This window comes from Tasmannia lanceolata, unplaced genomic scaffold (genome assembly GCF_043159265.1).
Source record: "Tasmannia lanceolata isolate RefF3 unplaced genomic scaffold, GAP_Taslan_0.1 ptg000019l, whole genome shotgun sequence".
NCBI lineage: Eukaryota > Viridiplantae > Streptophyta > Magnoliopsida > Canellales > Winteraceae > Tasmannia > Tasmannia lanceolata.
Window position 1 is genome coordinate 5,316,939 of NW_027518696.1, and position 69,268 is coordinate 5,386,206.

The 69,268-nt window shown below is 39.4% G+C and overlaps 7 protein-coding genes and 1 pseudogene across 9 annotated transcripts; 3 read left to right on the plus strand and 5 right to left on the minus strand.

Annotated features, from left to right (window-relative positions):
* Positions 1–701: 701 nt before the first annotated feature.
* On the plus strand, positions 702–16,909 carry RSH1 (RELA/SPOT homolog 1). 2 transcript variants are annotated; one of them, XR_013236787.1, is made up of 25 exons: positions 702–1,117; positions 1,212–1,405; positions 4,050–4,238; positions 6,539–6,604; positions 6,740–6,832; positions 6,983–7,111; positions 7,204–7,305; positions 7,416–7,493; positions 7,578–7,649; positions 8,231–8,338; positions 8,526–8,623; positions 12,071–12,131; positions 12,282–12,344; positions 12,623–12,679; positions 12,788–12,889; positions 13,337–13,495; positions 13,617–13,748; positions 13,860–13,946; positions 14,019–14,090; positions 15,312–15,398; positions 15,517–15,961; positions 16,281–16,342; positions 16,432–16,500; positions 16,583–16,759; positions 16,883–16,909. XR_013236787.1 is itself a non-coding variant. In XM_077361938.1 (24 exons), the coding sequence occupies exons 1-24, from the start codon at positions 1,093–1,095 to the stop codon at positions 16,685–16,687; spliced, it is 2,655 nt and encodes an 884-aa protein (XP_077218053.1). In that variant the 5' UTR covers positions 702–1,092; the 3' UTR covers positions 16,688–16,909. The 2 variants fall into 2 exon arrangements, 1 of the variants encoding a protein (XP_077218053.1); XM_077361938.1 differs by having other exon boundaries at positions 16,583–16,909.
* A 1,388-nt stretch (positions 16,910–18,297) lies between these two features.
* On the minus strand, positions 18,298–20,713 carry LOC143853118 (uncharacterized). Its single transcript, XM_077362842.1, has 3 exons — positions 20,113–20,713; positions 19,935–20,019; positions 18,298–19,021 (listed from the first exon to the last, which is right to left on the minus strand). The coding sequence occupies exons 1-3, from the start codon at positions 20,382–20,384 to the stop codon at positions 18,479–18,481; spliced, it is 900 nt and encodes a 299-aa protein (XP_077218957.1). The 5' UTR covers positions 20,385–20,713; the 3' UTR covers positions 18,298–18,478.
* A 4,988-nt stretch (positions 20,714–25,701) lies between these two features.
* LOC143852846 (F-box/LRR-repeat protein 3-like) lies at positions 25,702–27,516 on the minus strand. Of its 2 annotated transcripts, XM_077362470.1 has the most exons (5): positions 27,397–27,488; positions 26,837–27,227; positions 26,623–26,752; positions 26,235–26,529; positions 25,702–26,128 (listed from the first exon to the last, which is right to left on the minus strand). In XM_077362470.1, exons 2-5 carry the CDS (start codon positions 27,030–27,032, stop codon positions 25,862–25,864), a joined length of 888 nt encoding a protein of 295 aa, XP_077218585.1. In that variant the 5' UTR covers positions 27,033–27,227; positions 27,397–27,488; the 3' UTR covers positions 25,702–25,861. The 2 variants fall into 2 exon arrangements, with proteins under 2 accessions (XP_077218585.1, XP_077218584.1); XM_077362469.1 differs by having other exon boundaries at positions 26,837–27,516.
* A 3,166-nt stretch (positions 27,517–30,682) lies between these two features.
* On the minus strand, positions 30,683–32,628 carry LOC143853351 (uncharacterized). The gene is made up of 3 exons (XM_077363091.1): positions 32,112–32,628; positions 31,934–32,018; positions 30,683–31,684 (listed from the first exon to the last, which is right to left on the minus strand). Exons 1-3 carry the CDS (start codon positions 32,381–32,383, stop codon positions 30,836–30,838), a joined length of 1,206 nt encoding a protein of 401 aa, XP_077219206.1. The 5' UTR covers positions 32,384–32,628; the 3' UTR covers positions 30,683–30,835.
* A 5,023-nt stretch (positions 32,629–37,651) lies between these two features.
* On the minus strand, positions 37,652–41,488 carry LOC143852995 (uncharacterized). The gene is made up of 7 exons (XM_077362687.1): positions 40,502–41,488; positions 40,261–40,386; positions 39,582–39,686; positions 38,784–39,174; positions 38,570–38,699; positions 38,182–38,476; positions 37,652–38,080 (listed from the first exon to the last, which is right to left on the minus strand). The coding sequence occupies exons 1-7, from the start codon at positions 41,135–41,137 to the stop codon at positions 37,814–37,816; spliced, it is 1,950 nt and encodes a 649-aa protein (XP_077218802.1). The 5' UTR covers positions 41,138–41,488; the 3' UTR covers positions 37,652–37,813.
* Positions 41,489–47,201: 5,713 nt separating this feature from the next.
* On the minus strand, positions 47,202–49,726 carry LOC143853233 (protein SEED AND ROOT HAIR PROTECTIVE PROTEIN-like; annotated as a pseudogene).
* Positions 49,727–53,384: 3,658 nt separating this feature from the next.
* LOC143852960 (ethylene-responsive transcription factor RAP2-3-like) lies at positions 53,385–55,538 on the plus strand. Its single transcript, XM_077362641.1, has 2 exons — positions 53,385–53,641; positions 54,883–55,538. Exons 1-2 carry the CDS (start codon positions 53,443–53,445, stop codon positions 55,404–55,406), a joined length of 723 nt encoding a protein of 240 aa, XP_077218756.1. The 5' UTR covers positions 53,385–53,442; the 3' UTR covers positions 55,407–55,538.
* Positions 55,539–63,473: 7,935 nt separating this feature from the next.
* Positions 63,474–64,674, plus strand: LOC143852789 (ethylene-responsive transcription factor ERF071-like). Its single transcript, XM_077362390.1, has 2 exons — positions 63,474–63,746; positions 63,826–64,674. Exons 1-2 carry the CDS (start codon positions 63,593–63,595, stop codon positions 64,476–64,478), a joined length of 807 nt encoding a protein of 268 aa, XP_077218505.1. The 5' UTR covers positions 63,474–63,592; the 3' UTR covers positions 64,479–64,674.
* Positions 64,675–69,268: the final 4,594 nt, after the last annotated feature.

Here is a 69,268-nt window from a genome sequence, read left to right on the forward strand (position 1 = left end):
TGGTGTACCAAAATCCTTTTACCTATTCTCTCCTAAGGCAATTATTTGTCAAGATGCGGTCTCGATCGATCAATAAGTTTGATGACTTTTCGTCTCGCGCGCAAACGAGGTGTTAACCAGATACTGCTTAAGTCGTCGTAAACCTCTGAAGTAAGGCCTTCCAAGATTCAATTTGCTAAAAAAAAGCATAGATTAGAGAACATTCTATAAGTGGGGTTACTAGATACTGCTTAACTTGTCGTAAACCTCCAAAGCAAGACCTTCCGAGATTCGATTCGTTAAAAAATGAGTAGATTAGAGAACATTGTATAAGCGGGTATTTCTGTTTAGTCTCCTTAGATGCTACAAATTTAACCAACCCATGTTTAATTCTTTGTTAAGTCTTCCAGCTACTACATAGTTAATCCATGTTTAATTCTTAATAATCTATCTTTCTTCATATCTCCCTCAAGTAACCTTCATTTTCATGACTGAAAAACCTTGATCTTTAAACCCCCCCCTTCCCTCCTTTCCACCAACCCACACCCACCAACCTTTGCACCAGCAAACAAAAGAGGATTTCCGTCATTTCAAATTGAGAGAATATTCCTCCAAACTCAAATGGGCTTCTTAGTAATTACATGAAAATATTAGGGCTTAATTGCGTTATTCCAAAGAAAAAGAAGTATGTGTTCTGCAAAATTTGCTGTGCCCGGACAAAGTATTTAGAAGGCCACCACACGAAAATCTTCATCTTAAAAAAAATATCTTTAATACGGTGTTTGTGTGGCCTTCTCTCTCTCTCTCTCTCTCTCTCATTTATCTTCTCGCCTTCATTTCTTCAATCCTTTGAAATCTTCCCTCGATCTTCAAAATCATTCTCCTCTCCATTTATCCTAATCGGACCTCCGGATTTCCTTTTTTTATTGACATACGGGTCTCCTTGCCCGATTCGAGCCCGAGAAAATCTCTAATTACTCCTATTTATACCACCCTAGCTTTCTCAACTCTTGTGTCTTAGGGCTTCTCTTTTCTTGATTAGGGTTTATAAGTTCAAACCAATCCATTTGGTATTGCTCTTTTAGATGAGATTTTTTGATGCTCCGATAAGGGATGGCTTCTGTCCCGTCTATGTCTGGTAGGTTTTTTTTTTTGCCAAGTTTTTATTTCCCAAACCCTAAACCTTTTTTGAATTAGGGTTCTTATTGTGGGTTTTTGCTTTGAACATGCAGTTTCTGTGGAATGTGTGAATCTATGTAAGCTATCGAAAGGGGATGGTAGTGGGAGATATGAGTGTAGCATTCTTTCGTGTGCGTGGAAGGCGCCTAGGGTTTTGACGGGGTTTTTGGCCAGCACGACTCAGTCTCAGTGTTCTTCTCATGATTTGGGGACGGGAAGGAGAAATCAGTTACATCATGTGAAATCTGTAAGTTCTCTAGTAATCGGTTTTTTTTTTTTTTTTTGGATTTTAGAAATGTAGGGTTTTATATTTTGTGTACAAGAAGGCATTGCATGCTTAGAATTGGAATGGTTTTTCTTCTTGTTCATGTAGATTTTACTGTATTATATGCTTTTGTGAAGAGAGAGAATGAAATTGGTGAGTTTGTTTAATAAGGGGGTTCATGTTATAAGGATGTTTCAAATGGGTATGCCAATCGTGTTCTTTTCTGGGTAACTTTCGATTGTAATGAGGATTTAGAAAAAATAGTTCTGTTTAGGGCAATGAGCTGCATGCGTCTATTACTCCTCTCCGGATGAATTTCTGTCAGAATCAGCAAAAGCATTTGGTTTTCTGTATGGTTTTTAACATCATGTAGACTTTAATTAGGGTTTTAGCATCATGTATTCTAAGCTTTTGTGAAGAAAGAGAATGAAATTGGTGAGGTTTGGTTAATTAGGGTTCATGTTATAAGGATGTTTCAAATGGGTATGCCGATTGTGTTCTTTTCTGATGTTAGCTATATTGTAATTTGGTAACTTTCGATTGTAATGAGGATTTAAAAAAATAGTTATTTTTAGGGCAATGAGTTGCATTCATGTATTACTCCTCTCTGGATGACTCTCTGTCAGAATCAGCAAAAGCATTTGGTTTTCTGTGTAGTTTTTAATGTCATGTAGACTTTAATTAGGGTTTTTAACATCATGTATTCTAAGCTTTTGTGAAGAAAGAGAATGAGATTGGTGAGGTTTGGTTAATTAGGATTCATGTTATAAGGATGTTTCAAACAAGGTTTTAAATTTCGGTTTCGGTAGATTTCGGTCCGAAATTTGGAACTGAAATTGGCCGAAATTTTGTAACATTTATATATATATATATATATATATATATATATATATATATATATATTTAAAAAGAGAAAAGTGTAGCTACACATACGTGTAGCTAACTTAGCTACACCGACGGCTTAAAATACAGTGGGCCCCACATTGTTTGGGTGATGCAAACCAGTCATTTGATGGGCCCTCACATAGATAGGGTGTGATAAAAAAATCAGCTCCATAGGATCATCCCAACCCTACAATTTGTGGAGGCAAAAATGAACGTGTAAAAACCTTCACAAATCGGTCCATTTTTGCCTCCACAGTTTGAAGGGTTGGGATGATCCAATAGAGCTGATTTTTTGAGCACACCCTATCAATGTGAGGGCTTATCAAATGAATGGTTCGGATCACCCAAACAATGTGGGCCCACTGTAGTTTAAGCCGTCGATGTAGCTAAGTTAGCTACACATAGCTTCACTTAACTCATTTAAAAAATGCTATTTTCTCCAAATTTCAGACCGAAATTCTGAAATTTCGGCTGAAATTTGGTATTTCACGAAATATCAAATTTCGGTTTCAGTCCCCACCGAAATCCGAAATTTAAAACCATGGTTTCAAATGGGTATGCCAATTGTGTGCTTTTCTGATGTTAGCTATATTGTACTTGGGTAGCTTCGATTGTAATGAGGATTCACAAAAATAGTTATGTTTAGGGCAATGAGCTGCATGCAGGTATTGAGTCTCTTTGGATGACTCTGGCAGAATCAGCAAAAGCAGTTGGCCTTTTGTGTAGTTTTTAATTTCGTTTAAGTGATTGTTGATGCCTCTGTAGTACTAGCTGCTACCATGATTGCTGCTTTGAAGAAAAGAAAGTGTCTAGAGCCCAGTGTCTGCATGTAATTGTTTCTAATTATTTGCACTTCGCTATATTAATGTTCTGAATTCAAACCTGCCAAGAACTGAATCAAATAAAAAAATATAATGGTTCAAGTATTATATATTCTTTATTTATAAGTTGGAAACCCTTTTGTACAAAGCTACCAACGAAATCATGAGATACCTCGGCGGCCTGAAGTGCCCACATCGGATTGGTGTTGCAAGATCCATGAAATGTATTGTCTACTTAAATTGAGTCTGGTCTAAGGTTCCTACTGAATAGTAGCTGCTGCCTGCTAAACCATTTAGGGACCAGGCTTCTAATTGAATAATCACAAACTGTTTAATTATCAATTTATATATTATACCATTAAAAAAAATCAATTTATATATTATAGAATATTAACCAGCAGGTTGATTGATTTAAGAGGACTAGGTCAGGCATATTCTGTCGAGTTCTTTACAAATTCCTGGAAAACAAAGAAATCAATACTTGAATGGTGCTTGTAGAACCCTTAGACGCATTAGGTCTGATTCTTGCTGGCGTTACTTGATGCCCAAGGATGGAGTTATGATATTACTGATGGTGGTTGGGGCTTCTATTTCTACAATTTATTTATTTATTTCTATCATCTAGGAAATGATGAACACACTTTTTTGTTTTCGCAATGCCACACTTCTCTTCTCAATTGTACAAATACATAAAAGTCCTGATGGTGGTTGGGGCTTCTATTTCTACAATTTATTTATTTATTTCTATCATCTAGGAAATGATGAACACACTTTTTTGTTTTCGCAATGCCACACTTCTCTTCTCAATTGTACAAATACATAAAAGTCCTAATGATTAGATTGCATTTTTCTGTGTACTTGAATATAGCGTGTTCATATTGATACTAATTAATTGTGTTTGTACCAATTTGCTATTTTAGTTTGGCTGGAAATGTGAAGATTCCAATGTGGGTGGCTGGAGCTCCACAGAAGCTGTTGCTTCTGGAGTTCCTGGAAGACTCATTAAATCAAGTGTGCTTCCTATTTCCTGTAAAGAATGGAAGTTGTGTAGTTCTTCCTCTTTCGCGTCAGAATCATCTGATCCAATTTCTCCTGAATCACTGTGGGAGGTATGATGCAACTTTTATCAAATCAAACATCTTGTTTTCTATGTTGTGCGCCACACTCCTGCTAAAAGATCACATAATGAGGTTGTTTTTTTTTTTTTTTGAATGGACACATGATGAGGTTGTTACGTGCTGATTTCTTGTTTTAACTTATTCTATTCGTTCTCTGCTAGCTTAAGGAGTGCAAGTTAATGTTGAACCTAAAAAGAGGAAAGTCCCACAACTTAAACTAAGTAATTCAGAATGTTTAAATGCTGGCGGTGCTTTCTGTAACCAGTTATTCATGGTTGTGATATGTTTGGATTTTGTTTTTTTGAATGGTATGTTTGGATTTTCTTACTCCATTTTCCTATCTTGATGATAATGAGTGTGTAAATGGGAGGATGGTACAGTGAGGTTACGTTCTGTACTGTCAACGTTTTTTCCATGGAGGCTGAAGGTAGGTAAGATAATGACATAAAGAATGGATTGTTCTTGCATCTTTGGTTGAAGGTAGATAATGACGCAAAATGAGGTCAGGGGTTTGATCCCAGCTTACCTATAAAAAAAAAATAATGACACAAAACGAGCAATTGAAAGTTTCCTTATAATTGTTTCTTTTCTAACTCCTCTTTGTTTCATGTTCCTCCTTGTATCTTTGGTTGTCTATGTTTTGCTCAAGTGTTGGGACCCTTTTTTTTTTTTTTGAATGGTAGTGTTGGTACCTAATCTTGATAAAATTGTCTCACGCTACAAAGTGTGATTTTCTTTGCAATTCCCACACACAAAAGGGACACAAGTGCCTTGATCCGGTTTCCCGTAAACTGTATATCTGTACTAATATTACCTTCTTTGAAAACACATCTTATTTTTCTCGCGAAGGTGTTGTTATTGATGATGAATTGTTTTCTTCCTCATCAATCTCTTCATCTCCTGTTCCTCTGCCAATTGCTATTGATGGTTCTTCTATTCTACCATTGCCAAAAACCCTCATAAAGTGTATTTGCAGTTAAACAAAACTCTTGGGGTACAAAATCCAGAGGTTCATCCCTCTATATGATTTCCGACTTCTAAAGAGATTCTACCCACCACTCTCTTTCTTCAGACTTAGACTTGCCTATTGCTGCCCGGAAAGGTAAGTGTACTTGTACGAACATCCAAGTGCTCCTTTTGTGCCTTTTATCATCTTTGTCCATCGCATCACCAGTTTATGTTGTCTCTTTCTTCTTTATCTATTCCTAAAACTTATCACGAGATTGTCATATCCGTCATGGAAGTAGGCTATGGAAGGGTAGATGAATGGATTATGTTCTCGTCATAGTTGGGAGTTGACTTCACCATATGCGGGGATAGAGGTTGTTGGCTGCCTATGGGCGCTTGCAATAAAGCATCAAACTGTTAGCAAAGTTTTTAAATTTTGGTTTCGGTTATGCTCGCCACGGAAAGGGCAACATTACGGTTTCAGTTAGAAATTTCGATGGAAATCATGTAAAATCACGGAAACATATGACAACATATGCAAATGATAGAATTTTAATATGAAACTTCGGAAAATGCTAGAATAAGTAAAAATTCATATTTAGAAACCATTGCATAAGCAAGACAATCATCCATAATGGTTTAACTAACAACATCAAATGACTAGTGACATGCGCTGTCATGCATGTTTGACCACATTTCACACGTAATTCATGTAAATATTTATACATAATACATACACCATATTTCACACACAATTCATATAGATGTAATTCATATTTTTACATGTCCAAACATTATTAAATCCCAAAACTCCGACAAAAAAAATCTCATAATTTGGTCTCTAAATTTTTTTTCATCTACTTAGGCACTAGTCAACACAGGCATTTTAGTTGACAATGTTTTTCCTTTAAGCAAATGTTGGATCTTTACAACCTTGTTATGATGGATTGAGTTGCAAAGGACGGCCCTGTTATTCCAGTTTTAGCAAATTTTTTTTTTTGGAAATTTTAACTATAAAAAATAAAAATAAAAATTCTCCGGTCGCAGGGTCTTTTCCAAAACAAATAGCCAATACTTTCCATTCGCTTAACAAAAAATGAAACGACGAACGAAACGGAACCCGACAAGTAAGCTTCTACTAGAAGCCCTTATTGTGTGGAAAGAGAAAAAGTTCTATACATGCCCTTCTTTAGTTATTTATCTGTTTTCTTTTGGTTATCATGAGTTTTGGTGCACTCGTGATATTCTTTTGCTTTTCTTAATGTCACTTGAATGACTCATCTGATTTTTATCTTCACGGATTACCGTTTCTTCTGTTCATTTCTTTTTCCCTCATTTTGTAGGATCTGAAACCGACCATTTCATATCTTCAACCAACAGAGTTGGAGTTGGTCAGTAATGCTCTAAAGGTAAATGTTAGAACACCTACTTGCTTCCAGTATTCTTTTTCTGGCTTCACTTTGCGCCTCATATAGCTTTGGTTACCCTAGAGCATATTTAGAGTTTGATGATTACTTCTAATTGTGATTCTATTGTCAGTGCAGCTGGCTTTTGATGCTCATGATGGACAGAAAAGACGAAGTGGAGAACCCTTTATCATTCATCCAGTTGAAGTTGCACAGATTCTTGGAGAACTTGTAGGTGGTGAAGTTTTAGAAACAATTATATTTGGTCAAATAATGATAAATTAACCGAGGACATGATTCTCCTATTAGTAATGTAATTTCTCTGTTGTTATTACCATCACTTTAAATTCATCTCGACTAACCATGGACTGGCTAAACTAGGAATTGGATTGGGAATCTATTGCTGCTGGATTATTACATGATACAGTTGAAGATACGCATGTTACATTTGAAAGAATTGAAAAAGAGTTTGGTGCAACTGTGCGTCGCATTGTAGAGGGAGAGACTAAGGTCCGTGATTGCTTTTATTCATTGATTCTATGAACTAAGTAGGGATGTACAGTTGAAGGGATATACTCTTAAGTTTTTCCTTTGCAATTTAGGTATCTAAGTTGGGTAAACTGCAATGCAAAAATTCAAAAGATTCAGTTCAAGATGTTAAAGCTGATGATCTACGGCAAATGTTTCTGGCCATGACAGAAGAGGTGCCTTTCGTATCCTCTATTTGGACAATCAATCATGCTCTTTTTTTCTATTAATAATTTGATTTTTTTTGAATGGTGTCTGTTAATAATTTGATGACCCTTCTTTTCAGGTCCGTGTTATCATTGTCAAATTAGCTGACAGGTTACACAACATGCGTACTCTTTCACACATGCCTCAGCATAAGCAGGTAATGTTACTTCCTTACCTGGACGGGGGTATTTAATGGGTTACTCATTGCTCCTTACTTAAACACTGTTTATTTCATATGCAGTCTAGCATTGCATTGGAGACCTTGCAGGTCTTTGCCCCTCTAGCAAAACTACTGGGAATGTACCAGATTAAGGTATGGTCGTGCACTTATGTTTCGAACACTGAATACCAAAATTTTCCATTCCAGAAGAAAAGCAACGCCCATTGGAACAAAATTCACAATTAAGTTTCATGGGTTCTCCAATTGTCGACCTTTGGGTGAAAATAGAAGTGAGCAAAATCCCTCTTGATGGTTTATCCTTTTGATTTTAGAAGGCCCTCAAGGGGGAAAGCTCATGCTTTTCTTTTTCCTTTTTTTTTTCTTCTATTAATGGGTTAATGGATGCGGTACCCCATCTGGTTATATCTGGAAGCAACAAATAAAAGGGGTTGGAATGGCTACTTTTTCTTCCTTCACTGTTTATTGTATAAATCTTGGTTATTGAGATATCAACGTCCATTCACATGCTGGCTTATTGTCTTTTTTTGCACTAGTGCTTTTAGACAAATGTCAAGTACCTAACCATGCAATATCTCCCACTTTCCCCACATTTCACTTTTAAATGTTTTTGCATCCATACATTATCCTTATTCCTTGGGTAGTCTTCTGTTTGGTGATTTTAATTTCTTTTTCATGTAGCTCTGCATGTTTATAATACTGACAATCCATTGCAGTCAGAACTGGAAAATCTATCCTTCATGTATACAAATGCTCATGATTATGCTGAGGTCAAGAAAAGGATTGAAGATCTTTATAAAGAGCATGAAAAGGAACTTGTGGAGGTATTGTTAATTTTGAAACCACAGTCTAAATATTATGATGAAATGCTGCCAATCAAATAATCGCTATGTTATTGATGATTTTTAGTATTGTTCTATGCTGATCATTTTACAGTTTTTGCTGCTGAAAAAATCTTCAAATTGTGCAACTGTAACAGTCCGTTTACTGATCACTTTTCCTCATTTGCAGGCAAAGAGAATTTTAATCCAGAAAATTGAGAAGGATCAATTCCTGGACCTTATGACAGTGAAAACAGAAGTGCGCTCTGTCTGTAAGGAACCTTACAGGTCAAGACTTGAACTTTCTATGGATTAAATTCTCAAGTTTGGCTACTTTGCAAATTAAGCTAGCTTGGAATCATGAGCTACTATATGCATGAACAAAATCATCTTAAAATCTTGAATATGTTTTTTGCTGTTGCAAGACCAAGACCTCCATAAAAACCCTAGTTGATGGCAGAAAAAAGGGAGAAAAACAACGAAAAATGAGAAAACAGAGAGAAAAATGCAGAAAAAAGAAAAAATACAGAAAAAACTAAACAGAACAGCAGAGAGAGAGAGAGAGAGAGAGAGAGAGAGAGAGAGAGAGAGAGAGAGAGAGAGAGAGAGAGAGAGAGACTTTTTGTTTGGACATCTCGACGGCGTGACCGAGAGGAGGAGAGACAGTGGATAAAGGCGCTCTCAACTACCGCCACGTAAATCCCGCGCGTCTACCCCCCCGCCCCCCCCAAACACCCATGATAGTATTAATGGAGTTGCCTTCAATCCAAACCCTAGAGGAAGTGAAACTCGTCAGTCTTTTGACTCATGTCCAAGCTGCCAAAATCTCAACCTCAATCTCCTGACTGCCACCACAGGGGCCTGCATATGCCAACATCATACAACAACTAGCATTCCTAATACAAGCTCCAAAATCCTGCTCTGTGGGTCCCATTGTTGTTCACCGTTATGACCATAGCGCCCCAAAAGCCTGCTGCTCCCAATGTTATTCACCATATGACCTTGCTGCTCCCATCAACAACTCAACTAAGCCTTTGTCCCAAACTAGTTGGGGTCGGATAATGAATCCTTTAGAAAATTTTCATGAAGAAGGTGAAAGGATCTACCCTGCTCAAATTGACTAAGTATAATCCCGACACTAGTTAGGTTCGTTTACATGGATCATTTTCTTTCATTCTATCCTATCCAAGGTCATGTTCTCTGTTATGTTTCTAGCCCTCAAGTCTTTCCTCACTGTTTCTACCCAAGTTGTTTTCGGTCTGCCCTTATCTCTTTTTACGCCGTCAACTTGGCACGAGTCACTTCTTCTCACTGGAGCATCCAAAGGCCTATGTTGGATATGCCCAAACCATCGTAAGCGGTGCTCTCATCTTCTCCTCAATTGGTGCCACCCCCACCTTTTTACGGATGTCTTCATTTTTAATTCGATCTAACCTTGTGTGGCCGCACATCCATCTAAGCATTCGCATCTCCGCTACACTCATCTTATGCGCATGCTGCTTCTTGATGGCCCAACATTCTGAGCTGTACAACATGGTGTACATGGCTGGCCTCACAACTGTCTTATAAAACTTTCCCTTCAACTTGGTAGGTATTTTACGGTCGCACAGAATTCTTGAAGCATGCTTCCATTTCAACTCATAGTTACCGGATTCGCCATCCGCCCTCCGATCCGTGATCCAGGGTCGCACGATCCAAACGTGGTTCGCTAGCGACCCGGATCGCCAAAAATGACGAACCGCGGCGACCCGCAGGAGAGAAAGAGAGAGATGCATATAGACTAAGAGAGAGAGATGGAGAGAGCTACAAATTTTATATATTTTGGATTGAATTGGAACTAGAGCTTTATTTTTTGAAAAAAATATCTAGAGCATACATGAGGTTTTTTATTTGTTTTATTAAATGGATGTAGTATGGACTATGGAAGGATATTCATATATTCCAGTGGGAACTTTCTTTTTGAAAATATATGTATGACATACATGAGGTTTTGTGTATTAAATGTATGTAGTGTGTACTATGGAATGGCATTATTGTAAAACGTTCCAGGTAACATAGTTCAACCAACCTGCTCTTATTCTGTGGTTAACATCCTCTTCAATCTCTCCCTCCTTCCTTATGTAGGATTGAACCAAGATAGAGAAAGATATCACTCTTAGGTACCTCCTGTCCAGTCATATTTACTATATCTTCGCCCCGCCTCCTTACATTACTAAAGTTGCAGTCCATATACTCTGTCTTAGTCTTGCTTAGTCTAAACCTTTGGATTCCAAACTAGTTCTCTATAACTCTAACTTAGCATTAACTCCTGCTTTGGTTTCGTCAATTAATACTATGCCATCTGCAAATAACATACACCACAACACGTCATCCTGGATGCCCTCCGTAAGTTCATACATAACTAGAGTAACAAGATAAGGGCTTAGAGCTGATCCTTGGTGTAGTCCTATTGTAATTGGAAACTCACTAGACGTGCCATCCGTAGTTCTGGCACTAGTTACTGCTCCATCGTACAAATCCTTAATCATATGAACATATTTAGTAGGCTGCTCCCATCAACATTCAGTTTTAACCAACCTGCAAGTGAAGCAAACTAAACATCTTGCGTTCTCTGCTCTGTGCGTGGGTGGGTGGGTTTGAGAGAGAGAGAGAGTTCATCAACAATGTTTAATATGGAAATAGCAGTAAAATGACTAGTTCATCTCTTGTCTAAGTTAAGAGATTCAGAATATATCTCCAAATTTGAACTGTCCCGGGGCAAATTATAAAGATGTGAGTAGTTTTTTTCTCCAACGAAATAATTGATCTCCCATAAGAATATTTCATTCAATGCACACCAAATAAAGGTGTTAACTCTAGAAGATGAAAGGGTCTTCCAAATATTAACAAAATTCCTCTCCAAGGACTGGAAAGATAATGCATAGAAAGACTTGACATAATAAATGCCACTTTGCTTAGGTTTCCAGATTATTTCATCAACCCATTGCTGGGATAAAGCTAGAGTTAATCCTTTAAGATAATTTCATAAATTCATTTGAAGCTCATAAAAATAAGCATTCACAAAGAATCAGAGTTGACAGATTGTTTCCATGACAATTCGTATTTCTTCTTCCGCTCTTCTGAATGGTCCATGTATTCAAAGATTCCCTCAACTTCGTTCAACCCATATAAAAATTATTCAGCATGCATCTCACAGTTGGAGCATCAAATCTAACACAAAGGGATTGCTTTGGTCTTCTTTGTTTTGAACATAAAAAAAAAAATTTGCTGCATATTGTGAGGTTGACATTTCACTCCTTCCTTTACCAGTTTGAGCAGGCAAATGGTCTTGAAATCCTGAATAGAGGTCAAAAAACTAATTAGGCTTTTCTAGGTTTTAATACGGGTAATACGTCTATGTAATGCCTGGCTTGTTGTAGGGGTGTGACGCTGACCCCTCATTTTGGTTCGCGTTGTTTGTATTTTGTTTGTGTTTCATGGATTTATAGAACACTTTATGGAAAAGAAAAAGATACGAGTGATAGAGTGATACTTCTATTTTTTGGAACTTATGTCCCAGAACGTCTGAGAGCTGTTATCCTGTTTTACAATGTTAAGGTTTTAGAAGGCTGTTGAATGCATGCTATGATTTTCTCTACTGATTGAATGTGTAATTAGATGAGCATTTAATGGCTTGTCTTGGGCATAATTTTTTTCTACTCATGTGAGAGTATTCACTGTGGCTGTTTATTGCAGTATCTATAAGGCTGTGTTGAAATCTAAGTGTTCAATAAACGAGGTCAATCAAATCGCACAGGTTTGTTTTGATATTCCCTTTGAGATGGTTTGACATGTGGAGATAATGTCATTAGTGTCTGACTCAGTAGTAATGTAGCATTATATTTAGATTCACTTTTGACATAATGGCATGATACAATCCATTGGACATGGTGTGTTTACCTGCCAGCTACGTATTGTTATCAAACCAAAGCCATGTATTGGAGTCGGACCTTTGTGTAATATCCAGCAGGTGAGTCCTTGTCCTAGTTATCAGGTTATATATTATGGGAAATGATATCAGCACAACCATATTTTGATTTTTTTTCACAAAGTTTTTTAGTATTTAAAGAGCTGTCAAAAGGTTATTACATTTACATTTCCCAAAAAGCTCTGAGGAGTCAATTCAAGAAGAAAAAAGACAGCTGGGTTTGTGCAAATATCAAAATATGGTTGTGCTGATAACATTTCCCTATATTACTTATGCCTTCCCGATTTTCAACTTTTATTTCATTTGTCTGTTCCATACAGATATGCTACCATGTTCTTGGGCTTGTCCATGGAGTATGGACCCCCATTCCTCGAGCTGTGCGTAAATATATTAGCATCTGCTTTCTTTTTTATATCTTTTTTTCTACTTTTTAGTTACACTACTAGAGTTCCATATATGAAAGTGTTAAATGGATCTTGTGACAGATGAAAGACTACATTGCAACCCCCAAACCTAATGGCTATCAAAGTCTGCATACAACAGTGATCCCATTTTTGTACGAGAGCATGTTTCGATTGGAAGTGCAGGTGATTTCATCAAGCCTGATCTTTGTGAAACCCATTAGAAGTTTGATCCCTTGAATTAGGTCTTTGAATTGCAGTTCTGAAGGTTAATCGAAATTAATATTGGCATAGAATGAGTAGAGCCTTCCAGGTTTTTTTTCCTTTTTTTCCCTGAACAATGTTAGAGGTTTCCTATAAACAGGTGATTATTTGGTCATTATCAACATGCGTGCTTGTTCCCGTTCTACTTGTTTATGCTTGTGCCATACTATAATGGATGCGATTTAATAAAAAGGTTGTTAAATGTCCCACAAAAATTGATACCTTGATATTCAGGATCAATGCTTGTTCAAACTAAATCATACACGCTAGAAGTTTTTAGACTACGCAATGATTTATTTGTCTTGCTTTTGTTGAGTAGCTGGAATCCAATTTTTCTATTCAATTCCCGCTTGTATTTATTTTTCACAGATAAGGACGGAAGAGATGGATCTGATTGCTGAGAGAGGCATTGCTGCTCACTACAGTGGGAAAGGATCTTTTGCTGGTTTAGTTGGGCAGGGCATACCTAGTGGGAGAAATTTGAGGGCGAAAACTTCCTGTCTAAACAATGCAGATATCGCTCTCAGGGTAATTTAATCATTGTGTTGATTAAGTTTTGATAGCGAATAATCTTGTTGAATGGGATTTTCTTGTAATCTCTTCTGGCTGTCATTGTGCTAACTTAAGGATAAATTCTTCTTTTCTATAGGTTGGCTGGCTTAATGCTATCAGAGAGTGGCAAGAAGAGTTTGTGGGGAACATGAGTTCTAGAGAATTTGTAGATACTATCATGCGAGATCTCTTGGGTAGTCGTGTTTTTGTGTTTACACCAAAAGGAGAGGTTGGATAATTTTGTGGATATCGTATATTCTGCATTTATTTTGTGGATATCGTATATTCTACATTTATTTCTGTTTAGCATCATGCATATCATTTTTATGATTTGATGCAGATAAAAAATCTACCTAAGGGGGCTACTGTGATTGATTATGCTTATCAAATACACACTGACATTGGCAACAAAATGGTGGCTGCGAAGGTTTGCAAAATTTATGACATGAGAAAAGTCAGTTAAATTTGAACACTACTTGATATCTTGCTCTGGTTGCAGGTCAATGGTAATCTTGTCTCTCCCACACATGTACTTGCAAATGCTGAAGTTGTGGAGATAATTACATACAATGTTAGTATATTAATCTCTCTCAAAATGCCCTTAAGATGCTTTATACGAGATGGTTATGCTTGATACTCACATGTTTTATCTCTGTTTTGCTTGGTAGTGGTTCCTAACTAGTCACTTGGTAGAGTTTAGAGGATGAGATGAAAATTGTTTATTTTGTTTGACCTAATTAGAAAAATGCACAAGCAAAACAATGCTTCAGCGAATCTCTAATGTGGAACCACCAAGCATAGACAACCCCACAGCTCCCATCCTCTATTTATATATGATATAAATTATATTATTTACAAGGATGACATTAGTGTTCTAATAATGATGAGCACAAGTACAAGTTAGTGACTTAAGTCATGGGCCCTATCATACAAAAAGTACTCTTAGGACTCCCTCAAACTGCTACAAAAATGCCTTGTATGCCCAGATTGGAACAAATAAAATCTAATCTACTTGAGCTCATTGCTTTGGTGAAAAAAGTATGTAAAGGATTTCTAGTTAATGTCCCACTAGATCCATTAAGTGGAGTCCAACAACGGTACTTCATCCATTCAAAAGAATCCATGTAAATTAGCACTAAGTGTAGTACTATCACACATAAAGTACTTTTGGCAAGTATGTCATAACTTTTGATATATGGGCATGTTATAGACTTATAGTTGAGTGATGATTCCTATGCATTGGTTGATTGTTGATTCAACTCATGGTTATCCTTTTTTTCCAGGCCAAATATTGCATGAGTTAGTTGCATGCAGAAGGTTACATCGTTTTGATGAGGCAATTGCCAATGATGTTTCTCACTGTTCTTGTCTATCCATGAAAGGGCAGGGTGGCAATTTTTTTAGAAAAAGCTCATACCCCCTTTTCTTCTATTTTACATCTGAATGGCCTCCATCATTGTTCATTAGAAAATCTTCCTTTGGCAATGAACTCCAAACTTAACTTATTTAATCACCAAGATAACCTTAATAAAGCTAACCATCTAAATTCGTGGTGAGGTCCATCCTATCTTCCTGTTCAACTTCTCATCAAACATTACAGTCCTGCTAGCGACCACATTCAAATTACAGTTATCACTTCTTGATTACATGTGTTGCAATGTACCCTTCATCTGTCTTGGTTTCTTAACATATTTCTCACTTTAATTGCATAAATATGACAAGTAAACATGACCTCTATTTGTTTCTCTATTTTCTGGTTTGACATGACTTACCATTTACCATGTTCTCACAGGCTCTATCAAGCAAATCTGCTTTCCAGAGGCATCAGCAATGGTTGCAACATGCGAAGACCCGTAGTGCCAAACATAAGATTATGAAAGTAGGATTTCTGTATTTGCGCTTTATAATTCTCTTCATCATTATATATTTTCAAAAAAAGAATTCTTTTCATTATCATTTGACTCTTACATAGTATAATGGAACTCTTCTGTGTCCAGTTCTTAAGTGAGCAAGCTGCACTCTCTGCTACTGAAATAACAGCAGATAAAGTGAATAACTTTGTAGCGGATCTTGAGGATGAGAGTGAGTCAAAGAATGCATTTCCAGATTCTTTCAGCGAAAGCAAATCCATGTGGAAGAAACTACTCATGAATATTGCAGAATTCTCTACTGTGAAGAGAAGCGATGGAGATGTCCTGCATGTTGAAAATAGAGGTAGCATCCCTAAAGTCAATGGGAAACACAACAAAAAGGTGCAGGAGATGAGTTTGAGGGTCAACGGAGAGGGAAATGGTATCGCTGAGTTGATTCATGCAAACATTCCAATGTATAAGGAAATGTTGCCTGGGTTAGAAAGCTGGCTAGCTGGAAAGGTCGCCTCTTGGCACGACCTCGAAGGGCATTCAATTCAATGGTTTTGTATATTATGTATCGATCGAAGAGGTGAACTTTCTCTCCCTTAATGATAGCCATGATTGAAATGTTTCAAATTGAAAAATTAATGTTTTCTTTTATATAGCCCCAACTCCATTTGGTCTTTTACCCTGAATGTGCTGTTCTGTGCATGTGTTATGCCACACTACTCAGCCCCATTTTCTATAAGAACAGAACCAATCTTTATTCAGCTCTATTGGAAATCTTTGTTTAAAATATGTTCCATCTCACATCCCATGTTAGCTCTCAAAAACTATTTGGTGTCTTGATGTCCTAGAACAGAAATTACTCCTCATTTCTCACGCTCGTTTGATTTGTGCTATTGCAGGGATGCTGGCAGATGTTACATCTGCATTGACAGCCGCAGGGATCACAATATGCTCTTGTGTGGTGCGTGATGTTTCAGTTTTTCAAATCTCTAATCGCCTTTGGTACTTGCACTGTATTGACATCTACCACTTAACATTTTTAATTAACAGGCAGAGATTGATCGAAGAAGAGGTATGGGGGTGCTGTTATTTCACATCGAAGGAAACTTTGAAACTCTGGTATTATCCTACTGCCTAATACCCACTCTTCATATTTACCAACACGTTTCTATATTTACCTGATTCAATGAGTGCTTTTCAGGTAACTGCATGCTCAAGCGTGGATTTGATCCTTGGTGTTTTGTGCTGGTCTGCCGGTTGTAGCTGGCCAAGCTCATTCAATGGCAGCCATTTTCTTGAATGCTAACATGCAGAACCCAAGTCCTGTAAGTAAAGTTAGAACCAGTTCAGGCGTTTCAAGTGGTGGAAAGAGAAAAAGGTGAGCCTGGTTGTTGTTAGTGAAATTTTGTCAGCACAAGAACAATACTCCTGTGATAACAGTAGATTCACTTCTATAGCCTTTTTGAGCCGCATACCAATATATTTATTTGAATCTCAACAGAATAAACCAGCAGCATATTGAGCAAGACTTTTTCCTTTTATTTTCTTTTTTTGTTGGGGGGGGGGGGTGGGGGGGGGGGGGTTTGTATATAGGAGAAAGAGTAGTGAAGGAATTTTGGTTCCAATAGCCTCTGTTACTGGTACATTTGTAAAGGATCTTTGTTGCTGTGAAAATATAGTCAAGTCCTCTCATATATTCCCATCTCCTTCTCTCCCCGTTCTTTTATTCACCTATGCTTTTTTTTTCTTGCTATCCCTGTTGGATGTTGTTTAGGGCATGTTTGGCAACCATGAAAAAATATTTCATGGAATATTTGTGGGGCCACCTATGAGAGATGCGTAGGAAAGGGAGATACTTGGGAGGCTGGAGGTAAGTGAACATAAAAAGCCCCTAAAAAAGAGGAAAAAACACAATTTAAGTAGTATTTTTTCCACCCTTTTTAGAGGTTTCTCATGCTCTCTCCAATCCTGCCTTCTTAAGTGTCCTTTTCCCCCTCCTCCCATCTCCTCTATTTTCATGGTTGCCAAATAATGCTCTTAGGTGTTTGTATTTGGAAAATGATATTTACATGCTCTTTCCCAGCATTTCCACTACCTTTTCCGTCTTTATCTTGTTATTAGGAAAAGAAAAGGAGAAGGGAGATGGCTGGAAAAGGGGGTTGAAATATAATTTGCCTGTCTATTTGTTTTGATGTTTCATTTGAGGTAAGTTAATGATTAGTTATACTAATCTAGGCATCCAATCTTTAGCTCCAATTTTCTTGTGAATGTAAAGCAGCAAAAGGGATGGATGAAAGTTCTTTCAAGTGGTATGTCATAATTTCATTACAGGTTTCAGCCCAAACACATCCAGACTCACTTTCCTCAAGGTTGTCCCAAACAGCTCTTTTAGTATTGCCATTTGTCCAGAATAGGCTATGTTTTTCATCAGAAAAATTGTTATTAACATATAGCTGAAGAGGGAGGGTTGTTAGAACATCCCTAACAGGGGGTGGTTCTTCCTCGCATTGGTCTTTACAGAAAGTGTGCTGCTAGGAAGGCACGTCCGGTGACACTCTTGTAACTCTCCCTGTACTCGAATGATCCATTTTTAGGACAAAAATATCTGCGTCTATTTATCTATGATATATATGCTATAGAGAGAGAGAGAGAGAGAGAGAGAGAGCCCGAGAGCCCGATTTTATTCTCCTCCAAAACCCATTTGATAAACAGACAGAAGACGTTGGGAGCTTCAACTTACAGCCAGAGGCAGCACTCAATTGGAAGAAAAAGGAGAATAATAAAAAGGGCGATGATATTGCCACCCCCCCTGCGTACGCATTCGCCCCCCTTATTAATGCTTTTTGACGTCAAATCAAGCCAAAAGGGGAGCGAATGCGTAATTTAGGGGGGGTGACAATATCATCGCCCTAATAAAAAACATGAAAAGATTTAGCGAAAAGATAACTGAACAAAAGTAGCAGCAGTCCCACCAAAGTTGAGACTAGTAAAAACTTCCAATGCAAAGATGAATTTCTCACCTTTACAATAAAGTCCATTGCCTTCTCCCCACCAATTTCAGACCTACCCATTTCTTCCTTTTCTTTTACTATCTCCTCTATAATCTCCCCTTCTTCTTCTTCGTCTTCTTCTTCTTCTTCTTCTTCATATGGAGAAGAGACTTTTCAGCTTCTTTTCCACTTATCTTTTCTGTAATCTTTACAATAAAGTCCATTGCCTTCTCCCCACCAATTTCAGACCTACCCATTTCTTCCTTTTCTTTTACTTTCTCCTCTATAATCTCCCCTTCTTCTTCTTCTTCTTCATGGAGAAGAGACTTTTCAGCTTCTTTTCCACTTATCTTTTCTGTAATCTTTATCTCATCATTCATCAACTCCGTAAAGAATATTTCTTCTATTGACTCAGAAGGCCAAATTGCCTCGGCTTTTGATTCCATGGAGGAAACTCCCGTTCCATCCAAACCTTCTTCTTCTCTCTCTTCAACCATTTCACCATCACTTTCTTCTTCTTCTTCTTCCTTTTTTTGTCGATCTTGTTTCTCATCCTTTTGTCCTCCTTGGATAGTTTCATTTTCCACGTTCTTGATCTTCTCTTCAATTGCAACTTCTTCGCCTTTAATTTCCGAACTGGATTCCTTTTCCTAGAGAAAATCGCAAAATAGTTTTAAAACTAGGACATTGCTAAGTTGACTCAGTGAATCAAAATTTCGCCAATATACTACTAGCATAGAACAAACTGAACAGGAAATAATACTGGGTACTGTTGAAGTTTAAATAATTATAAATAACACCAACTCTAACAGCTTAAGCTTGAGAAATAAGAGTTTGTGTCCGTTGATGAGAAAAAGAAAAAACGTGAGCGTTGATGTGATTTATGAGAAAATAGAATCCTGCGAAGGTTCAATTGATGATGAAAATAGAGAATTCTTGATTCAGTTCTGTGCGCTAACAACAGAAAAAGGGATTTTCCCGAGCTATTGTTTCCCAATAAATCCTGAGTTCGAAACCCAACATCTCTTTGATATTAAGTACTGCCAACCCAAGATAGAGGGGCCTGCCACATGTGAGGGGCATAAATAATTATAAATAACACACTCATAATTCAAGACCATGTTCCTTTAAGATAATGTCAACTCATTGTAAGTGCCAAACTAATTATTAGACTAAAAAATACATTTGAGTCTAATAATCGGTTTGGCACTCACAATAGGTTGTGATAATCTTAAGGCCCTGTTTGTTTGGGATTGTGGCATCCGACTGATTATTGGACTCAATTTCACATGTGATTATTGGTCTCAGTCAACTCATTAGAGTCCAATAATCACAATAATCTTTTTCAATCTGCTGCCACAATTCCAAACGATAAATGAAATAGCTATTGGAGTAATCGATTATTTCACATGTACGAGTTAAGGACTACAACCAACATAGTGAGTTGACTGAGTCTAACTCGGGAAAGTTGGTTCCCAACTCTATGCCCCTTCTTGTTTTCAGAAAAAAAGAGGAGAATAGAAAAAGATCAGACATATAATTAATAGAGGAAAATAAGATTACCAAGATCATACTCTCAATTGGCCCTAACCCACCAGGACTAATCTGGGTAGAACAGATTACCGATGCTTCAGAAATATCCTCCTCACTGCAAATTCAAGCACCCATCAGTCAAAAGTATCAAATAAAAGAAAGAGAAATGAATTCATCAACCCCCTCTTCTGCCATTTTATGCATATACCATTGATTTCTATCAACAGATAGAGATGGATTTTGAATGAGAGACCGAAGGCCTTCTACATATTCTTTCTTACAGTCGAGTGCTTCCTCCGATAATTTTTTTGATGGGTCTTTGATAGATTTCTCTCTGGATCTTTTTTTACTTCTTCGGTTTTTGAAAGCAGCTAACAAAGCAGTAGCTGCTAAAGCTCCACCAACAAGAAGAAATCCTCCAATTCCACCAAGTTTCAGCTCAATCAGATTCCATTTCTTCTCTATCTGTACTGCTTCCATATTTTGGGACTTGGGTTTTGGATTTTGTGAGTTGTTTTGATTTGGTTGAGGAAGAAAAAAAAAGGGGATGTGGGTTTATAGCTTTTTGGAGTATCCGATCACAGTAGGAAGTGGATGACTTTGCGGGATTGGCTACACGGTATATTATCTACTTGGTTGTTGAGAACTTTCAGGTAACTGGAGATTATTTCCAAGCTTCCCAATTTTGAGTTTTTATCTCTTGATCTCAACCGTTTGACCCAGTTATGGTGGTGGATTCGTATCTCTCTCTTCCGACCCACTTGTGACACGAACTCACTAATGGCAATGCCACTCATTTTTTCACTGGTTTCGGCAAAAAGAAGTCTTTTATTTTGCTTTATTTGCAGAAACAGCATTCTAGTTTTACAATTTGCAAATAGATTGATTCATCACAATGTAGAGGGGAAAAAAGATATAAGTATGGTTAATATAGAGAGATACAACCATTCTCTAACTGAAATGAAGGTCTATCTAGGCAAAATTTAATTGGGTTTTGTTCAACGTATAGTGTGTAATAAAAGTAGGAAATTTTAACAATATGAGGTTTGATAAGCTCAAGGGCGCCCTTTCCAAAGAGCATTAAATGCACTTTGGGGACCAAAAGCCAATGGGGACACTCTTTCAGGCCTTTTGTGCAAGGGTGCTCCTGAGTTTAGCATTCCTCTAAAACTGTTTCTTTTCAAAACTTTTTCCAGAAAATTCGATCCAAACAAAGGCCTATTAGGGACGGTACCAGATTGTATTCATGTCACCAAACCTAGCCACGTACCCACTGGACCCACATCACCCAATTGTATTTACAACGGCATTGAAAATTATACATTATGAAAATGATAAATTGAAGGAATGATAAATGTGGTTGGATGACATGGATCCAATAGGGCACCAACCAACGGTTCAGATCAATTTAGTCAGGCCACATGTATTGTGCGAACGAGTCAACAAGTGTAACCACCAAACCTGCTTATCTAATTAACTCTTTAGTTGGGAGGTCAAATTGGGACAGACTAGAACTCGGTGAATGCCAGAACTAGGACGGAATAGAAATATGATGCTGATTTGTTACGTGCACAAATGTATCCATCCCACCTAGTAGAATAAATTCGTTTATATTGTGTGCTAATTTCTCTCTAGTTGTTTGTCATGGCCGGAGCATGAGTTATGCGGCGAAAATTCATACATCAAAAAGGAAATTGTCAATACCCTCTTTACGACTACAAGTTCTGGATTCTTTTTTTATGATAGGTTTGGAGGTTCAAAACTTGTATCCATTGCCGAAGGAGGAGGCTCAAGGGGAAGGAGTGCCGTTTTTTACAGAAACGGCGGTTCATCGCCGAGAAGATGCTTTGGTGGATCTCATGGAGGGTCCAATGGTCAATCGCACCTCGGCGGATGTTGGGATGGACGACGTTAGTAAATGACAAAAGATCATGTCCTCGAAAACTCAAACGAGCTAATGTGAAGTGTTTTCGAATTTTAAATTTCGAATTAAAAAAGCTAGCTCAGGAAAGAAAAACGATAATGTGACAGCTGGGGAAAGGAAAAAATAGCGTGAAAGAAATGGTGCGAATTTGCCCGGGCTCGAAGCCAAAGTCAAATGGGCCATGGGTATCCTAAAAAGAAGTGCGGGTGGATCCAAGTTTAAAAAAAAGGTTATCAAAGACAAGAAAGAATAAAAACGAGAATGGAAGCGCAAAGGGCCTCTTGGAATCCTTCCATAAGGGTGGTGGCATGATTGACGAGCTCGTCGCCATGAATGCTATGGGTGACGATCACATTGATGATGTGTGCACCCGAAAGACTTTCATGAAGATTAAAAACAAGGATCGAGCCGGTAAACATAAATAAAAAAGCTTAGAAAAAGGAAAAAAGGGATGTCAAAGCCTTACGAAGCTCGAAAATTAGAGGGTACTATGGGAGGGGCACTCGTCTTCTTAAAAGAAGATCATGATCTGGATGATAAAGAGTTTGGGGACGGAGATGAAGAAGGTGACAGCAAAGGACATAAACCATAAGTGAAAACCTGACTTTTTGATATGTTTTTAATGGGGAGCCGCCGGTGTCCGATGGTGGTCTTTTACATGTTTCAAAATTTAAAGGATGGTGGGAGGATTTGATATAATAGGGAACCGCTGGTGTCTGTTGGTGGTTCGAGGTGGAAGCAGCCGGGATCGGATGATAATGTTAGGTGGTTGGCTATCATGCACGGTTAGGGGCGCACAATAGCTCTGGGCCTTCAACTGGAATTTTGGAAAATCGAATTAGCCAGCTGGATTGTGGTGGAGAAGTCAGTGTGATGTGGCAGGTCAAGACCTTCACTTGGTGGGCCCCACAAATATGACACATTTTACTTGATTCGATTTAATTGAGGCTATTGGGTAATGTAAGGGGTAATGGGTTTTTTGTAGGGCTGCAACTTGAGCCGGGTTTTACCCGACCCGCATCGACCCGACCCGAAAATAGCCTGGGTTGGGTTCAGGTTTCATGGGTTTCGGGTCGAGCCGGGTTGGGCATTCAAAAGCCCGCATGAATCTCGGGTCGAGCCGGGTTTGAAGGGGCCCGACCCGACCCGAGTTACATAAGTTATAGTATGTACATTTTTTTCTATTGTTAGTTAAAAGTTAAAAGTGAAAACCCACGCACCCACTGTTATTGTATGTGAGTGTAATTTCTGCATCTATGAATTGAGTTGGTTCAAGTGTAATGTGAGTGTAATTACATCATTGTTTGATTCAAGTGTAATGTGAGTGTAATTTCTGCTTCTATGAGTTGAGTTGCCTTGCCAAATAAGAATTTTCCTTAAAAGATTGTGTCAACGTGAAAAAACCCGACCCGACCCGAGATTTATCATGGATAGGGCCGGGTTTGGGAATCGTGGGTTTTCTGGAAAAAAAAACCCGACCCGACCCGACCCGACCCGAGATATTTCTCGGGTAGGGTTGGGTTCTCCAAAACCCGACCCGCCCGACCCGAGTTGCAGCCCTAGTTTTTTGGGCCAAGGAAAATGCTCTTGGGCAATTCTATGTAAATCTTGTGAGACTAATGGCCCCTATTGTACTTTTGCTGCGATGCATATATTTGTCAATTTAAAAAAAGAAGAAGAAAGATTCGTGTAACAATTGAATGTGGGTTTCCTTTGCAATGAATTTGAGAAGTCACTAAATGTAAAGGGAAAGTACATATTAATTCTATCATGGACTCATGTGGTCAGCTATTCCATTTATAGTGAAATAAAAGTATGCTCTTCTTGATAGAGTAGGAAGCTTCATAATTATTAATAAATAAAAAGAAAATCCTTGCTGTAATGCTAAACATCCATTAATTGGATGGTTAAGATGAATAAATAAGGGGACTTTTTTTTAAAAAAAATTAACAATTTCATTGATACTATGAAGATTATATTGGGGACCAGGGGTCCCTACTAAATCAATTAAAGGTGGCCAGGAGCGTACTCCTAGGCCAGTAAAACCCAAAAGAATTGATCTTCTGGGTCAACCGCTACAATGAGGTCCACACTTCCATGCGCTGCCACCATGCCAAATAACTATTTCACTTTCCTTTCGAATTCTTCATCTACTACTGCAGCCTAGAGTGCCTTCACCATTCCCCCTTCCTTTCCTTTGCATTGCTCAATGTTCTTAATTGAATCGAATCCAACAAAAAGTGCCATATTTGTGGGCCCCGTCAAGTCATATGTGTGACCTGCCACTTCACACAGACTTCTCCACTGCTTTCTAATTGACAAATTCGATTTTCAAAGATCCCGCTCAAAGGCTTGAAGCTATTGTGCGCCCCTAACCGTGCACAATAACCAACCAATCGAATCCGATCTTCGGCGGCCTCCACCTCGCGCCACAGCCAGTCCCGAGGATCCTCGTTAAAGCACCAAGCCAAAAAACCCTAGTCTAACCCTAGAGACCACCATTGTTCACCCTAACTTCTTCCTCTTCACCTTCACCTTCACCAGAACCTAAAACCCTAACCCTACCTTTTCTTCCACCTAACTCTAGAGACCACCATTGTTCACCATAACGTTCTTCCTCTTCACTTCCACCAAACCCTAAATCCCTAATCCTACCCTACCTTCTACCTAACCCTATTCTTACCTCTTTCTTGAACCACTACCTCTCCAGCCACTACATGTCACCACTCCAGCTAACTACCTGAAATCCAAAACAACTATCATAACCTAAATCCCGGTCCTTCTAGCCCCAACCTTACGTCTCGATCAAACCCATCTTTTACCTCCCAAACTCCAGACAGTAACCCAAACGCTATCTCCGGCTACACACTGCCACCGCCACTCAACACGGCCCCCAGACCCGGCGACCCACGGCTTCCCAAAGCCCTTTGCCAATCATTAGCTGCATTATTTCCGACATCCCATGTGCCTTTCGCATTTCACGAGGAAGATGAAGGTTTGGAACAAATGGTCGTCTCAGTACCGTCGTCCGCATCCTTCATCATACTTTTTCCCCACCATCACCTCCACATCCAACCTCTTCCTTTTTTTTCCCCTGAATCTGGACACCTTTTTTCATACTCCTGCCACGTCCACCACTTTCGACTCACCAGCCCACTTTCTCCATCCACCCTACTCAGTTCCGATCATTTTCCCACTAAACCAGCCCACTCGGATCCAGATCCAGCCATTCCGCACCTTCAACCACCATTGTTGCATCCCCTGCGGGACATGCCCAAGTCCGGGCATCATCCGGCCACAAACACCTCCCTTGCCCATCAAATGAGAGATAAGAAAGTAGAAGAGTTAAATCTAAGAGAAAGAGAGGCAAAAGAGATAGAAAGAGGGGGGAACAAAAAAAGCAGAAAGAGAAAGATCAGGAAGAGATCAGAAAAATGAAAGACAAAAAGATAGGGGAGAGAGATCAGGAAAGGAGAGAGGGAGAGAGAGAGGGAGAGAGGAGAGGGGGACCAGCGAGAGAGGGGAAAAACACTAAAAGGAGAGAGAGAGAGAGAGAGAGAGAGAGAGAGAGAGAGAGAGAGAGAGAGAGAGAGAGCCTCCCTCCATAGGGTTTCCATTGACCTTGGGGGGGGGGGGGGGGGGGGGGGGAAGAAAAAATCGCCCTTTTTTTCTCCCTTCCGACTCTCAATGGGTCCTCTATCTTCGATAAAGTTTAAGTTTCTTATCTAACAAGGGTACTTTTTTATCATGCCCATCAAATGAATGGAAGTTTCTTATCTAACAAGGGTACTTTTTTATCATGCCCATCAAATGAATGGAAGTTTCTTATCTAACAAGGGTACTTTTTTATCATGGCCCATCAAATGAATGGTATTGATCACATAAACCATAATCTTTTGATTCTTCAAAAAGCCTCCATCAGCCTTTCAAATTTCTTGGAGCGTACAGTAGAACTTTAATTACAAGCATCACACAAGTTATTAGAGTAGCAATCACACAAGTTATACTTACACATAGGGAAGATTCTTCCCATTCACACCAAAACAAGAGGCTTGTCAACCCATCTTAAGGTGCAGCCCCTGGCTTGCAGCATCTGAAGCAGTTCCAAAGAGAGCAAATACTTCAAACTAGTAAGCAATTTCACCTTCTTGAGCCTATCAGAGCAAGATCTCAATGTAAGTTCAAACCCCTCCAACGATACGCGAGTCAGATGCACTAGCTTTGTATCTTGTAGGCACTTCAAGTTTCCGACCAAAATCCGCAGACCCGCATCAGAAACCGGGCAGTAAGAGATATTTATCTATGAATCAAAGAGTAGAGTAAAAAATAAGACCTTAGATTAGACCTTTGAATTCATTTAAAAAAAAAAAAAAAAAAAAAAAACCGAGAAGAGAGTGAATTGAAACCTGTCTGAGGTTCTTTGCATATTGGGCGAGAGCCCATAAGCCCATGTCGTCGATTGAGTAACACCGTTTAATGTCCAATTCCACTAGACTCTTACATCCAATGGCAATTGCAGTCACTCCATTGCTAGTAATCTTCACCAGCCTCCGTAATTCGAGGTCTGAAAGCTCTTCCAATGAGCTTAGATGCTTCAATCCTTGGTCACTTATCTGTATACAGTAGCATAAGTTCAGTTTTTTCAGCTTCCTGCAGCCCCTTGCTAGCGCAGCTAAACCCTCATCACTGATCCCTGAGCAGCTGTAATGTAACACACCCAACATATTCAAAACCCCATTACAATTAGGAAATAGTACAAATGGGGAAAAAGATAAAATCAGATATGTTTTTTACTGGTATAGATCGAGTTGTTGTAGTTTTTTGCAGTTTGATCCAATATGAAATAGTCCCTTGTGAGTTATGTCAGCGCAAAGGCCTAGTTTCAAATCCAGCAGTTCAGAGCATCTTGATAAACACTTCAACCCTACACATGGGTGGGATTTTTATGTAGTTAAGAAAACACATCTATCCTCAAATTTAACCTCATTTTAAGTGAATTTTGAGTTACCTGCGTCATTTACATTGCAATCAGTGAGATCAAGCTCCTGCAAAGAGGGACAACAACTTCCAAGCCTATCAAAGCCCTCTTCTGTGATTAAAGAGCAAGACTCCAACCTGAGGCATACAAGTTTTTTACAAGAGTTTGCAATAGCCAAAATGGCGTTGTCCGTGAGCATATTGCAGCATGTGAGATCCAGGGTCATCAGATTGCTTGATACCAGCACAGAAACGCCTTCATCGGTCACTCCTGTGCACCTGCTTAGCCCAATTTCAACTAAGTTCTTGCATTTGAGACCAATTATCTGTAGGGCTGAGGTGGAAACTCGAATCCCATCGAGTCTTATGGATTTCAAGAACTTCAAGTCCTTAAGTTTCAACACGAAAGGTGAAGCAAGCTCCTTCAACATCAGATTAACAATGTCATTAGAAATATGAGGGAATGTTCATTGTTCAGCATGGACATCATTCAGTCCGGTAAATCTTGCCGACAAACATAAATCTGACCCATTGCCCCTGGTCCCAACCTCATGAGCTAGACCCTCAATCAAGCGTGATGAAAAAGACTACCTTTTAAGATGTCTTTAACCCATTGATTCTTTGCACTCCTCAATCTTGAGGATGAGGTCTTCCTCCGGTATGGGACCGGGACCTACTGGGTTACCAGTGATAATTCATTAGATCAACAGTCCCAATCACCAAACACGGTGAGTTTGGCCAAAATAACCGTGATGCTATGTAATATGTTTCGATAGGGTGCGTCCAACCAACTCAACTCAAACCCATGCAATGGATGGGGCCCACCATTTTACCTCATGTTTTATTGGGTTAGGTCTCACGATCTCCACCCAAGCTCATGTATAAGCCGGGGCCCACCATTTTAAACCTCTTTCTTTAATAGGGTGGGCCCATTGTTTTTACACCCATGCATTGCATGGGCCAAGAATGCTAAGAATATATAGAGATGATATTTCACACCCTTGACTCATAACATATCATTGACTATCATAGGTATTTTGATCTTTTTACAAAATAATATTTGTCTTTTCACGTATAAGGACATTTTAGTCTTTTTATAATTCAAAAACAATCCACGGCGGGTATTTTGCAAAAATCCCTTGTTTGTATCTGTGTGAGAGTTTAATTTGCAAGAGAGATGGTAGGACCTGTTTTAGCAGTTACACAACCATGTATTTTAATCATTTATCACTTTGATAAAATGACAAACAAGAAAATATATAGGGTCACACGGTGACATTAAGAGGGCTGCTTGGGGGATCATTATGCATGCTTATCCTCCAATAGTTTCCACATTTAAAATATGGGACTTGCAAGAGAAAAATTTCCCAGCCTTCCATCACCATAACGAGAAAAACATTTCTGAAAGAAAATTTTTTCGAGAAAATTTATTCTTTGTACAATGTAGAGGGGAAAAAAGATATAAGTATGGTTAATATAGAGAGATACAACCATTCTCTAACTGAAGTGAAGGTCTATCTAGGCAAAATTTAATTGGGTTTGTTCAACGTATAGTGTGTAATAAAAGTAGGAAATTTTAACAATATGAGGTTTGATAAGCTCAAGGGCGCCCTTTCCAAAGAGCATTAAATGCACTTTGAGGACCAAAAGCCAATGGGGACACTCTTTCAGGCCTTTTTTGCAAGCCACTGATTAAAATATTCCTCCGGACGGTGCATTTTTTTGCAAAATGGACGAGTGTTTAAAAATTATGACTCGGATGGAGAACTCGGTCGAGAGTAAATCTGGGTGAACTTGGGCGAACTAAGAATTGAACTAGTCATTTTTTTTTTCTCATTAACCAGTTGAGTTTAAAGAGTTGGGAGGTCAAATTGGGACAGACTAGAACTTGGTGAATGCCAGAACTAGGACGGAATAGAAATATGATGCCGATTTGTTACGTGCACAAATGTATCCTACCTAGTAGAATAAATTCGTTTATATTGTGTGCTAATTTCTCTCTAGTTGTTTGTCATGCCTGGGGCATGAGCTATGCTTCGGCGAAAATCCATACATCAAAAAGGAAATTGTCAATACCTCTTTACGACTACGAGTTCTGGATTCTTTTTTTATGATAGGTTTGGAGGTTCAAAACCTCTATCCATTGCCAATGGAGGAGGCTCAAGGGGAAGGAGTGCCGTTTTTGACAGAAACGGCAGTTCATCGCCGAGAAGATGCTTTGGTGGATCCCAGGGAGGGTCCAACGGTCAATCGCACCTCGGCGGATGTTGGGATGGACGACGTTAGTAAACGACAAAAGATCATGTCCTCGAAAGCTCAAACGGTCCAATGTGAAGTGTTTTCGAATTTTAAATTTCAAATTCAAAAAGCTAGCTCAGAAAAGAAAAATGAAAATGTGACAGCTGGGGAAAGGAAAAAATGGCGTGAAAGAAATGGTGCGAATTTGCCCGGGCTCGAAGCCAAAGTCAAATGGGCCATGGGTATCCTAAAAAGAAGTGTGGGTTGATCCATGTTAAAAAAAAAGGTTATCAAAGACAAGAAAGGATAAAAAACGAGAATGGAAGCGCAAAGGGCCTCTTGGAATCCTTCCATAAGGGTAGTGGCATGATTGACGAGCTTGTCGCCATGAATGCTATGGGTGACGATCTCATTGATGATGTGTGCACCTGAAAGACTTTCATGAAGATTAAAAACAAGGATCGAGCCGGGCTCTATTTGCCAAGGGAAGGAATTTTGGTTGTATATAGGAGAGAGTAGTGAAGGAATTTTGGTTCCAATAGCCTCTGTTACTGGTACATTTGTAAAGGATCTTTGTTGCTGTGAAAATATAGTCAACTCCTCTCATACATTCCCATCTCCTTCTCTCCCCGTTCTTTTATTCACCTATGCTTTTTTTTTCTTGCTATCCCTGTTGGATGTTGTTTAGGGCATGTTTGGCAACCATGAAAAAATATTTCATGGAATATTTGTGGGGCCACCTATGAGAGATGCGTAGGAAAGGGAGATACTTGGGAGGTTGGAGGTAAGTGAACATAAAAAGCCCCTAAAAAAGAGGAAAAACCCCAATTTAAGTAGTATTTTTTCCACTCTTTTTAGAGGTTTCTCATGCTCTCTCCAATCCTGCCTTCTTAAGTGTCCTTTTCCCCCTCCTCCCATCTCCTATATTTTCATGGTTGCCAAATAATGCTCTTACGTGTTTGTATTTGGAAAATGATATTTACATGCTCTTTCCCAGCATTTCCACTACCTTTTCCGTCTTTATCTTGTTATTAGGAAAAGAAAAAGAGAAGGGAGATGGCTGGAAAAGGGTGTTGAAATATAATTTGCCTGTCTATTTGTTTTGATGTTTCATTTGAGGTAAGTTAATGATTAGTTATACTAATCTAGGCATCCAATCTTTAGCTCCAATTTTCTTGTGAATGTAAAGCAGCAAAAGGGATGAAAGTTCTTTCAAGTGGTATGTCATAATTTCATTACAGGCTTCAGCCCAAACAGCCCAAACACATCCAGACTCACTTTCCTCAAGGTTGTCCCAAACAGCTCTTTTAGTATTGCCATTTGTCCAGAATAGGCTATGTTATTCATCAGAAAAATTGTTATTAACATATAGCTGAAGAGGGAGGGTTGTTAGAACATCCCTAACAGGGGGTGGTTCTTCCTCGCATTGGTCTTTACAGAAAGTGTGCTGCTAGGAAGGCACGTCCGGTGACACTCTTGTAACTCTCCATGTACTCGAATGATCCATTTTTAGGACAAAAATATCTGCGTCTATTTATCTATGATATATATGCTAGAGAGAGAGAGAGAGAGAGAGAGAGAGAGAGAGAGAGAGAGAGAGAGAGAGAGAGAGAGAGAGAGAGAGAGAGAGAGAGAGAGAGAGAGCCAGCCCGAGAGCCCGATTTTATTCTCCTCTAAAACCCATTTGATAAACAGACAGAAGACGTTGGGAGCTTCAACTTACAGCCAGAGGCAGCACTCAATTGGAAGAAAAAGGAGAATCATAAAAAACATGAAAAGATTAAGCGAAAAGTTAAATGAACAAAAGTAGCAGCAGTCCCACCAAAGTTGAGACTAGTAAAAACTTCCAATGCAAAGATGAATTTCGCACCTTTACAATAAAGTCCATTGCCTTCTCCCCACCAATTTCAGACCTACCCATTTCTTCCTTTTCTTTTACTATCTCCTCTATAATCTCCCCTTCTTCTTCTTCTTCTTCTTCTTCTTCATGGAGAAGAGACTTTTCAGCTTCTTTTCCACTTATCTTTTCTGTAATCTTTACAATAAAGTCCATTGCCTTCTCCCCACCAATTTCAGACCTACCCATTTCTTCCTTTTCTTTTACTATCTCCTCTATAATCTCCCCTTCTTCTTCTTCTTCTTCTTCATGGAGAAGAGACTTTTCAGCTTTTTTTCCACTTATCTTTTCTGTAATCTTTACAATAAAGTCCATTGCCTTCTCCCCACCAATTTCAGACCTACCCATTTCTTCCTTTTCTTTTACTATCTCCTCTTTAGTCTCCCCTTCTTCTTCTTCTTTTTCATGGAGAAGAGACTTTTCAGCTTCTTTTCCACTTATCTTTTCTGTAATCTTTATCTCATCATTCATCAACTCCATAAAGAATATTTCTTCCATTGACCCATAAGGCCAAATTGCCTCGGTGTTTGATTCCATGAAGGAAAATTCCGTTCCATCCGAACCTTCTTCTTCTCTCTCTTCAACCATTTCACTATCACTTTCTTCTTCTTCTTCTTCCTTTTTTTGTCGATCTTGTTTCTCATCCTTTTGTCCTCCTTCTTGGATAGTTTCATTTTCCACGTTCTTGATCTTCTCTTCAATTGCAACTTTTTCGCCTTTAATTTCCGAACTGGATTCCTTTTCCTAGAGAAATTCGCAAAATAGTTTTAAAACTAGGACATTGCTAAGTTGACTCAGTGAATCAAAATTTCGCCAATATACTACTAGCATAGAACAAAGTGAACAGGAAATAATACTGGGTACTGTTGAAGTTTAAATAATTATAAATAACACCAACTCTAACAGCTTAAGCTTGAGAAATAAGAGTTTGTGTCCGTTGATGAGAAAAAGAAAAAGATCAGACATATAATTAATAGAGAAAAATAAGATTACCAAGATCATACTCTCAATTGGCCCTAACCCACCAGGACTAATCTGGGTAGAACAGATTACCGATGCTTCAGAAATATCCTCCTCACTGCAAATTCAAGCACCCATCAGTCAAAAGTATCAAATAAAAGAAAGAGAAATGAATTCATCAACCCCCTCTTCTTCCATTTTATGCATATACCATTGATTTCTATCAACAGATAGAGATGGATTTTGAATGACAGACCGAAGGCCTTCTACATATTCTTTCTTACAGTCGAGTGCTTCCTCTGATAATTTTTTTGATGGGTCTTTGATAGATTTCTCTCTGGATCTTTTTTTACTTCTTCGGTTTTTGAAAGCAGCTAACAAAGCAGTAGCTGCTAAAGCTCCACCAACAAGAAGAAATCCTCCAATTCCACCAAGTTTCAGCTCAGTCAGATTCCCTTTCTTCTCTATCTGCACTCCTTCCATATTTTGAGACTTGGGTTTTGGATTTTGTGAGTTGTTTTGATTTGGTTGAGGAAGAAAAAAAAGGGAGATGTGGGTTTATAGCTTTTTGGAGTATCTGATCACAGTAGGAAGTTGATGACTTTGCGGGATTGGCTACACGGTATATTATCTACTTGGTTGTTGAGAACTTTCAGGTAACTGAAGATTCTTCCCAAGCTTCCCAATTTTGAGTTTTTATCTCTTGATCTCAACCGTTTGACCCAGTTATGGTGGTGGACTCGTATCTCTCTCTTCGGACCCACTCGTGACAGAACTCACTAATGGCAATGCCACTCATTTTTTCACTGGTTTCGGCAAAAAGAAGTCTTTTACTTTGCTTTATTTGCAAAAACAGCATTCTAGTTTTACAATTTGCAAATAGATTGATTCATCACAATGTAGAGGGGGAAAAAGATATAAGTATGTTTAATATAGAGAGATACAACCATTCTCTAACTGAAGTGAAGGTCTATCTAGGCAAAATTTAATTGGGTTTGTTCAACGTATAGTGTGTAATAAAAGTAGGAAATTTTAACAATATGTGGTTTGATAAGCTCAAGGGCGCCCTTTCCAAAGAGCATTAAATGCACTTTGGGGACCAAAAGCCAATGGGGACACTCTTTCAGGCCTTTTGTGCAAGGGTGCTCCTGAGTTTAGCATTCCTCTAAAACTGTTTCTTTTCAAAACTTTTTCCAGAAAATTCGATCCAAACAAAGGCCTATTAGGGACGGTACCAGATTGTATTCATGTCACCAAACCTAGCCACGTACCCACTGGACCCACATCACCCAATTGTATTTACAACGGCATTGAAAATTATACATTATGAAAATGATAAATTGAAGGAATGATAAATGTGGTTGGATGACATGGATCCAATAGGGCACCAACCAACGGTTCAGATCAATTTAGTCAGGCCACATGTATTGTGCGAACGAGTCAACAAGTGTAACCACCAAATCTTTAGTTGGGAGGTCAAATTGGGACAGACTAGACGGAATAGAAATATGATGCTGATTTGTTACGTGCACAAATGTATCCATCCCACCTAGTAGAATAAATTCGTCTATATTGTGTGCTAATTTCTCTCTAGTTGTTTGTCATGGCCGGAGCATGAGTTATGCGGCGAAAATTCATACATCAAAAAGGAAATTGTCAATACCCTCTTTACGACTACAAGTTCTGGATTCTTTTTTTATGATAGGTTTGGAGGTTCAAAACTTGTATCCATTGCCGAAGGAGGAGGCTCAAGGGGAAGGAGTGCCGTTTTTTACAGAAACGGCGGTTCATCGCCGAGAAGATGCTTTGGTGGATCTCATGGAGGGTCCAATGGTCAATCGCACCTCGGCGGATGTTGGGATGGACGACGTTAGTAAATGACAAAAGATCATGTCCTCGAAAACTCAAACGAGCTAATGTGAAGTGTTTTCGAATTTTAAATTTCAAATTAAAAAAGCTAGCTCAGGAAAGAAAAATGATAATGTGACAGCTGGGGAAAGGAAAAAATAGCGTGAAAGAAATGGTGCGAATTTGCCCGGGCTCGAAGCCAAAGTCAAATGGGCCATGGGTATCCTAAAAAGAAGTGCGGGTGGATCCAAGTTTAAAAAAAAGGTTATCAAAAACAAGAAAGAATAAAAAACGAGAATGGAAGCGCAAAGGGCCTCTTGGAATCCTTCCATAAGGGTGGTGGCATGATTGACGAGCTCGTCGCCATGAATGCTATGGGTGACGATCACATTGATGATGTGTGCATCCGAAAGACTTTCATGAAGATTAAAAACAAGGATCGAGCCGGTAAACATAAATAAAAAAGCTTGGAAAAAGGAAAAAAGGGATGTCAAAGCCTTACGAAGCTCGAAAATTAGAGGGTACTATGGGAGGGGCACTCGTCTTCTTAAAAGAAGATCATGATCTGGATGATAAAGAGTTTGGGGACGGAGATGAAGAAGGTGACAGCAAAGGACATAAACCATAAGTGAAAACCTGACTTTTTGATATGTTTTTAATGGGGAGCCGCCGGTGTCCGATGGTGGTCTTTTACATGTTTCAAAATTTAAAGGATGGTGGGAGGATTTGATATAATAGGGAACCGCTGGTGTCTGTTGGTGGTTCGAGGTGGAAGCAGCCGGGATCGGATGATAATGTTAGGTGGTTGGCTATCATGCACGGTTAGGGGCGCACAATAGCTTTGGGCCTTCAACTGGAATTTTGGAAAATCGAATTAGCCAGCTGGATTGTGGTGGAGAAGTCAGTGTGATGTGGCAGGTCAAGACCTTCACTTGGTGGGCCCCACAAATATGACACATTTTACTTGATTCGATTTAATTGAGGCTATTGGGTAATGTAAGGGGTAATGGGTTTTTTGTAGGGCTGCAACTTGAGCCGGGTTTTACCCGACCCGCATCGACCCGACCCGAAAATAGCCTGGGTTGGGTTCAGGTTTCATGGGTTTCGGGTCGAGCCGGGTTGGGCATTCAAAAGCCCGCATGAATCTCGGGTCGAGCCGGGTTTGAAGGGGCCCGACCCAACCCGAGTTACATAAGTTATAGTATGTACATTTTTTTCTATTGTTAGTTAAAAGTTAAAAGTGAAAACCCACGCACCCACTGTTATTGTATGTGAGTGTAATTTCTGCATCTATGAATTGAGTTGGTTCAAGTGTAATGTGAGTGTAATTACATCATTGTTTGATTCAAGTGTAATGTGAGTGTCATTTCTGCTTCTATGAGTTGAGTTGCCTTGCCAAATAAGAATTTTCCTTAAAAGATTGTGTCAACGTGAAAAACCCGACCCGACCCGAGATTTATCATGGGTAGGGCCGGGTTTGGGAATCGTGGGTTTTCTGGGAAAAAAAACCCGACCCGACCCGAGATATTTCTCGGGTAGGGTTGGGTTCTCCAAAACCCGACCCGCCCGACCCGAGTTGCAGCCCTAGTTTTTTGGGCCAAGAATAATGCTCTTGGGCAATTCTATGTAAATCTTGTGAGACTAATGGCCCCTATTGTACTTTTGCTGCGATGCATATATTTGTCAATTTAAAAAAAGAAGAAGAAAGATTCGTGTAACAATTGAATGTGGGTTTCCTTTGCAATGAATTTGAGAAGTCACTAAATGTAAAGGGAAAGTACATATTAATTCTATCATGGACTCATGTGGTCAGCTATTCCATTTATAGTGAAATAAAAGTATGCTCTTCTTGATAGAGTAGGAAGCTTCATAATTATTAATAAATAAAAAGAAAATCCTTTCTGTAATGCTAAACATCCATTAATTGGATGGTTAAGATGAATAAATAAGGGGACTTTTTTTTAAAAATATTAACAATTTCATTGATACTATGAAGATTATATTGGGGACCAGGGGTCCCTACTAAATCAATTAAAGGTGGCCAGGAGCATACTCCTAGGCCAGTAAAACCCAAAAGAAGTGATCTTCTGGGTCAACCGCTACAATGAGGTCCACACTTCCATGCGCTGCCACCATGCCAAATAACTATTTCACTTTCCTTTCGAATTCTTCATCTACTACTGCAGCCTAGAGTGCCTTCACCATTCCCCCTTCCTTTCCTTTGCATTGCTCAATGTTCTTAATTGAATCGAATCCAACAAAAAGTGCCATATTTGTGGGCCCCGTCAAGTCATATGTGTGACCTGCCACTTCACACAGACTTCTCCACTGCTTTCTAATTGACAAATTCGATTTTCAAAGATCCCGCTCAAAGGCTTGAAGCTATTGTGCGCCCCTAACCGTGTACAATAACCAACCAATCGAATCCGATCTTCGGCGGCCTCCACCTCGCGCCACAGCCAGTCCCGAGGATCCTCGTTAAAGCACCAAGCCAAAAACCCTAGTCTAACCCTAGAGACCACCATTGTTCACCCTAACTTCTTCCTCTTCACCTTCACCTTCACCAGAACCTAAAACCCTAACCCTACCTTTTCTTCCACCTAACTCTAGAGACCACCATTGTTCACCATAACGTTCTTCCTCTTCACTTCCACCAAACCCTAAATCCCTAATCCTACCCTACCTTCTACCTAACCCTATTCTTACCTCTTTCTTGAACCACTACCTCTCCAGCCACTTCATGTCACCACTCCAGCTAACTACCTGAAATCCAAAACAACTATCATAACTTAAATCCCGGTCCTTCTAGCCCCAACCTTACGTCTCGATCAAACCCATCTTTTACCTCCCAAACTCCAGACAGTAACCCAAACGCTATCTCCGGCTACACACTGCCACCGCCACTCAACACGGCCCCCAGACCCGGCGACCCACGGCTTCCCAAAGCCCTTTGCCAATCATTAGCTGCATTATTTCCGACATCCCATGTGCCTTTCGCATTTCACGAGGAAGATGAAGGTTTGGAACAAATGGTCGTCTCAGTACCGTCGTCCGCATCCTTCATCATACTTTTTCCCCACCATCACCTCCACATTCAACCTCTTCCTTTTTTTCCCCCGAATCTGGACACCTTTTTTCATACTCCTGCCACGTCCACCACTTTCGACTCACCAGCCCACTTTCTCCATCCACCCTACTCAGTTCCGATCATTTTCCCACTAAACCAGCCCACTCGGATCCAGATCCAGCCATTCCGCACCTTCAACCACCATTGTTGCATCCCCTGCGGGACATGCCCAAGTCCGGGCATCATCCGGCCACAAACACCTCCCTTGCCCATCAAATGAGAGATAAGAAAGTAGAAGAGTTAAATCTAAGAGAAAGAGAGGCAAAAGAGATAGAAAGAGGGGGGAACAAAAAAAGCAGAAAGAGAAAGATCAGGAAGAGATCAGAAAAATGAAAGACAAAAAGATAGGGGAGAGAGATCAGGAAAGGAGAGAGGGAGAGAGAGAGGGAGAGAGGAGAGGGGGACCAGCGAGAGAGGGGAAAAACACTAAAAGGAGAGAGAGAGAGAGAGAGAGAGAGAGAGAGAGAGAGAGAGAGAGAGAGAGAGAGAGAGAGAGAGAGAGCCTCCCTCCATAGGGTTTCCATTGACTTGGGGGGGGGGGGGGGGGGGCGGGAAGAAAAAATCGCCCTTTTTTTCTCCCTTCCGACTCTCAATGGGTCCTCTATCTTCGATAAAGTTTAAGTTTCTTATCTAACAAGGGTACTTTTTTATCATGCCCATCAAATGAATGGAAGTTTCTTATCTAACAAGGGTACTTTTTTATCATGCCCATCAAATGAATGGAAGTTTCTTATCTAACAAGGGTACTTTTTTATCATGGCCCATCAAATGAATGGTATTGATCACATAAACCATAATCTTTTGATTCTTCAAAAAGCCTCCATCAGCCTTTCAAATTTCTTGGAGCGTACAGTAGAACTTTAATTACAAGCATCGCACAAGTTATTAGAGTAGCAATCACACAAGTTATACTTACACAAAGGGAAGATTCTTCCCATTCACACCAAAACAAGAGGCTTGTCAACCCATCTTAGGGTGCAGCCCCTGGCTTGCAGCATCTGAAGCAGTTCCAAAGAGAGCAAATACTTCAAACTAGTAAGCAATTTCACCTTCTTGAGCCTATCAGAGCAAGATCTCAATGTAAGTTCAAACCCCTCCAACGATACGCGAGTCAGATGCACTAGCTTTGTATCTTGTAGGCACTTCAAGTTTCCGACCAAAATCCGCAGACCCGCATCAGAAACCGGGCAGTAAGAGATATTTATCTATGAATCAAAGAGTAGAGTAAAAAATAAGACCTTAGATTAGACCTTTGATTTCATTTAAAAAAAAAAAAAAAAAACCCGAGAAGAGAGTGAATTGAAACCTGTCTGAGGTTCTTTGCATATTGGGCGAGAGCCCATAAGCCCATGTCGTCGATTGAGTAACACCGTTTAATGTCCAATTCCACTAGACTCTTACATCCAATGGCAATTGCAGTCACTCCATTGCTAGTAATCTTCACCAGCCTCCGTAATTCGAGGTCTGAAAGCTCTTCCAAAGAGCTTAGATGCTTCAATCCTTGGTCACTTATTTGTATACAGTAGCATAAGTTCAGTTTTTTCAGCTTCCTGCAGCCCCTTGCTAGCGCAGCTAAACCCTCATCACTGATCCCTGAGCAGCTGTAATGTAACACACCCAACATATTCAAAACCCCATTACAATTAGGAAATAGTACAAATGGGGAAAATGATAAAATCAGATATGTTTTTTACTGGTATAGATCGAGTTGTTGTAGTTTTTTGCAGTTTGATCCAATATGAAATAGTCCCTTGTGAGTTATGTCAGCGCAAAGGCCTAGTTTCAAATCCAGCAGTTCAGAGCATCTTGATAAACACTTCAACCCTGCACATGGGTGGGATTTTTATGTAGTTAAGAAGACACATCTATCCTCAAATTTAACCTCATTTTAAGTGAATTTTGAGTTACCTGCGTCATTTACATTGCAATCAGTGAGATCAAGCTCCTGCAAAGAGGGACAACAACTTCCAAGCCTATCAAAGCCCTCTTCTGTGATTAAAGAGCAAGACTCCAACCTGAGGCATACAAGTTTTTTACAAGAGTTTGCAATAGCCAAAATGGCGTTGTCCGTGAGCATATTGCAGCATGTGAGATCCAGGGTCATCAGATTGCTTGATACCAGCACAGAAACGCCTTCATCGGTCACTCCTGTGCACCTGCTTAGCCCAATTTCAACTAAGTTCTTGCATTTGAGACCAATTATCTGTAGGGCTGAGGTGGAAACTCGAATCCCATCGAGTCTTATGGATTTCAAGAACTTCAAGTCCTTAAGTTTCAACACGAAAGGTGAAGCAAGCTCCTTCAACATCAGATTAACAATGTCATTAGAAATATGAGGGAATGTTCATTGTTCAGCATGGACATCATTCAGTCCAGTAAATCTTGCCGACAAACATAAATCTGACCCATTGCCCCTGGTCCCCCCAACCTCATGAGCTAGACCCTCAATCAAGCGTGATGAAAAAGACTACCTTTTAAGATGTCTTTAACCCATTGATTCTTTGCACTCCTCAATCTTGAGGATGAGGTCTTCCTCCGGTATGGGACCGGGACCTACTGGGTTACCAGTGATAATTCATTAGATCAACAGTCCCAATCACCAAACACCGTGAGTTTGGCCATTTTCATTAACCAAGATGATATCATATTGCTATCAATAAAAAAATACCCAAAATATTGACACAAAGACCAGCGAATTTGACTCACAGGAAAACAATGCCCTGCACTAATCTGCTGGAGGCCCTCGTGTCCTTTAATGACCGAAATTAATCCAGATGAGCTCACATTGTTGCACCTAGATACGTCAATAGTCTGTAATTAACAATAATACCGATTCAGAAATCATGTCAACGAACGAAAACGTTTCATTTTTTCATGTTTGATCTTCCTGGCATTGTGTAAGGGACTTTTGTATACCCCTAAAAATATCATGAACATAATCTTATGCGAATAGTGTTAAAGTTAAAGACTATTATTTGCTAATAATGGTTATCACACTCTCAGAAAAGATACAGTTAACGACAATTCCAAAGAGGCCTTAATGTTCCATTTGCAACTAAGACTAAATCAAAATTATCTCATTTGCAAGTAAGCGCCAATTTTGCTTGTATTCAAAGAGGACCTAAGATGATTGCTTTTCAGAACAAGAATGTCAACAGTGAGTAATATATGCAAAAAATAGCAGCAATGATCTTGATATTAGCCCAAACAGAGCAGAACCATCATTTCAAAAGTCTACATAAATCACCTGATTTAGTTTAAATTAAAGTAGCAATAATTTTCATCAACAAATTTTGGTTTTTTTACTATTTCTACGCCCCACCCAGAAATCAACACAACCCAATTCAAGATAAGAATTTTCCTAAAATTCAAGAAAAAAGATCACCTGCAGAGAAGGGTTCCCGTTCTTGAGGAATTGTAAGCCCTCATCACTGATTAATGAGCATTTGATTATCGATAAATCCTCAAGTTTCCTCAGAGAAGAGATGGAATGTAAGGATTTATTCGTCACCTACATAATTCAAACCCCAATCAAGCAAAAAAATGAGATTTTCTTCTTCTTAGCATTTAATAAAAAAGATGTGTTGAGTCTGAAAAAAGAAAAAAAAAAAGAAAAAGAAAACAACCTTGAGATAGGAAATATCAAGATGCCTCAAATCTCTACACTTCTTGGTGAGAAGATCAATTCCAAGATCAGTAATCTGAAGACACCATTTGAGATTCAATCTCTCCAATCTAACACATCCAACGGCTATCTTAGCCAGTCCCACATCTGTAACGCCCAAACACTTAACCAGTTTTAGAACTCTCAAACCCTTTGCAAAAGATAAAGCCGACGCCTCTCGATCTCCCAACACACAACAGTACGACAAATCGACCGATTCCAGACTCGGACACGAGTTCACCACCACCTCTAATCCGGCCCATCTCAACGCAGTAGCCCGAGTCAGCACAAGCTCTTTCACGTTCCTCGCCCAGCTAGGGTTTGCAAAGATAATCCCCACCGTTCGATCATCAAACCGTGGGCAGATGGATAGGTCAAGGAGCTCGAGCGAGTTGTATTTTTTAATCAGACTCGGGAGCGAGTCATGGCGGAGGACTCGGAGGGATTTTCTGTGGTGGGTTTCGACACGTAGAAAGTCTGTAGAGATTAAACGCCATGATTTTATATCAGAGCTTTCGGTGAGTTTGTTGAGGATTTTGAGAAGGAGGTCATCGGTGAGGAGAGAGAATAAGGTAGAAGAGTTGTTGGGTTTTTTCATAAAGGGAAAACGAGTTGAGTTGAGTTGAGTTGGGTTGGGTTTTCAGGTAGGGGCGAATAAGAAAAAAGGAAAGGGGAGGAGGAGATTAGGGCTAATGCTTTCACTGCTAAGAACAAGGAGGTAGAGAGCGTGGTTAGGGTTTTTGGAATGCATTTTTTTGTGTTTTTGGTTAGAGGTGAGAGAGAAGGAGAGGTTTCAATGAGAGAAATGGCATGGGAGAGATGAGAGTTTGAGAAATTATTTGGGGAGGGAAGAGGGGTGAGGGGTTGGGCTGGTTAAGACCTTGGGGAGGAGAAATAGCCTGCTCGGAAAACAGCCTGCACTGGATCGGTCCTTCCTGTTGGCGAAGGGGAAGAGAAAACATATGGGTTGTCTGTCTTTGGGTCTATTAATTGGGCCCACTTTGGTATCTCAAAATACTATAACGCCCTTCTCAATTTTTTAAGGACTGTTGTGTCGAATTTACAAATTATTTGCGGAAATAATAATCTTGGAAATTTTTTATATTTGAAAGGTGAGTTGGGTTAGGGTTGAGAGATTTAAAGGCAGGCTGACTCATTAAAAAAAAAGAAGAAGATTTAAAGGCAGGTTAGGTTAGATTTGACCATCCTCAACCTAAGGTTTAAGTTGGGTCGCAATAGGGTTGAGGGAATGCTATCTCTAGTTGAACTAGGGTTAGGGGTGCAACTTGGGTCGGGTTAAGGCCAACCCGAACCTAACTGGAGGAGCCATTTACTCAACCCAAACCTGACCCAACCCAACCCAATTGAGAAGAGTGTGAGAATGGCTTAAAAGTAAGAAGGGAAAATACTACTAAAAATAGAGTATTGCTTAAAAGTAAAAAGGGAAAATGCTACTAGAAATAGAGATTTACCTTAATTTTTCAGCCACTCGACACCATCTCCTTTCTCATGCCCTCTCAAATCTCTCCCTCTCCCAATCCCTATATTTAATATTACAAGAAAAGAAATTTGAAGTTGCCAATTAGCCTTAGTAAACACAATTTTCTTGATTTTTTTTTTCTTCTAAAATAATAGTATTCTATCTTTTCATGTAAAATTAAAAAATAATAGAGAATTGAATTTTATTTTCCATGGAATATTTTTTTGATAAAATAATTATTTGGTAAACGCCCCGCCCCCCCCCCCCCCCCCCCCCCCCCCCCCCCTTCCAATTGAAGGGTTAGGATAGTCTAATTAGCCTTAAACAAAAGAGTTCAACTTTGTGGTGGCAACCTATGAAATTTGGCTGAAATTTTTTTTTAGAGATATAAAAGGCAGTTAGAATGGAAGTCAAGGGTATTAAAGACATTTCACGAAAGCACTTGAGCAGTACAATCACGGCAAGTCTGGTAGGACAAGAAAAGTAATTTTTTAAACCAAAGTGGGCCCCCACGGAAGCTTTTCTATTATTTGGTATTTTCAATGCCGCGTACCCTCCCAAGTACAAGGCCGTTCGTTCACACCGCATCGTCGTACGGCATAAAGTAGGTGGGGACCACCAAAGTGCTCTGCCCGTACTTATCTATTAAAACACTAGCGTTTTCCCTGGGCCCGCCACCCCCTATGACTTTCGTCATTTTATTCCCTTGGAAATTATAGCTCTATTATTATATTCTCTCCCGAAACTAACCCTGATTACTTTTGGGTGATGGTTGGGTTAAACCCGGGTCAGCTTTTTATGGAGATCGTATGGGCTTTTAAATAAGTATTCCACGTACACATGATATGTTTAGTAGATGATTAAAACTAATCCCTAATGTGGCCCCACCATTGTTGGTGGGGGTTGATAATCTGTCCTATCGGATGGCTCTTGTTTTAATTTTTTTTAATCTGAATGGGCAAATGACAAAAATTATCCAATGGTTGAGATTTGAAATGATTCTAATTCGTGACAGGATTAGGAGAATTGGTCTGTGCGGAAATCTGATTCTCCCACGTTATTTTGACAGGAATTGAGAATTGCGATTTATTACTCATCTTGTCCGCCAAACAAGAATTTTTCATTTTTCTCATTCCCTCCGCAAAAAGAAAAAAGAAAAAAGAAAAAAATAATAATAAGAAAACAATTAGTGGAGAATCTGGTTTAGCGTCTTAGTATATTATAATACTCATTTTGACCTTCACACAGACATTATCTTCTTTTTTTTAATAAACAAAATGGGGTTACACTGATCCCTATCAGATTTTATTATTATTGATAAGCTGGGATTTGGCGAGATCCCGACTAGATACATTACAAATACCAAATGGGGGGGGGGCGGGGCGGCTGCTACATAGACAAACAAGCAAAAACCAAAGAGAGCCCAGAAGCAAGATCATGATAACCTCATATATTTCTCTCCACCGCAATCCCTTCGAGGGATATCTATTAGATCCGGGGTGGATCTAATCATTGGGATATCATCACCTTTCAAGATACAGAGCCGTTTAGATAGTAGATCAGCCGTGGCATTAGCTTCCCTCCAGCTATGAGTTATCTTCCACGCTCTCATGTTGGTGAGACCCGATTTGATTTGATTGAGGATCTCATAGCATCTTCAAGGGGGCTTTGATTTGTTTCTAATGATGTCAACGGCGAGTCTGATTCTATCCAAATATGGTTCAAACTATATGAAAGATAGACACCAGCCGCGACAGCTTGAAGCTCCAAGTGAAAATTTTGTTTATTAGATACTCCTTTGAGAACATTGAGATTACTTACCCTTTCTCGTTTCGGATCAGCCCTCCATTGCCTGCACCTTCCTCGTCGAGAAATGCATCTGTATTCACCTTGTATTCTCCAGGCTCTGGTCTAATTCAAGTGCAGAGCCTCTGAATTGAATTTTTAATCTGCAGCTTATATCCAAACAACTCTGCCGCCTTGGCATTTATGTCAGAATCCACATCCGAGCGATTTAGACAGTTTACTTTAACACGAATATCATCTAGAACATTCTTTAGAATGGCGGACTTATGTGATTTTCTTTTTTCAAAAGTCCTGCAGTTCCTTTCCCTCCATAGGTGATATATTGAGGCTTGAAAACCAATGTGAACGGCGAGTGGGCGTAGGCCATCTGCATCGTACGTGGCAATCAGGTCACTTCATTCCATCAAATGTGAAGTACATCAGCCCATTTGCAATCGTAGATACATTGTAGCTGGGTGTCCCAAGTAATGAAAATGGGCGCACTTATCATTTCCCAAGAAAATGAGTTACAAGCGAATATAATCTACCATTTTACAATCATGGTCAACTATCTATAACAGATTTTGAAGTGAAGAAAATTGAAATAAAAGAGCAATGTATAGGAAATTGTTTTTTCAAGCTGCCTTGTTCCCTCTCCCTAAAATGAATAGGAAATAGATAGATTTGTGAAGAATTTTCTTAATATCAACATCAACCACACTTCTTATCTTCCAGGGCAAGAGAATTGGCTATTTATGACATTGCGGGTTGCTAGTAGGGGTGCAACTAGGGTCGACTTTTCGGAATTCAGGTTGAGTTTTTACCTTGAAATCGGGATCAGGTTCGGGTTCATTCCTATTCATTTTTTAGCAAAAGTTCAACCGACCTGACCCACGTTGCACCCGTAGTTGCCAGCAAGACGTGAATCCCGTTTGGAAAAGTAAGACGAGATGAGGACCCATGCTCAAGATAACAAAGAAGGGACACGAATCCCCACAAAAGCCAAAAATAGGTTTGAAATCCCGATTTAGAAGTGTTTTCCTACGGCATTATGGTTGGAAAAAGAGAATCTAATTCATATTTTTAGAACCACTAGTATGTCCGAAACTGATTGTTGGACTGAAGAGGTAATTTTAAGTCCAGTAATAAGTTTTGGGCTCACAATTGGTTCTCAAAATCCAAAGCCAACAGGGCCACAAGAGAGTGATGTGGCTAGCAAGTTTGATTCATTTGATATAGGTTTGTGTTCTCTTCCATGTGGATCACTGTAGCCTTATTAACCATTGGGGAGCCCTTCACATTGGCCTTGGTTCCTTTATTGGTCATTGGGCCTCCAATGTGGACACTGTAACTTTCTTATTAATTGGACCTTAAATGAGAATTTTCTCTTTTATGTAATTTTGAACTGCCTTTCTCACTTCATAATTTTGGTTCTCAAGGTGCCGTTTACGAGGCTCTTATATTTCAATGACTTGCGCGGGGTGGGAGATCCGGAGAATTGAACGAGTTAGTACCATTTCCCTAGATTTTGGACCTTTGTAAGTGCATGAACAAAGCAGGAGATGGTACTCATCTGTGCAAGCTTTATACAGTTGATGTCCATGTTCATGTTCATGTGGACATGTTGAATGCTTCTTTTTTTGGCCATTACATATACTGTACCAAAGACATCTGTGGGAAGATGTGGGAATTAGTACAGGAATACCGACGGTAAGGAAATTAATTTTAATAAACTTATCAGGTAGAGTTTACTTTCAGATGCTTTGTTTTCTCTGTCTCACTAATTACTTTTCTCAGGTCATGAAAGTAGACCTAGAGGAGGTTCTCTTAGGAGCGTATGTGCTTCGATATGGCCAGGTAATATCACCATTATACTTTTTCGCATTCCCAAAATATCCATTTCGTATTTTCATAGAAGGGCAAACATTGAACAAGCCAAATTTCACAGAGTTTATGCTTTATGCAGAGTTCTATTTACATCTCAAGGTTTATTTTTCTTCTGAAAGTTGCATAAAGCCATGGCTTTAGGAATTAGGAAATGCATGATTTTCTTTGACTCCCTATTCAACATATGGGGAGATCAGCTAATGAAATAGCAGATGAATTGGCAAAAGAAGCTGCAGAGAAGGCGGAAGTAGAGTTTTTTCAAGGATTCATTGGGCTAATGTTAGTAGCCTTGGGGGGAAGCTTTTCTCCCCTTGATCATGTACCTTAGCTTTAGTTTGGAATAAATTTATCACTTTTAAAAAATAATCATTTTATAAATTATGTAGTGCATTTTAGGCCGTTAATGACGGATCTTTGCTAAGTCATATGTTGTGGACTTGCACTGCAGTTGCCCTTGAGTGGCTTTCGTTATTGAATCTTAGTCGATAAGATGATTGAAAAACATGTATTTTATCTATGGTTATTTGGGTTCCAACAATGTTTCTTATGGTCTATTTCTTACAGCAATTTATATGATCCAGTCCACGAAATGAATGAAATCGTTGCTGCCATGGAGTTGTTACAACTTACAAGATGCTCGATGGAATAAGCATGTTCTTTCCAACTGACTACGAAGGTTATCTTGAACAGCCATATCTGATTTTCTTACAACAGTAGATTATGTCTAGGTATTGATTTGTTGAAATATGGAAATATGGTGCATCTTACTAAATGGCGTGGCTTACATCAGGGCAGTTGACAGAATTAGTTGGTCCTTCATCTTATGGTAAAACACAAGTACTTTGAATTCATATGGCACCTTTGCAAGGATCGGTCTTCTTCGTGGAGAATTTAATTTAACTTGCTTCACGAAAGCCCTCATAAAAAGGTCATTTGATGTATTTGGATTTAACAAGAACCAGTTCTCTATTAGTGACCATTGATACTTGTTTGGTAGATAGGATTAGTACATATATGTATGATTTTCTTCTTTTTAATGTCTAAAACTTCTCTATTTGTTATCCTATCATCGGTAGTCACTCATGCAAGGGACGTGGACTTTTACTAGTGTTATTGCAATACAATCTCAACAAATTAGAAAGAAAAAAGAAAAAAGAAAGAAGAAAAAGAAACTCAAGATGACCATCAAGCATGCAGACGTCCAAATACCCAATTCCTAATCCACCTCTAATCAAGCTTTTCATTTTCGGCCTAAATCCGAAATTTTGGACTGAAATTTCGGATTTCGGTGAGGATCGAAATCGAAATGTTCCGAAACCGAAATTCCCGAAATCTACAAAATTTCGGAAATTTCGAATAAATTTTTTTTTTTTTAATCCTTTACCGAATTTCAGCCCAAAAAAATGCCATTTCATGCGCCTTACCGAATTTCGGCAAAAATTTCAGGATTTCGGTTCGGTTTCGGTTACCCCCGAAATTACCTCCGAAACCGAAATTTAAATCCTTGCCTCTAATAACCATCATTGATCGAAGGCGGATTTGACGTATAAACGAAGGGCCCTACGGAGCATAGTTTCATCTTCTTCATGGTGAGTAGGCGATAAGAACTGAGAAGAGCTCCGGTCATCCCACTGTTGGCATCATTGGGAACTCTGCAAGTTTCTGATGGTGACGAGTTGAGGAATGCTTTGCACTCTAAAACCTTCCCCAAGTTCTTCAAATCTGAAAGCCCCATTGTTACCAAGAAGTAACCCTTGTCGTTGGTTGGATCGCTCAGTATCGAGAAGGGAGGGGACTCGTAACCATTCTAATCAGTAGCCAAGCAAGTTACTCTCACCAAAGCTCCTGCAGGTGCATCAAAATAAGAGAAAAATGGAAACACTAGACTCCCAGCTTCACATGAAAGGAAATTTCATGTACTGTAGGTTCTGTTCGTTTTCGATTTCTATTTCAAGAATCGATTTTGAGTCCAAAACTGATTATTGGACTAAAAGTTGTGTTTAATTTTTAGTCAAATAACCAATTTTGGACCCTCAATTGATTCACAAAATCGAAAACAAAGAGGGACTTAATGTTTGGGTCAGGGCCTGCTCATAAATGGCAGTGAAGGATTGACAATGACAAAGCCCAGATTGGGATTCTCTTAAAACTACTATTGTGAAAATAAGCGATGGCTCATGATCGAATGAGAACTCCCGGAAAAAAAAGAACAAAAAGTTTGAAGTTAAGATTGAAAACATTCTAAGGGGGTATTCGGCTGGGAAATATAGGTTGTCTCTAACTTGAAAGGTGTCCTGAAGGCGTACCCATTGCAGGCCAGGCTTGGCTTAGAAATTAACTTGATTGACTAGGACAGCCAATTGCAGGCTTATTTCTAAGAGTGAATCTCCTACATAGAAGCGGGACAATGGGTTGTTGTTTAATGTGAATATTTGCATATGATGACCATACTAGTCTTAAAAATGGTACAATTAATGGATTCCAAAGAGGCCTTAGTGTATAATTTGGAAGTTAGATGAAGTTAAAATAATTTGATTTGCAGCAAATGACTGATTTTGGTGGGCATCCAAAGAGGTCTATGCCTACATGAGAATGTATTAGCAATAGTTAGTAGAAGCTTCCTACCTGGGTGGGAAGTTCTTCCCTTCCACAGAAGCTCCATTTGGAAGCTAAATTCTCCTCGGTTTCACAAAGTTAGGAGAAACCTGCTTTCTTTTAGGTTTTCCATAGTCGTGGGAAGGGAAAAAGGCAAGTGTGGTTTTGAGGTTTTTCCTAAAGCCTAACGTATAGAAGAAAACGAGAGAAGTGTTTCTCTCTTGTGTGAAAGCATGAGAAGAAAAGGAAAAACGAGAGAAGAGGGAGAGTTCCCGGGTTCATCTCAGCTTCCTTGTTGGGTTTTCTCTTGAGGTTCTTCTTCTGGTTTCTCTTGTGTACAGCCTTGGATGGAAGCAAGGAAAGGTTTGTGGGTTTTGGGTTAATCCATTGTAATCCTTGTATATTGTTTTCTCATAGTAAATACCAGAACGATGTAAATCTTGGTATTCATCTCGTGGCTTGCTTTATTTCCTACTTTAATGTTAATTCGTGCACTAGCGGATCAAATTTGCCCTGCGGATTTTCTCAACAAGACTGTATTTGAAAAAAAAAGAGTATTTAAAACTTATATAACTTAATCTTAATTTTCAAATATAACTTATATGGATCTTTCTCAAAAAATGTAATATTAAACCTACATTAATAGAACCTAACAAACTAAGAATGCCTAAAATATATAATTCTAATTAGTTCTAAGGAAACTTAAAGGAATCATTTTCTTTGGAACTTTTCTCTTCCTGCAATTCTATTTTGTAGACCCATCCCTTCCCTTCTGCACTGGCTTCCTGCTCTAACAACTATGGTTTTAGCACAGTTGAAAGAAGATCTGAGGGTAATAAGATGTGAGTCTCAATCGTTCACAACTTCTGATAAAATATCCAAGTAATTAAAGAACAATTGAGAGCCCACTTCTTACTGATGAAAGATCATTTCAATTATTGCTATCTTATAATTCTATGCCCTCCCTGCCAACAATGGAAAAAGGTAGAGGCTAAAGGACATAAATGTGGCATTGATCGGCAAAGAGAATGATAATGCAAAATTACCTTGAAGAGGACCAAGTTTATGGTCTGATCGGCAATAAACAAGCCCTTGTACACCGACGGACGAGAAGAACTTTTCTTCTTCAAGGTTTGGTTTTGAGCCATAACTGTAAGACTCTAATTCTACCTGTGGCTTCTCCAGGTTTGGTTTTGTGTTATACCCATAAGACTGTTTTTCTACTTTGGGCTCCTCCAAGTTTGGTTTCAGATTAAAACTGTAAGACTCTTCCTTGAGCTTGGGCATTTCGGGTTTATAGGCATAAGACAATCCTTCTACTTTGGGCTTTTGGGGGACTGGTTTTGGGACATAGCCATAAGTAGCAGCATTGGCATTGATTGCAAGTAAAAGGGAGACAAGAGTGCATGCCAATAAGAGCTGGTTGAGGGCCGTGAATGTATGTGGTGTAGTTTACAAAGGTGAAGGAACAATGGTGAGGAAATAGATTATCTATGGTTTTTATAAGAGATTTTGCCAAGAATTTTTAGTATTATATTTATTTGAAGTTGACGGGATATGGGAGAAATGGAATGACATGGATGCACGATCTGTGAAATCCAACCACCAAGGGGAGGGTTTTGCAACATGGGAGGCTTGTACTGTTAATCTTCTTTGATCCGTAGAGAAGATTAGCATGGATCTTTGGCGATAAGCTTTGAAGAAAACATGTTATTTCTATGGTTTAGAATGTAAACGGAAAAACAACTCACCGGTAGCCATTGATGGTGATTTGGAACTTAAGAAATTGCAGAAAAACTTCCTTCCTCTTAGTTTCTCCTTGCTCCACCAAAGAAAATGATGGGAACTAGCCTCAATCAATCTTTCAACGTGGATGGCAAAAGATAGATGATGCAAATCTTGGTGTGCAAGAAGGGGACCTAGAGAATCTCTCTTATAGAGGATTGGGAGAGTGTGGGGAGGCTCCACATTCCGCAAACTACTTCACACGTTTTCCCCCTCAACTCTCATTCACGTTTTCAGTTTTCAAAGCCCATGAAATCTGTTTTCTCAAAACAGTTAGGTTTGGCTTTATCTATTCATATTTGATCCTAGCCCTTTATTATTGCTAGGACATCCAAAGGCTGGGATAAATTCCAACATTTACTTCCATATAATCCACCTTAAAACCCATGGGGAATTTCATTCCATTAAAAAATGTTATTCGAAGGTTAATCATCTCTGTTTGGATATGATCCAGGCTCTCAGCCTTGAGTCACTAACATGGTATATGTAAGTGTGATAAGGAACATTGAGCTGGTAGATCATCATGTAATAAACCAATTGGCTAAACTCTCTTTTTTTTTGTTTGGTACATAAGCTGGGATTGAACCCCCAACCTCTATGTTGAAGAACAAAGCCTTGACCATTGAGCTAGAGGTTCAATCCCAATTAAAGCCTAAACATGTGAGGAATTTAGGGAGCGTTCTTCAATAATTCTTTGTTTTCTTTTTTTTAACCTTTCGGAGAGGGAAAAATGGGCGGAGGAGAAACACGTGGAGCAACTCTGCTTCCAAAATATATAATTTCTTAGCCGCTATTATCTAGTGACTTCGAAAACGGGCAGGATGGGCTGAGTTTGGAGAACACCATTCTTTGGAATCTTTAACCTTTTTCATTCTCTTAGCAAAACTCTAAACAGGAGCATATAAGTAGGGATGTCAATGGAACTAGAGGGATAGATGTAAAGGATCAAAATGTTAATGGCACAATATTAATTGGGGCCCAAAATTATTTTGGATCGTGACATAGTAAGTCCGATCAAACGTCTTAGATGCAAATGGACAATGCCAATGTAAGAACATACCCTTTATATTTCCATTCAATTCATTACGTCTATTCGCGCGCTCACGTGGGGGTGGCTTACGCTTTAAAGTTTAAAAACCTACTCAAAACAACAAACAACATTACGTTTTAATACTTTTAGTTTCACCCCTCTCTAGTTTCTTCCTTCCCTTTCCTAGTCCTAAATGTTAACCATGTACAAGGTAAGACCGACCGAGGACACTCTGATGAGGGACGATCTGATTTGGAATAGATCATGAACATGACTCACAAAGTAGGATCCAACCAATAAGGGATCCGAATACATGACCATGACATAGGTTGATCCAATCAGAAGCGAATTCATTGACATCCCTAGTGACAGATTAAGGCTATACGGTCATCCAATCAAGGTGGGATCAATGATAATCGTTGGTCTTGTGGTTCGGATCAACAGACTTAATCATGCACATGTAACACATGCGTAGGGGAAATAAATCCTACCAGCAACTGCTAGGAGGCAATTTTGTTACAATAAATACTTGGGCATGGTAGAAGGTGACACAAATAGTTGGGCAAGTAGGGAACTGATTTGGTAGCCTGTTCAAATCAATTATCACGTATGTAGATGCAAATCCGGATTTTAGTAGCATAAACATAAAACACAACAAGATATATGTAGTTAGATGGTGCACCTACATCCACAGACAAAATTTCATTGCACACACGAGATTAGGGTTAAAAGTTCATTCAATCCACTTCACAGTCCGTGGGGACTTTCATTCCAGTAAAAAGTGACATTTAAAGGTTAATCACTATGATCCTAACCATCGGCTTCGAGTCACCAACATAGTATACATGTGTGATCAGGACCATTGATCTGGTGGACTATCATGAAACATCATCTCAGTCCCATGCCGAATGAACATCCTGCCTAAACTTACTATAAAATTAATTAAGGCCTACAACACAAAAATAATTTAACTTGTGATCTGGTCGAACCCCCTAAATGAGGCCATACAGATCAAGTGGCTACTGTCATCGACTAGGGGGCGACCTTATTGTTATAAAATGAGGCACCACCACTATGGAACATTGGGTCTGAACCATCCATTTGATAGGACCTTGAAGATCTCCATGGCCTCAAAATTATGCTAATCATACAGTTGGTTGTGCAAGTAAAACAGGGGTAGGTTTTATGGAGACCATCCCAAATGCCTGCCTTTCATCTCAGCCGTTCATTTTTGGACGGATTTGGAGGTGCGTTACAACTCTGCTCGTAACGCTGAGACACCATTGCGGGTCCCAGAGTACCCATCTTCCAATTGTCTCTCGACACGTGTAAAATTATAAAAAACAATCCTCACGTGATTTAAAAAAGGCCCCAGCTCTAGCTTTCTTCCCAAATAGGAAATCATATTTTTCTCCTCTTTTTCTTCCTTAGGCAACCCTTTGTAGTTGTACTTTAAAAGGGTGGTCACAAACGTTGGTTTTAAATTTCGACCGAAATTTCGGATTTCGGTGGGGACCGAAACAGAGATTTCCCGAAATTTGATATTTCGCGAAATACCAAATTTTGGCTGAAATTTTGAGAAAATGGCATTTAAAAAGAAAAAAGAAAAAAACACAGTGGGCCCACATTGTTTAGATGATCCAAAGCGTTCATTTGATGGGCCCTGACATAGATAGGGTGTGCCCAAAAAATTAGCTCCATCGGATCATCCTAACCCTTCAATCTATGGATGAACCGTCAACTTAGGGGGCTTACCTTATACAAATTGAAACTACAGGGGGTGTAGTTGTCACGTTTTAAACTACAGGGGTAGAAGTGGATGTGTCAGGAACTAGAGGGGGTGTAACTGTAATTTTCCCAAAAAGTAAATGTTACGAAATTTCGGGATTTGGGTCCCAAATTTCAAAGCTTATTACCAAATTTAGGACCGAAATTTCGGATTTCAGTGGAGTCCGAAATAGGTACCGAAACCGAAATTTAAAACTTCGGTCACAAATACAGTAGATTATAGATAGGGCTGGGCCGGGGAAGAAAAAGGGGGCGAATATATCACTTCCCTTCCGAAATTCACAAAATCATACGCCCACTGTCGCTTCCGAGGTCGACACCACGTCACCCCCTCCGCTCTCTTTAGTCTTTATGGTTGAGGAAAAGTTAAAAGAAAGGTCATCACATTTGTCCCTTTTTGGTAATTATCGGACGAAAAACGGACAAATCGATAACGTGAAGGTTAAAAGAAGGCTCGGTTTTGGTAAACCCAGCCCTATAAAAATCCCCCTCCGGGTTTGGGATTTGGCATTGTGGGGAATGTAGTGTTTTAGGCATAGCAGCAGAGGGAAATATGTGTGGAGGGGCGATCATCTCCGACTTCATTGCCATAAGACGTGGCCGGAAACTGACCCCACAGGATCTACGGTCAGAATTCGACACTTTCTCCGATCTCCTCCTCTCTAACTCCAAAAACAACAATAGGAGGATGTGTTTATCGCCGTTGGATGATGAAGCTGATTTCAATGAGGAGATCAAATCTTTCTCACGAGGTTGGATACTTCTTTTTTAATCAAGTTTTGACCCGCGTATTTGATTATGAAATTTACTTGTATGGGGACCACGTAATAGTTCAAAAGATCACACATATTGGATCAATTTAACCCCTCCTGATCGTCTGATTTTGCCATTAATGTGGTGGCCCACCAGATTAACGATCGTGATTGTAGGAGAATGATAACCCATGTCGGAGTTTCCGTGTGGGTGATTAGGGAAAGTGATATGGTATTCTCAGCAGTGTTGTAGGTGTTGCCCAGAGTGAGTGGGCCCACATAATTTGGATGATCTAAACCATTCATTTGTTGGGGCTGACGTAGATAGGCTGTTTTTGAAAAATCTTCTGTATAGGATGATCCTCACCTATAGATTTGTCAAGGTTGCTTTTTGTGCCGTCTATATTGATCAGTTTAAAATGGATGGCATAATAAAGAAATCTCTACAAATCGGATGGTTAGGATCATCTTATAGAATGGTTTAGATCTATCTAGGAGGCCTAACAAATGAATGGTTTAGATCTTCTACTTATGTAGGCCGCATTGTACGTATTAAGGGCGTCTAACCTATAAAATATTCTCACATTTATTTGTTGAGGGCACTCCTCACTTTATTCAAAGTACGGTATGGCCCGTACCATAGGATGATCCAAACCGTCCATTAGATGAGCCACAGACTAAATAGGTCATGCCCCAAAAATCATTTCCATAGGTTGATCCTAACACTCCGATCTATAGAGGGTTAGATCAACCCTCTAACATTCAGATCGGAGTGTTAGGATCAAGCTATGGAAATAATTTTTGGGCCACGACCTATTTAGGCTGTGGCCCATCTATTGGACGGTTTAGATCATCCTTTGGTGCTGGCCGTACCGTACTTGAATAAAGTGAGGAGCGCCCTCATCAAAATACAGTAGTGCTGATAACATTTCCCTAAAAAATTCCGATCTGAATTTCAGCTACGGTTTTATTAGATATCTTACAATTAGAATCTCTCTCTTTGTCTTATCTTAATAAAAGATTTATAAATAATTTATAAGAAATTGATGAAATATTGATTAAATTTATCTTTGATTCCAAACTATCACATTTTTGTCCATGTTATTTAGGCTTTATGAATAAAAAAATTAGGAAAACGGAGAAGTGGAAGGCCACTTGTGGTCCCCCCACTAATCTCGTCATATGCCTACTGAGTGGGGCCCTACAATTTCGAGTATGTTTGAATGTTTGATTGACTGCAGGAACAGGAAGGTGTGGAGACCTGATGATGAGTCCCCGAGTCATGGACAACTCGGAAGCAAGCATGAAATGGAAACCAAAGAGAGGCCGTAAAAATGTGTACAGAGGCATAAGGCAGAGGCCTTGGGGGAAATGGGCGGCCGAGATTCGCGATCCTCGGAAAGGTGGTAGAGTATGGTTGGGGACCTACAACACTGCTGAAGAGGCTGCAAGAGCTTATGATGAAGCCGCAAAGAAAATCCGAGGAGAAAAGGCCAAACTCAATTTTCCAGAACCACCACACTTCTCCCGATCAAAGAAACGCTGCATTGCACCCACCGGATCAGACGTGAATTTTCCGATGAAAACCGATTTTGATGTACAGAGATCTGACCCACCTCCGGTTGAAAGTTTCTCTGAGTTGGACGTTGAGTTGAAGGAGCAAATCTCTAGCTTGGAATCGTTTCTGGGGTTGGAACATGAAGAATCGGACGAGTCAGTGGGAACGAGTGACTCGGTGGATCTTTGGTTCGTGGATGACGTCTGAATTTTCTTATATTGTTATTTGTCGAGTGTGTGTTTACTTTTTGTTTTAGTTAGGTTTGTATTTGTGTGGTGTTGTGTAAGAACGAGTTTCTACTATTCCTTGAACGTTGCCTTTAAGACTTTTATCCCCCTATTCCAGCATTTTCCTTACATGAGGATTTCGGGAATAGTCATACCAAAGAGGTGAAAATGCAGTCGTTTCAAGAAATAAAATACAAAAGTTGTTGGAAATGCTGGGCATGGGAGGAGTCGAGTGAAAATATATATCATTCCCCTATTTTTAGATAGGGAAATGATAATTGATATCCGCCCCTATCGATTACTAGGGACACCCAGCAGCAGTGTATCAATGACTTTGATACTATAGAGGGGCTGATGTACTTCACGTCAGAAGGATTCAATGGGGCTGATTGCCACGTACACTGCCCCTGGCTGTCTCAAGAGGGGCGGATATATCACTTCCCACTTGTAATTAGGGCTACAACTCGGGTCGGGCGGGTCGGGTTTTGGAGAACCCAACCCTACCCGAGAAATATCTCGGGTCGGGTCGGGTTTTTTCATGTTGACGCAGTTTTTTAAGGGAAATTCTTGTTTGGCAAGGCAACTCAACTCATAGAAGTAGAAATTACACTCACATTACACTTGAATCAAACAATGATGTAATTACACTCACATTACACTTGAATCAAACAATGCCGTAATCAAACAATGTTGTAATTACAATCAAACAATGCTGAATCAAACGCTTGAATCAACTCAACTCATAGAAGCAGAAATTACACTCACATACAATAACAGTGGGTGCGTGGGTTTTCACTTTTAACTTGTAACTAATAATAGAAAAAAATGTACATACTATAACTTATGTAACTCGGGTCGGGTTGGGTCGGGCCCCTTCAAACCCGGCTCGACCCGAGATTCAGGCGGGCTTTTGAATGCTCAACCCGGCTCGACCCGAAACCCATGAAACCTGAACCCGACCCAGGTTATTTTCGGGTCGGGTTGATGCGGGTCGGGTAAAACCCGGCTCGAGTTGCAGCCCTACTTGTAATCCTTTCTCACAATTGGTTGATTTCCCCAAAGTCAACACGGTTTTCACATTTTCATGAGCATTCCACTTTTTCCAGCGCAATCTTAAATGCACTTTTGGTGAAACTGACCAATGAAGGCGCCCTCAAAACTTGTTTATGCAAGGGCGCCCTTCATTCTATCATTGCTCTGAAGAGTATAGAAGATATCAAAAATAATTAACTAAAACTACTCTATTTCCATTCAAAAGGAGAGTAAAACGATCCTCATAAGCAAAGCTTAAATAATTCAAAACATAATATCTACTCACTAAGACCATAGAAGGAGCTTGGTTTTATCGTAGGCGCACTTACATGCAAAAAGAATCCTAAACTAATTGGAATTTATCCAAGAAAAAATAGAAAACAAAAAAAAACCTAATACGAGCTAAAATTAACTTCTGTAACTATTATTTCACATTGATGATTAAACACCTCGATTGAGGCATTGTGCTTTTGATTGATGGATTGGAGCTTTGATTGGTGAAACACATGTACAACGATGGTAAATTGTGGGATCTCTGTAGAGTTAATTTGATCCAGGACGTTTAAGCATTCTTCTAGAATTTGGATTGCGTCAAGCTCTACACCTTGGTGAAAACTCATTCTAAAGTTTAAATCAATATCTTCCAAGGCAAATCATTTTTCTTTAAACAAATCATCGTAACAATTTACGAATCTACCATTAAAAAAAAACAATTTACGAATCTACATATCATTTATTTCTTTTGATCATTGCTTCATATTGTATTAACTAATTAACCAAATTTATACTTAATTACCGTTAAGTATCTACATTAAGTCTGATCGAATTAGTTGGCTGAAGTCAGAGCTATGATAGATGATGGCTTTCGTTATTGTGATGTCTTAGGTATTAATAAAATTTGGATTGAATCTGATAGTCTTGTCCTTGTCAATATCACCAAAGGTAAAGACAAGTTCTTTTGGCACGTTCACTACATTTTATAATAGATAAGGAACATATTATCTGCTATACATTTAGTTATTACTCACATTTTCAGGAAAGGTAATCTTATTGCGGACAGCCTTGCCAATCAGGCTTGCGATACCAACACTAATGTAGTTTTCAGGGAATAGGCTACTCTCCCCAAGAATGTTAGAGGAACTTTTAGATACGACCAATTATGTATTCCTTATTTTCATACTAAATAAATGTTGCTTGCCTTTTTTGTTGAAAGGGGGTAGAAGGGTTTTTTTTTTTTTTTTTTTCTATGTATCATGGTGATTGGTGGGTTAGAGGCAAGGTTCTTTGTCCTCCTCTTGTATCCAATTTTTTCATATTAATAAAATTTAAAGGTACCACCCGGGTTCCTAGATAAATTCAGGGTTAAAAAAAAAGGTTTGACTAACTTACATATTTGTTGAAAATATTCACTTGATCTAATCGTGATCGTTGCAAGGATTAATACTCCATTTATTGTCATATTATCTATCTAACTAATTCATCAAATTAATATTCCATTTAGTTTCATATTATCTTTTTTTAACTAATTAAACACATTCACGTTTCATTATATTTACTAAACTATTTATTTTATTCTTGTTCCACATCCTAATGAAGCACTTTTGATAAATACAATCCCCGTCTCTTTGAGAACTCTAACAACAAAGAAAACCTTTCTATATTCTTATTCCAATATGTAAGTATGGATTTCCTATCTTTATTTGCCATGGAAATGTCTTTTGATTTTGCCCCCATCAATGCAAATGGCTATTTATTTTGATTACATTCTACAATGTTACGTGATCATCGATATCATGTTTGAAAGGCTTAGTTCAAGCCCAACCTACAGCAATACTAAACTCTGAACACGTCAGTACAATCTTTCCAATCCTTCCGATCTTTTGCTTTCAAAGTGTTCACCAAAGTCGTAGTCAGCAAAAAATAGAGCAGTTCAACAAACCTTTTGAAAGCTATAAAGTTCAAATTTTCTTACACTTTTTGGTCAAGTTTGGCAGCCATGGATTTTTGTTTCATTCATGAATATGAGCTGACCATATGTTGAAAGAGGGGTAGGGAAAGAGAAACGATGGTGGCAATAAAATATGGAAAAATAAAACTCTATTTTGAATTGAGTTTTTCTTTTCCCTATTTTTCAGCCACTCGTCATCAGTCCACTCATGCCTTCTCATTTGTTAGACTCCCACCCACCCTGCCTCTCTCCCTCCACTTTATAAGCCAATATTCCACGGAAAAAGTTTTCATGCACACCAAACATGGACTTTTTATGTTCAGAATCCATCCTAGCACAAGTTTGAAACGACTCTACTAACTTTTTCTATTCAAAACACTTATAAACACACAATATGTTTGAAAGAGACAATTACGGGTTTCGAGGTACGCCTGCCAATCAATGACCATCTCGTGAAAGGTTAACCTTGTTATAATATCTCTGAATTTTACATAAATAAGCATACCAATCATACAGTGGATAGTGTATATACATAACTAATCCACTTGTTCATTGATCCAAAACAATTTGTTTATTAAGCCATGCTATGAATGGGCCATGCATAAATATCCAGTTTCATAAGAAGATTCTTGGCCTCTAATTTGAAGACCCTTTTCTTAGCACTGTTTTGGATTGCAGGAATTTTCTCAAGGAGTCTGGAAAGGAAATAGGTTTCAAAATTTTCCTACTGCTCTGTTTGGATGCTAGGTTTTTTTTGTTCCCAGGATTTATGTGGGTAAAGTTTTAGTGGTCACATCAGCTTTTTCTTGGTGACATCAGCAAAATCTTCTCTTGAAAATGGTGTTCTCTCTTTCTCTCTCTACCCTCTCTCTCCACTCATCATAATATCTTTATCTAATTAATGCCTGTCCCCTCTTTTGTCTCCTACCTTTACCCACATAAATCCCAGGTAAAAAAAAAAAACCCGGCATCCAAACAGAGCTACATGTTTTTTACATGCAAAAACGATGTGTTTAACTAAGACTACTCAATTTTTACTTAGAGGGACCTTCAATTTATGATTATATTCCTCTAACTTATCCATAATCATAGAATTTCGCTCTATAAGAAAAAAATTTCTACCATTTCCTTTTTGTTTTCTCGCCTTTTATTTATGGGGCATGAATTGGAAGGTTAGAATCATTAAATAAAATAAAGAGCACTGCTAGGAAAACGGGATTCCGTTTACGGGATTCCGTTTTTGAAAAAAAAAAAGAAAAGAAAAAGAAAAGGGCTTCTATCATTTGGGCCACGTCCACTAAAGGACAAATGGAGGAGCTCAAATCCCCATAAAAGTAATAAATACACATTTAAAAGGAAGAAATCAACTGTCATTTGAGTGCCCTTTTTATTTTCCTTAAATAAAGGTTGTTTTGGCTGCATAGGTCATTCATAAAAAGTCATAGCACAAGAACACGGGACCCTCATTCCGTTTCCTGCTTCTATTCAACGCATCTTGTAAGAACTCCAAAATAAGACAGCTAAAATTACGAGATCGGTACCATACGGACAGCAGGCAGTAGGCAGTAGGCAGTAGGCACAAAGTCTTGGTTTATATCTAGCGTCCATTGCAGAAGGCATTTCACGGCTGGTCTGTCGCATGTTAGACCAGCTACCTGATGAAAGAAGACAACTAGCAAATCCCTTAGCTTAATAAACACAAGCTTCACATCCTAGCCAGGCTCGGCTCGGCTCGTTAAGCTCAAAATCTCGGGCTCGGGCTCGGCTCGCGAGCCTTACCGAGCTTGGGTTATATTAAGTTCACACCCCTCATCTTCCCTGGACAGCCCTACATAGTGTAATTTCACTACTTTTTTTCCACTATGGGGGGTAGTCCAAGTAACAAATGGGGTTCCTAAAATGAAGTGACATATTTTGCCTCCCCCGTTCACTCCCCGGACAACCCTTTTAGTGTATATATTAATATATAATATATATATATTTAAATATATTAAATTCTTAACGAGCCTGGCCTAAATCGGGCTCGGCTCGGCTCGTTAAGGATTCGAGCTGAGCTCGAGCGAGCTTCCGAGCCCGAGCCAAAATTGACACCCTTAGAACCACGAGATATTACACCAGAGTTTCTGAGATCTTCCCCGAGGGACATTCCTGCCCTCAGAGGCAAACCTGGGTTACCACGCCCTGAGCTCTGATACCATTTGTAGGAAATTTAACCGGGTAGAACTCACCGCTAAAAGTTAGCCGTTCAGGGGAGGATGCCCATTCCCTTATAAGCTCATCCACATCCACTCATGCTCTGTTTGGATGCTGGTAGATGTTGGGGGGATTTAGAGAAGAAGAAGTCAAAGGGAAATCAAAAGGAAATCAGTCAACGGGGAGATTGTGAGCAAATCTCCCCGACATTGTTTGGTTGGGGGTAGGAGATGTGCATGAGTTTTTTTACCGTATCTTTTAAGATTTTTTTGGGGAATGTTATCAGCACTACTGTTTTTTTATGAGGGCACTCCTCACTTTATAAAAAGTACGGTATGGCCCGCACCATAGGATTATCCAAACCGTCCATTAGATGGGCCATAGCCTAAATAGGTTATGCCCCAAAATTATTTCCATTGGTTGATTCTAACCCTCCGATATATAGAGGGTTAGGATCAACCCTCTAACATTCAGATTGGAGGGTTAGGATCATCCTATGGAAATGATTTTTGGAGCATAACCTATTTAGGCTATGGCCCATCTAATGGACGGTTTGGATCATCCTATGGTGTGGGTCATACCGTACTTTTAATAAAGTGAGAGTGCCCGCATAAGAAAACAGTAATGTTGATAACATTTCATTTTTTTTATTTATAGGAATTTGCTAGCAAACTTCTCCTATACCACTTCTCGTCATGCGGCCATCCTTGTGCAAAGATGCGCACATACAAAGGTTGCTAACAAAAGCAAAAATAAGTAAAAAAAGTAATCATTAAAAAAAAAAAAGTAAAATAGCCGAAGTTATAAAGTTTTAAATGAAAAATTACCTAGAAATGGTTCTAAAGTTTGAAAATGACGAAAAAATACCAACAAAATGTAATAAGATATGACAATTACGGAAAAAATTAAAAGCAAAAGTAAAAAGTTGTGACAATTACGGTGAAAAAGAATTTTCCAGAAATTCTCCCATTTTTCCTTTAATTTGGAGAAATTCGTCCGGCGATTTCAAGGGTTCCACGTCACCCGACAAGCGCCCGACATAACCAGCGGTCAAAATTCCAATTTTATGCTAAATCCCTACCAAACACCCTTCGGGTAATTAGGAGAATTACATTCCCTACTATTTTACTTAAAAAAACGTAACCAAACAGAGCATCGAGGTTACGATGTGGAATTTCTTGCTTTTGCGTATAAACCCCTAGTAGTAATTTAGATCAGGGGGATGTGAAGCTTGGATAGGAAGCTGCGGTTAAAAAGTCGGCGAATATAAATTAGGGCGATGATAAATTCCCACCCCTGTAGGATAATTTGCATCCATTTAAAGGAGGGTATGTGACATACTTTAAACCTTTTAAACGTCAATTCACCTTACATGGGTTGCGAATTATCCTACAGGGGATGCAGATTTATTATTATGATTTGGCATATTCACCGTCGGACTATTGGAAAACGTCAAGTTGCAGCGCATATTACCATTTAAAAAAGGGAAGTGATATATTATCCCCATTTCCTTCCCCCTCTAGTGTATTTATGTTCCATTTTCTACACTGCAAGGGGGTGGCCCAGAGAAGAAATGGGGGCAAATAGGTTATTTCCCTAAAATAAGGAAAAAGAGCGTACAACAAACTATTTAGAGCCCAATTGGGTTTAACCTCTCGCGTTAAGTAATCCTCATTAATGCGTTCTAGCTGGCCTTAAGTAATTCCGATCTACTTTATTCCTTAAACTTGGACCATCCCTCTCCTTTCCTACAAAACTACCAATGTTTCTCTTAATATCTACAAAGCAACCCTTATTTTACATCTAACTAGGACCATGCATGTCGCTTAATTATAGCCCATTAGATCAACCGTCCCAATCTCATACACCTATGACTTGTAGGACCATAGGTTGATTGACGGATCAAATCCTAAGAGTAGGGTATCTGATCATGATAAACCATTACTTGCGAAGCTACTCCATTGTATTAAGGCCTCGTTTGTTTTGTATTTTGGGAACCAATTTAGAGTCCAAAACTGATTATTGGACTCCCAATCGGTTCTCTGAATCCAAAACAAACAGGGCCTTAGGATTTGACCCCAGTAGTCAACCTTTTTGGTCTCACGTGGCCCACTTCTCTGGGATCATCACCATTAATACTCTTGTCGGAGCTCTAAAAAAGGATTTATGGATAAGGCCATTTTGAAAAAGCACTTGGTCGGATCTGACCAATAAGAGATCCCAATGGATCGTGACCAAGGCATAGGTGGATCCGATCCCAAGTGGGTCACTTGATCAGTTTTCCTCAAATTTTACTGTTACATTTCTTAAAAGCCGTAATGCAAATAAACAGAATAAAAAAGACAAAATAGGAAGAGAGGTTGATTCAAGGCAACCGGGTTTACTAGCGGCTCAATTCGAGAGAAGTCATGACTCTCCAAAACAAAGTTTCCTTTGCTGCTGTAGAATTCTTCCTTTTCATTTCATTGAATTGTTACTATATAAATACAAGCAAGAGCAGTGTCACATCACAAGCACACTTACCCACTAACAAGAAACATCATAAATAACTAACTCCCACTCCCCTAAGCACATTAGCCATAGCTAACAGCCATTACCTTAGACACACACCCACTACTATGCACTAACCCACCTCACATACGTCATGAGAAAATACACATAACATTTACCATGCTCAAACAATAGATTGATTAAGGGTATTTTAGTCATTCAAAATATTAGTATCGTCATCTTTATGGTAACTCAGTAATAAGCAGCGTAGGTTTCATCGGGTGGCTTCTAGACAACGAGTCTTGGTCTATCCGCCACGTAATAGTAGCGATAAAGAAACAGACACCCCTAGAAACTTCCTTTTCACCCCTACAAATACCTCCCTCACCGCCTTTCTTATTATTATTGCAATTCTCGCAGCATTTCTCTCTTCTCCCTTCTCTCTACTTGAAGTCTTTATTAGTCTCTTCTATTTACCTTTTCTACCCTTTCTATTAACAAAAATGTGCGGTGGAGCGGTCATCTCCGATTTCATCCTCCCTCGCAATCGTGGCCGTCGACTCTCCTCCGATTTCTGGCCCGACTCTTTCGAATCCGATTTCCTCCGTTTCAGCCACGAACAAGACCACCCTCCAAAAAAGAAACCTTCCCCTTCAGGTAATTTATTTTCTCATTTTACCTCTCTACCCTTATTTTTTCAATCCCTTTCTTACCCCCCTTTTTTCTTTTACCATAGGTGGTGCTGACAATGATGGTATTACTGAGAAGAAGGTAAAAAGGAAGCGGAAGAATCTCTACCGAGGAATCAGGCAACGGCCGTGGGGAAAATGGGCGGCTGAGATTAGAGATCCTAGAAAAGGAGTTAGGGTTTGGTTGGGCACTTTTAACACTGCAGAAGAAGCAGCTAGGGCTTACGATAATGAGGCTCGTAAGATCAGGGGTAAAAAAGCCAAAGTAAATTTCCCCAATGAAGAAAAAGAACCCACTTATCCCAAACCAAAACATTCTCACCCTACTTACAATAATCCCTCACAAGCTCTAGATTTTGGGGGTTTTACTGGTACCGTCGATCTCTGTCAGACTGAAGAAATCCCAGCCGTTGATTGGGTGGATGTCCCCGCAGAACTTAACCCGATTTCTGGGTCTTCATCGGACTGTCTAGATTCTTCCATGGCGATGAATAAGATGGTGGGAAATGAGGAAGAAAATAAGGTTGTCAGGCAGCTATCAGAAGAGTTATCGGCTTTTGAAACGTATATGAAATTTTATCAGATACCGTACATGGACGGTGGTGTGGAACAATCAACGGTCTCAAATCCTGTTCAGGAAAGCCTCGTTGGAGATCTATGGAGTTTCGATGATGTTCCAGCTGACGAAACTGCACTGTGAGGGAAAACGTTTCGTTTCTTTTCCCTTTTCTCATTTTTCTGATTTTGGGTTGTTCTTGTTTCGTATCGGTCAAGTGAAAATATCGGGTTTCGGGTTGTTTTTATCCTAATTCATGTATTTATTTGTTTTTTTCTTCTTCTCACGTTGTTAGTTTGTTTTGCACTTTACCGATCATCCAACTAATGAACTTCTAGCAGGAGTTATCTGGAAAGTTTTGGAAAAGAATTTTTTTTTCCAAAATTTCATGTTTTCCCAATCTCATTGTTTGATTACACATGGAAAAAAATTTAATTCGACCTACTGAATTTAAATTTTTATTTACAGGGAACTTCAATTTATAAGTATCCTTAAAATTTATCATTTCTCACTAACTTATGGGGATTTGATAGGGGGCAATTGCAGCATGGGAGAGCAGCAGCCACATAGGCTCTCTTTTAAACTCATCCGAGAGGTAAAGTTTTGATATTATCACTAACACACCTTGTCTTTTAGTGTTTAATTAGCTTTCAAAAGGTTATTACACCATTTCCCAAAAAGCTCTAAAGACAGGCGGGTTTGTAAGGTTGTGCAGATAACAATATTTTGATTGGTCCTGAATCCATATCTCAGGGGGGCCTAAACGTAGCTCCAAAATTTGATAGAGCTTCATAGATTTAATGGAGTATGCTGGTGTACTTGTTGGATCAGTGGGCTAACAGATACACAAGGTCCCTTTCTTCCTAGCTGCATCTGAAAAACAAGAAACAACTAAACTATCCGAAATCTTCTTGTACATGCCACTCTAATCTTCCCATTTCACTTTTATACCAAGCTTGGATTTGCTATGCAATTTCACGGAAAGCCATTTCGGGGCTCGCTTTTACAAGAGAGAACACCCACCTCAAATGAATTGAAAGAGTAAGAACAAAATCAACTAAAATGTGAGTCTTTGCTGCTGCGGAATGTCTTTCCGCTAAATTGCATAGCAAATCCCAAAAAGCAGTAGAAGCAGATCAAATCTGTCTTGAATAAAATAAAGAGTGCCATTATCAAATGGTAGGAGAGCAGATAAATATTGTCTAAAATTCAGCAAAGCAATTTTAAGCATGAAATAGTCACACTCAGCGAAATGAGATACAGCGAATCCTCCCAGATGAACAGTCTAGATATATCTTACCGGGTCAGATTCAGTGAATATCCAAGCAGTGGGCCCCTCTATTGTTTGGTCACATGCCATTTCAAAGTGCGCCCCTGGTTTTCGGTTTCCGTGGGAGATAAAGTGAGAGCAGAGGTCGCCCACAGCTTTCGTATAAATGGCATATGTTCGTTGTGACTTCGGGGCTAAGGGTGTCAATTTTGGCTCGGGCTCGGAAGCTCGGCTCGAGCTCGGCTCGAATCCTTAACGGCTCGTTAAGCTTAACTAGCGTTAAGACTCGTTAAGAATTTAATATATTTAAATATATATATTATATATTAATATATACACGAAAAGGGTTGTCTAGGGAGTGAAAGGGGGAGGCAAAATATGTCACTTCTTTTTGGAACCCCATTTGTTACTTGGACCACCCCTTAGTGTAAAAAGAGTAGTAAAAAAACACTAGATAGGGCTGTCCAGGGAAGATGAGGGGTGTAAAATTAATATAATTCGAGCTCGATAAGGCTCGCGAGCCTGACCGAGTCTGACCGAGCGGAACCCACCTTTTGAGCTTAACAAGCCGAGCCGAGCCTGGCCAAGTTCGGCTCGGCTCGTTTACACCCCTACTTCGGGCGTATTCTTAGGTCCTTTCGGTCCTTCTAAAAAGACTTTTATTGGGTCTCACTCGGTCCAAGTTTACCTGGTCATGCAAATGGCCTCGAGGACACCTCCCCTGGATGCTCCAAAAAGTGGGAAAGTAAAAGTAAAAGTAAAAGTGGATATTTTTAGAGTTTTTATGAGATTTTATACGATGGCCGACCTGCGATGTAAAAAGGTTGGAGATAAAAAAATCCTCCCTCCCTATCTCCAATCCTCCCTCCCAATTTTTATCCAAGAAAAGCCTTTTTTTTTTCTAACTTTTCCTTGGATCAGAAATCAAGGGTGGTAGATTTTCTCTCCGCACTTTTTACCACATGGTCAGCCACTATATAATTTCTCAATTTTTATAGTGCCAAATTTTTCTAAAAGTACTGTAGGGAGCACATCATAGGATGATCCAAACCGTCCATGTGATGGAACACAACATGTATATAGGTTGTTCCCAATAAATCATTACTGTAGGATGTTCCTAGCCCTCCGACCTATAGAGGTTTCCATAATATGCAGTTCCTCTATAGATTGGAGGGATGGGATCATCCTACAGAAATGGTTTTTTGGGGACAACCTATTTACTTTGTGGCCTATCAAATGGACGGTTTGGGTCATCCCATAGTGTGGTCCGTACAGTACATTTTTGAAAAATATGGTGATCTAAATCTAAAGTTCTAAAATCAACGGTTAGGATCAATCGAAGGTTGGGCCTCCCAAAAAAAGTGAATATTTTCCACTTTCTAACTTTACTAGTAAAAATGTACGTGCGATGCACGTGGTATCCATTTAAATTATCCATTTAAAATTGTACAGACCACATCATAGGTTGATTTAAACCGTCCATGTGATGGAACAGAACATCAATAGGTTGTGCCCGTAAAATCATTTCCACGGCTGATCCTAGCCCTCCAATCTATAGAGGTTTCCATGATTGTTGTTCCTCTTAAGGTGCCCAGAATTCGTCAATATTTTTACAGGTGTCCTGCATTCATAATATCAACATTTCTGTAATTTCACCCGCACATAGGCTCTGTTCACTTCTTTTCCTTGGTGCTGTTTTCCTTGGAAAACCGCCTTTTTTTTCCCTGACATGACCTTGACAAGACAGAATTTCTGTGTTCACTTCTTTTCCAGGGAAAACTATTATCAGATGTGGAATTTCTTATTTAAAGGCTAAAAATGACGTGGAAATTGACTTTTTCCCTCTTACTTGAGATTTGCTTTCCGATTAAATATATCGGAAAGAGGCTTTCTAGGGAAAACGAAGCCTTTTCCTCTTCATTCCTTTCCCTTCTGCCATGTCACCTGGAAAGGAAAGGAAAACGAAATCCTTTCCTTTCCTTTCCGGGGAAAAGAAGTGAACAGAGCCATAGTGAACAAGGAAAAGTAGTTTTTTTCGTCATCGTTAGGGGTGCAACTTGGGTGTCAACCCGACCCAATTCGGGTTGGGTTGGGTCGGGCTGACCCGATTTGATATGGTACCAATTATTGATCACCTCAACTCAAGCCGGGTTGTTTTGGATTTTGAGAACCAATAGTGAGTCACCAATAATCAGTTTTTAACTCACAATCGGTTCTCAAAATCCAAACCAAACAGGGACTAATAATTAACAAAGGGAAATATTATCCACACTACTATATTTTGATGGTCACACTCCTCACTTTATTCAAGTACGGTATGGCCCGCACCATAGGATTATCCAAACCATCCATTGTGGACTGTGGAGACTATTTCAATGTTGAAAAAGAAAAACACACATATATAGAACTACGACGGTTTGAAATTATATATAGTGCTAATGTCCTCACTACCATATTTTATAATGGCACTACTCACCGTATTTTGATGATTGCACTCCTCACTCTATCAAAATGTATGGTATGGCTCGTTGTGGACCCCGATCCCGAGAGGACGGTGATCGAGGGACGCGAGATCCCCCGTCAATCCTCTGAGACCTCCACAATGTGAAGGCGAGCTCTACCAAGGAACTCTCGAAATGATGCCGCTCACAGCATGGGTGGCGAATGCATAAGTATGAGATACATCTTGATGCGGAGACAAAAGCCTCGAAACCAAGACGCACCTAAAATAACTCAGAGTCGTCATCCAAGGAAATGAGCCCTAGATCCCATGAAATACTCTGTTGCAACGGATAACCAGAGATGCAAAGGTCCGTGCCTGGTGACGAATGAGGAAGATCTGAAGAGCACCCCCAATTCGCCCAAGTACAAGCACTTGGTCTCTTATGCCATTTTTTTAAATTAACTTTGAAGACTCTTGGGCAAAAATCATGTGAAATGGGAACAATCATCCCCGAGAAAACGTCTATCTAAGCATACATGACCCGGGGATGGGCAAAGAAAATGAACATCCAAATCCTAACTCATCGCATCTAATAAAGCAATAAACAACCACCTGCAGAGCTATAACTAAACAGACAATGATAGATATAATGAGATAAGGAAAGGAGTAAAGATCTATATCTAGACAGATAATCAAGATAAGACAAATGAATAAACGCTATAGCTAACCAACCAAAGCAGTAAGGTAAACACATTAGCATGCGAACCTATGCAAGAGATAAGGCTGAGAAGATGGCAATCAATCACATGCTAGAACAATAAACAAACCAAAAAAATTAATTCATAATAAACCAAAGACAAACCCGCAGTGAGCTATCAAGATGTAAAAAAAAGTAAAGGAATCAGGAAATCAAAGGTGTACGATGACCAAAAATGACAGGGGAAAGAAAACGGAACACACGATAAGCTCAGAGGGCGATTCAAATGGAATCAAGCCCAGCGATCCTAATCTGCTGAAGATCGGACTAGTCTCGCGATCGTCATGACCTATCGTTGGGCTCAGCGAGGGCAATCCCTGTGAAGGGACCACGCTACGTCATCGTCCGTCCCAAAACTCAATAAAACGTCGGAAAACCGATGAAAACCGAAAAACCACGATCGAAATCGGAAATGGAATGAAAAAGGGGACTCCGAGTGACCTGGCGATCATCATCCTTGCCCA

Bases quoted from the DNA above. Each gene is read 5' to 3' on its own strand.
- RSH1 (XM_077361938.1), top strand. From the start codon at position 1,093: ATGGCTTCTGTCCCGTCTATGTCTG. The intron at 8,624-12,070 runs GTCAAGACTTGA...TGTTTATTGCAG, and splicing joins GTCTGTAAGGAACCTTACAG to TATCTATAAGGCTGTGTTGA. The intron at 12,680-12,787 runs GTGCGTAAATAT...ATCTTGTGACAG, and splicing joins GGACCCCCATTCCTCGAGCT to ATGAAAGACTACATTGCAAC.
- LOC143853118 (XM_077362842.1), bottom strand. From the start codon at position 20,384: ATGGAAGCAGTACAGATAGAGAAGAAATGGAATCTGATTGAGCTGAAA. The intron at 20,020-20,112 runs GTATATGCATAA...TTGAATTTGCAG, and splicing joins TCTGTTGATAGAAATCAATG to TGAGGAGGATATTTCTGAAG. The intron at 19,022-19,934 runs GTAATCTTATTT...GATTTTCTCTAG, and splicing joins CAATTGAGAGTATGATCTTG to GAAAAGGAATCCAGTTCGGA.
- LOC143852846 (XM_077362469.1), bottom strand. From the start codon at position 27,236: ATGTTGAAGGAGCTTGCTTCACCTTTCGTGTTGAAACTTAAGGACTTG. The intron at 26,753-26,836 runs GTAACTCAAAAT...ACCCATGTGTAG, and splicing joins TTGCAATGTAAATGACGCAG to GGTTGAAGTGTTTATCAAGA. The intron at 26,129-26,234 runs GTTTCAATTCAC...TTTGATTCATAG, and splicing joins ATGCAAAGAACCTCAGACAG to ATAAATATCTCTTACTGCCC.
- LOC143853351 (XM_077363091.1), bottom strand. From the start codon at position 32,383: ATGGAAGGAGTGCAGATAGAGAAGAAAGGGAATCTGACTGAGCTGAAA. The intron at 32,019-32,111 runs GTATATGCATAA...TTGAATTTGCAG, and splicing joins TCTGTTGATAGAAATCAATG to TGAGGAGGATATTTCTGAAG. The intron at 31,685-31,933 runs GTAATCTTATTT...GAATTTCTCTAG, and splicing joins CAATTGAGAGTATGATCTTG to GAAAAGGAATCCAGTTCGGA.
- LOC143852995 (XM_077362687.1), bottom strand. From the start codon at position 41,137: ATGAAAAAACCCAACAACTCTTCTACCTTATTCTCTCTCCTCACCGAT. The intron at 39,175-39,581 runs GTGAGTCAAATT...CTGATGTTGAAG, and splicing joins GTGCAGGGCATTGTTTTCCT to GAGCTTGCTTCACCTTTCGT. The intron at 38,700-38,783 runs GTAACTCAAAAT...ACCCATGTGCAG, and splicing joins TTGCAATGTAAATGACGCAG to GGTTGAAGTGTTTATCAAGA.
- LOC143852960 (XM_077362641.1), top strand. From the start codon at position 53,443: ATGTGTGGAGGGGCGATCATCTCCGACTTCATTGCCATAAGACGTGGC. The intron at 53,642-54,882 runs GTTGGATACTTC...GATTGACTGCAG, and splicing joins GATCAAATCTTTCTCACGAG to GAACAGGAAGGTGTGGAGAC.
- LOC143852789 (XM_077362390.1), top strand. From the start codon at position 63,593: ATGTGCGGTGGAGCGGTCATCTCCGATTTCATCCTCCCTCGCAATCGT. The intron at 63,747-63,825 runs GTAATTTATTTT...CTTTTACCATAG, and splicing joins AAAGAAACCTTCCCCTTCAG to GTGGTGCTGACAATGATGGT.